Source organism: Schistocerca cancellata, chromosome 3 (assembly GCF_023864275.1).
Source record: "Schistocerca cancellata isolate TAMUIC-IGC-003103 chromosome 3, iqSchCanc2.1, whole genome shotgun sequence".
Taxonomy (NCBI): Eukaryota; Metazoa; Arthropoda; class Insecta; order Orthoptera; family Acrididae; genus Schistocerca; species Schistocerca cancellata.
This window is the reverse complement of record NC_064628.1, coordinates 781,100,236-781,172,324: the sequence shown is the minus strand read 5'-3', so window position 1 is coordinate 781,172,324 and position 72,089 is coordinate 781,100,236. Positions and strand designations below refer to the sequence as shown.

General features: G+C 43.0%; 1 protein-coding gene across 1 annotated transcript; it reads left to right on the top strand.

Moving 5' to 3' along the window:
- Positions 1-33,342: 33,342 nt before the first annotated feature.
- Positions 33,343-71,641, top strand: LOC126176563 (homeobox protein slou-like). The gene is made up of 2 exons (XM_049923723.1): positions 33,343-34,304; positions 71,349-71,641. Exons 1-2 carry the CDS (start codon positions 33,533-33,535, stop codon positions 71,639-71,641), a joined length of 1,065 nt encoding a protein of 354 aa, XP_049779680.1. The 5' UTR covers positions 33,343-33,532.
- Positions 71,642-72,089: the final 448 nt, after the last annotated feature.

Here is a 72,089-nt window from a genome sequence, read left to right as displayed (position 1 = left end):
ACATGTCGTAATACGAACTTCTGGCAGCTAAAATTAAAGCAATACTGAATTGTGTACTTCGTCCACTTGTAGTATCTCATACTGTTATGATTACAACCTACTGACAACTGAACTGCATGATTCCTCTGTTGAGAACAGTAGAACGTTTTGTTGAATATTTGTGAATCAACCCGTACATTTGCAGCGGAAAACTGATAGGAATGTATCGGTAACTTGGTGCATGAACGTTTATCGTAAGTCTGGTCAAACGTTTCAAATGAGATTTTTATTATTATTTCATTATTATTTTTAAGATCCTAAGGACTAGATTGAATGCAACGAAAATATTAAAACCATGTAGTACTGCCATGGTATTAGGTAGTGTGTAATTAACTGGAACAATGCTGACGCTAATACACTACAGCTAAGACGTAGGATGCTAAAAACAATGATACAGATATTGAAGGAATCTCACAGTAAAACTTGTTTTAAAACCATTAACATGTTTCACCAATCTGGTCACATTCTGAAAAGTAGTCACAAGACCTCCGCAAAGAAATAGAGATAATGATAAACGGCAGCAAATCCCACTACAAGATGGTGATGTGATGATGGAGTATTTTAGTGCACAAGCAGCACAAATACCAAAGAAGGATTCTTCAGCGAGAAGCTTGAAGTTTGATTCCCGAAAAAGAGAGGTTATACCTTAGAAGAATTTGCCGAGAAGACGACAGGTTTGTGCATAAATGGTTGTAGACTCTGTAATACTCCCCCCCCCCCTCTCCTTCCTTCTTCCTTCTATTGTCCACATTAAACAATGCCCAGTCCGGGTACTTAATAAGTGAAGTGTTTTATTAAGATTTAAGAGGAGTGAAGATTAGAACTTTCAAGCTTACTTAGCTTGTCATGTTGAGATGGCTCCAGCTCGACTTGTCTAGGCGTTTGATACTTGAAGCTGATAATATAACATCAGGTCCTTACGACTGGTTTGAACTAAAGAAATTGGAAGATTGTTGTTGCAGAATTTTTTACGTAAATATATTTTCCATCGATTTTGTCACATTTTAGTATATCATTCAGTATTTTGATTTTTCACATTAACAAAGCCGAAATTACATTGTTCGCACCTATTACACAAAAATATTTCCGATCACATCAGAAGCAAGCTTGCGACTCTCACACTGTGCGGAAATAACAGTATTCCAAAGCGTTTACAATTTTTCTTCACAAATGAATTCCTGCTAGTTTTCGTTACATTATTAATTTCGATTATTATTTCATAAATGAATCCAGAATTAAACATACTAAACAGTACAGGTTTGCGCAATTAATAACAGAAATTTTAAGTGTGCGAATAATTCGTAATTTCGAATGTTTCTAAAAAGAATAATTTTAACTGTACATTCAGAACTAGTACTTATCGATTATAACATTGAAACTAAAATATTTTGTAAAGTTATTCCTTTTCATAAATTTTAGCTTGAAATATAATATACTGTGTATAAAATGATACGAAAGTTTTCAGAAAAGCAACTGAGATAATATGGACCTGTCCAAAATTTGAAAAATAATGCTGGTATCAACAACTATTGTTGAAGAAAAGTAATACTAGAGATGGATGTCTCGGTGCAGCTCCTAAGATGCACAATGCTTGAGTCCCATACCAGCGAGGATTAATAGGGGGTATGGAACATGGACAAAGAAGAGCCAAGGGTGTGGTAGGATGTTTGTTTGACCCATGCAAGCACGGAAGAGCATGACAGAAATGCTAAGAAGCTGTAAGTGGGAGGCGCATGAAGGTAGATGCCAGCTATCCCACTGTAACTAGATGGACTGCAGAAGAACTTGGAGCATGAGATGGAGCACCAGGAAACAGGACATTGAAACTTCCTGGCAGATTAAAACTGTGTGCCCGACCGGGACTCGAACTCGGGACCTCTGCCTTTCGCGGGCAAGTGTTCTACCATCTGAGTTACTGAAGCACGACTCACGCTCGGTCCTCACAGCTTTACTTCTGCCAGTATCTCGTCTCCTACCTTCCAAACTTTACAGAAGCTCTCCTGCGAACCTTGCAGAACTAGCACTCCTCAAAGAAAGGATACTGCGGAGACATGGCTTAGCCACAGCCTGGGGGACGTTTCCAGAATGAGATTTTCACTCTGCAGCGGAGTGTGCGCTAGTTCTGCAAGGTTCGCAGGAGAGCTTCTGGAAAGTTTGGAAGGTAGGAGACGAGATACTGGCAGAAGTAAAGCTGTGAGTAGCGGGCGTGAGTCGTGCTTCGGTAGGTCAGATGGTAGAGCACTTGCCCGCGAAAGGCAAAGGTCCCGAGTTCGAGTCTCGGTCGGGCACACAGTTTTAATCTGCCAGGAAGTTTCATATCAGCGCACACTCCGCTGCAGAGTGAAAATCTCATTCTGGAAACAGGACATTGGCTACCACTGGAGGACGCCACCCTCATGCAGCAACTTCCACATTGGCCACTTTCTGAGTGAAGTGACCCGGGACATCAGGAAGCTTTTGCAGCTTGATACATAACTGCATGACAACAAACGGATGCAGGTCACTGGCCCTGTTCCAAATCTTTCTGAGCGACACCAAAACAGTCCCTCCTGTGTAGTCAGCACTGAGCAGGCGAGACCGTCTTGGTCGGCACGGCGGGTCTTTCTTAGGACGCCCACCGTGTGTCGATTGTGCCCGCGCCCGCATCTCGTGGTCGTGCGGTTGCGTTCTCGCTTCCCACGCCCGGGTTCCCGGGTTCGATTCCCGGCGGGGTCAGGGATTTTCTCTGCCTCGTGATGGCTGGGTGTAGTGTGATGTCCTTAGGTTAGTTAGGTTTAAGTAGTTCTAAGTCCTAGGGGACTGATGACCTAAGATGTTAAGTCCCATAGTGCTCAGAGCCATTTTTTTGATTGTGCCCTCGAGATCTGCTGACACAGCCACGAAGCTGCACAGACTCCCAACTGCTGTTCGCTGTCTAACTGTCACAGCACTTGACAGCTCTAGACACCACTGGCTGTACAAGATTCTGCCTTTGGGCTCTTGCCACTGCCCCACCAGCGCATGAATGGAAGATCTACCAGCACTGAATTGCCGGAGTCCACCAGTCGCCGGCTGTCGGTCTGGACAACGCCACTGCCTGCAGCCAGGATACTGCGCCCCACCACAGTGGCAGAAGATCCTGCTGGCTGTCCCGTGCTGCTGACGCCTCAGTCACGGCATATGTGTTACTCTAGCTCAGTACGCTCCCACGAAAGCAGTGTGTATTGTCCGTACACTGTATCTTCTTTCCCTACTCCTACAACGCCAGAATATTACTAGAAAACTCCAAATGAAGCCACTGTTGAAGGCGTATCTGAATGACTGTCCAAGCTGAATAAATTAATGAAGAACTTTTTCATCCTCCACTGGTATGTCTGCAGCTTTCCCCCACGTCACATCTCTCTCCCAAGCCATCTACGAACCCACAACGCCCGGGCCTGAGAGCCTTAAGAAAGCATAACAGGAAAATCTACACTACTGGCCATTAAAACTGCTACACCACGAATATGACGTGCTACAGACGCGAAATTTAACAGACAGGAAGAAGATGCTGTGATATGCAAATGATTGAGCTTTTCACAGCATTCACACAAGGTTGGCGCCAGTGCCGACACCTACAACGTCCTGACATGAGGAAAGTTTCCAAGCGATTTCTCATACACAAACAGCAGTTGACCGGTGTTGCCTGGTGAAACGTTGTTGTGATGCCTCGTGTAAGGAGGAGAAATGCGTACCATCACGTTTCCGACTTTGATAAAGGTCGGATTGTAGCCTATCGCGATTTCGGTTTATCGTTTCGCGACAATGCTGCTCGCGTAGGTCGAGATCCAATGACTGTTTGCAGAATATGGAATCGGTGGGTTAAGGAGGGTAATACGGAACGCCGTGCTGGATTCCAACGGCCTCGTATCACTAGCAGTCGAGATGACAGGCATCTTATCCGCGTGGCAGTAACGGATCGTGCAGCCACGTCTCGATCCCTGAGTCAACAGATGGGGACGTTTGCAAGACAGCAACCATCTGCGAGAACAGTTCGACGACGTTTGCGGCAGCATGGACTATCAGCTCGGAGACCATGGCTGCGGTTACCCTTGACGCTGCATCACAGACAGGAGCACCTGCGATGGTGTACTTAACGATGAACCTGGGTGCACGAATGGCAAAACGTCATTTTTTCGGATGAATCCAGGTTCTGTTTACAGCATCATGATGGTCTCATCCGTGTTTGGCGACATCGCGGTGAACGCACATGGGAAGCGTGTATTCGTCTGTTTGTTAGTGAAAGCCGTATCAAAAGCTTGTAAGAGGTCCGAGCAGATGTAATTTCGATGGACTGCTCACGCGCTGCCTGCGATATGTAAGGTATAAGAGAATCTCAGACCAGAGAGCAGTGTTGACTGCAGTAGGAACTGTGTAGCTGTAGCAGTAAGTTGTTGCTAGCGAGCAGTCTGGTCTGGTGTATCGTGTTGGCTGGGCCGGTCGCGGTGCAGCGATGCCGGAGCCTGAGCATTATTGTATAAGATAAAAGCAGCCTCGCGCATATGTAATATTGTTATCTCAAGTCCCATGCAAATGTTTTAAAAATCTCCTAATAATAATCTTTGTCATAAAAAGCAACTTTTAACAACCATTCATTTCAATTTTAAGAATTTACTAATTTCTCCAATCCATGATCTTCCCGATTATTGCAAAAGAAAAAAAATCAGTTGTTTCCTTTCATAAATGACAAATCTATCGGCCAGCATTGCACAGGGCTTTGGCAGAAAAATTTATTGTAAGAGCAGATAGATATGCGTTATCCGGCGACTTCATTGAGGTAAGAATTTTTCTTTTTTTTTTTATTCAGAATGATCTTTCAGGGCCATGACGCAGCACTGCTGACGTCCACAATTTTCCAGGTTAAATTAACAGTCAATTATTCAAAGGTTGTAACTGAGTCACATTTATTATTGAGAGATTAGTCACATTGTATTATTGCAAGATTACGGAATTTATCTGAGGGAGGTTACGCTGAATGTGAACGACATAATTATAATTTTTTACTGTTGAGAAGTTTAGGAATTTTTCTGTTTTGAGGTTACACTAAATGAGAATCTAATTTTTGTACGGAGGCTACAAGCTCTGCAGTAGTTCATGAGATTAGCCTTCTCATACAGACAGAAAAACGAGGAGTGGAACCCTAAATTATATAAATGTATAGATATATTGCTCATATACGTTGGATCCATACTCGTTCGGGCTGACCAGCACATCAAGCAAAGTCGATTCAGAAAAGGACTTGTTTCTTCGCGAAAGCCTGGAACAGAAATTCTGATAAATCTCAAATGACACTCGAAAAGAAGCACTTAACATATTGCAAAACGTACTCAAAAAACCCAAGTGGGGAAAAACACGAATATCCTTCAGCCTCCCACGAATCTGTCCTTCAGAGATATTGAAGGTAAAACTAGAATAGTTTGCACAGAGGAGTGTAAGTCAACATTCTCCTTACATTCTATCCGTGAGTTGTACGGAAGGAGTCTTTATCACGTAAGACAGTGAAAAGTTCCCTCTGACAGCCAATTTCTAGTAAATCGCTAAATTCATATGGAACAGCTGGCTGGGAGTCCCACAAGACTGACATTCAGCCGCCTGTTTGCAACTTCCTTCAATTGGACAGCACTTTGGCAAAAATGGTTCAAATGGCTCTGAGCACTATGGGACTTAACATCTGAGGCCATCAGTCCCCTTGAACTTAGAACTACTTAAACCTAACCAACCTAAGGACATCACACACATCCATGCCCGAGGCAGGATTCGAACGTGCGACCTTAGCGGTCGCGCGGTTCCAGACTGAAGCGCCTAGAACCGCTCGGCCACAACGGCCGGCCAGCACTTTGGCGACTTGAGCACTCTTAAGCTACAGCAGTAGTCCTACGGCGGAAACTGGACCTACAGTTTAACGTGCAATCCGAACCACGTGTCATTCCTGACACCCCTCACATCATCGAGTGGCGAAGACTAGAGTAAAGGCAGAGTTAAAAACTGCGATTTCTGACTGCGAATCGGTCCCGTGGCCTTACCATCTGCAGACTCACACTTTGCCACTAGACAACCACGCCCAACTGCACTTGCTAGTAATTCTTGGCTTGTAGAGATAAATATAATGATGTGTACGTTACTATACAGCACATGCTGCTGGTGTAGTCTACTGGTGTGTTTTTCAGTTTTTTATAGCAGCATATAACATATACAGGGTGTTTCAAAAATGACCGGTATATTTGAAACGGCAATAAAAACTAAACGAGCAGCGATAGAAATACACCGTTTGTTGCAATATGCTTGGGACAACAGTGCATTTTCAGGCAGACAAACTTTCGAAATTACAGTAGTTACAATTTTCAACAACAGATGGCGCTGCGGTCTGGGAAACTCTATAGTACGATATTTTCCACATATCCACCATGCGTAGCAATAATATGGCGTAGTCTCTGAATGAAATTACCCGAAACCTTTGTCAACGTGTCTGGCGGAATGGCTTCACATGCAGATGAGATGTACTGCTTCAGCTGTTCAATTGTTTCTGGATTCTGGCGGTACACCTGGTCTTTCAAGTGTCCCCACAGAAAGAAGTCACAGGGGTTCATGTCTGGCGAATAGGGAGGCCAATCCACGCCGCCTCTTGTATGTTTCGGATAGCCCAAAGCAATCACACGATCATCGAAATATTCATTCAGGAAATTAAAGACGTCGGCCGTGCGATGTGGCCGGGCGCCATCTTGCATAAACCACGGGGTGTTCGCAGTGTCGTCTAAGGCAGTTTGTACCGCCACAAATTCACGAAGAATGTCCAGATAGCGTGATGCAGTAATCGTTTCGGATCTGAAAAATGGGCCAATGATTCCTTTGGAAGAAATGGCGGCCCAGACCAGTACTTTTTGAGGATGCAGGGACAATGGAACTGCAACATGGGGCTTTTCGGTTCCCCATATGCGCCAGTTCTGTTTATTGACGAAGCCGTCCAGGTAAAAATAAGCTTCGTCAGTAAACCAAATGCTGCCCACATGCATATCGCCGTCATCGATCCTGTGCACTATATCGTTAGCGAATGTCTCTCGTGCAGCAATGGTAGCGGCGCTGAGGGGTTGCCGCGTTTGAATTTTGTTTGGATAGAGGTGTAAACTCTGGCGCATGAGACGATACGTGGACGTTGGACCTTTCCAGCACGTTCATCCGTCACGTTCCCAGTCCGTTGAAATTTGTCAAACAGATCCTTTATTTTATCGCTTTTCGGTCCTTTGGTTACATTAAACCTTCGTTGACAACTTCGTCTTGTTGCAACAACACTGTGTTCTAGGCGGTGGAATTCCAACACCAGAAAAATCCTCTGTTCTAAGGAATAAACCATGTTGTCTACAGCACACTTGCACGTTGTGAACAGCACACGCTTACAGCAGAAAGACGACGTACAGAATGGCGCACCCACAGACTGCGTTGTCTTCTATATCTTTCACATTACTTGCAGCGCCATCTGTTGTTGAAAATTGTAACTACTGTAATTTCGAAAGTTTGTCCGCCTGAAAATGTACTGTTGTCCCAAGCATATTGCAACAAACGGTGTATTTCTATCGCTGCTCGTTTAGTTTTTATTGCCGTTTCAACTCCCTGTACATATATGGGCATTGTAAATTCGAAACTTGCCGGGACTGTAACCAAAGCAGTATAAACCAGTGTAAGAATAAAGCAGCATATAGAAAATAGTAGAGTCAGCGTCGCATATTTTGTTTAAAAAGTGTTTATTTGACGAGTGATTGTAGCTCAAAAAAAAAAAAAAGAAAAAAGACATGGGAAGCGACGAGGGCTATTCAGAAAGTGAGGAACGGTCGGTCGTGAAATGGAAACCACTGTGAAAATCCTACGAAGCTTTTCACAGACGTTTTGGGCAGTGTCTCTAGTATGCCCGCCGATCGCCTAAAGACGCTCTTTTGAGTTGTGAGCGCACTGTGAGCGAGTAAAGGTGCCCAGAACAACGATCTATCCCGCCAAGTAGGAGGTCCTGCTGAGAGGCTTCGCCTTAATGAGTGCAGCCCACCTAACACAACTGCCACGCGCTTCCCTCTTAATGGGAATTCTCAGCCGCACTCTGCAGGGGCAGTGAAAACGCTCCTGCAGCCTTTTCGATGGCAAGTGTTCGATCACCCACAACACAGCCCTAATTGGCTTGTCCTGAGTATCATCTCCGTTCACATGAAACGCTGGATACGAAGACAACACTTGGGTGCAGGCTACGCGCTGTAGACCAGCGTAGAGAATTATCGGAAAGTACAGGCGGCTGCCTTCTATGACGATGGTGTTGCAACTTTGGTATAACGCTCCGACAAACGTCTAAGTCGGAGCGGCGACTACGTAGAGAAGTACCTGGAAGGTGGAGCTAAATGTGCAAATAAAACAGTTTTGATTTTCACTGTGGTTTCCATTTCGCGACATATCGTTCCTTACTTTCAGAACAACCCTCGTATTTCATCTGTAATTGACACTGTAAGAGATCCGTGGTTGCGTTATAAAATATGTTATAGAAACGGCTACCAACCACTAATTTAAAGACTTTTTGTTCTACGCATTTTATGTTTCCATGCCATTGCCGGTTTCGACTTTTGTTCATTGCCAGAAGGCTACATTGCAGGATGAACTGCTAGTCAAGCGTTGTTGTTTTGCTTGTTGTGACGCCCCGTCGTGAAGGTATATTAACTGAGAAATATTCATAAAGGAATAGGAGGTAAAGGAAACCTCGAAAATGCATAATGGCTGTTCAGCACCGGTACTTACAGAGTACGCCTATAGATAGCTTTGACTTTTTGTTGTTTTCCGTGTACCATGCAGTTGTATCATGAGAAACGTGTCCTAGTGTTATGAACACAGCCACGAAACCACAAAGTAAAGGTTGGGTTACCATTAGTATCTCTACAACGAACAATCTGTCTTCACATACGCTCAACGTGTTTTATACACTGAAACGCCAAAGAAACTGGTACAGGCACGCATATTCAAATACAGAGATATGTAAACTGGCAGAATACGGCGCTGCGGTCGGCAAAGCCTATATAAGCAAACAAGTGTCTAGCTCAGTTGTCAGATCGGCTACTGCTACTACAATGGCAGGTTATAAAGATTTAAGTGACATTGAACTTGGTGTTACAGTCGGCGGATGAGCGATGGGGCACAGCATCTCCGATGTAGCAATGAAGAGGGATTTTTCCGTACGACCATTTCGCGAGTGTAGTGTGAATATCAGGAGTCCTCTACAACATCAAATCTCCGACATCGATGCGGCCAGAAAAAGATCCTGCAAAACGGAACCAGCGACGACTAAATAGAACCGTTCGACGTGACAGAAGTGCAAACCTTCTGCAAATTGCTACAGATTTTTATGCTGAGCCGTCAAAAAGTGTCAGGGTGCGAATCATTCAATTTTGGAAATAATAAACAAGTAATCGATGTGCGACGGAAAATAATTAAATATAGTCCGCAAAGATATAAAGGCACGTTCATGGTAAGTACTGGTGATAAACAGCCACCCCGCAATTTCCAAATTTCTTCATGGTAAGCAAAACTACGAACATTTGGTTAGCAGTTCATTTGATGATAAACAGAAGTTCGAAACCGATAATGGCATGGAAACATAAAATTTGTTGAACAAAAAGTCTTTAAATTAGTTGCTGGTTGATGTTTTATAACTCATTTTACAACACATCAGACTCTCAGGATATTTTTATTTTATGTATATTTTATCCATAATGGATGCAGGCGAACTCCGTGACTTCCGCTAAGAGTAGAATATAATCGCTACCAGTCACAATAGAAGATGTTTCTTTTTTTTAACAATCGCCCTGTTTCTGGTATGTTCCTATCTTCAGGTGGCTTAGATTCAGATACATGTTCCCATAATCGTTTTTTTAGTTTATCCAAAATTTTTTTTCAGAAGAATGCACTATCAACGGAAGATCAAAATAAACCTAAAGACTTTCAGGTTGGCAAATGATTTTACTTAACTGGAAAGTTTTGTTTCGTAACTGAATTTCAGATTCAAAGAAATTGAAAAGAAGATTCTAGAGGTCAAAAATTTCCAGCATTCAGAATGAATAAGATTTGTTTCAGGATAAATGTTTCAGTTTCTGACGCGAGAAGCCGTAGAGGGCAGGAAGTGCAGGCTTACGGAAGCAAAAGGAAAACGGTGATGAACGTATGAATGCGCTAAAAGGTGTGGATGGAGAAATGGGTTGCCGGCAATGTCTTCGATTACTAATCCAAAAGCCCTGATCACTTGTTTTGACCCCAGCCACCTTTTAGCTTTTGAATAAAAATCATCAAACTTTCGATGGCAGCAGCACTTAAATGTTCTGGGCACCTTGCCACCTCTCGTGCGGGGATTTGGACCTAAAGGCAGAATCAGGAATGATCAACAGCATGATAATGCGGAAGACCGTGGAACCCACCACATTCACTTCCGGCATACATACTTATTAGCCATCACAAATTCAAAGGATTTACAAAGCTATTCAGGTATGAGGGGCGTTCCATATTCATTTACACTTTACTTATTCCTATCATTCATACTGCGCCATGTGACGCATCATTAGTTACAAGTACGTACAACAATCAGTACAACCCATTTTCGCAACTGCTGTTATTACGTGAGCGGACAATATGGAGTGTGGATATCAAGGACAGTGCAAGAAGACTTGGTTTCTGTCGAAGGAGGGAGTAAACACTGCGGATACTCACAGGCGATTGGTTCCATTGTGTGGAAAGTGTGCACTGTCAAGAAAAGCCCTGTACTCCTGGTTGTATGGCTGGAAAAGTGACCGCTATCAACAGAGAAAGGAACCATTTCTCGGAGCAAAGTGACTGACATAATACCAGTCAACGTTTCAAGAGTAGAACATCTACATCTACATGATTACTCAGCAATTCAATATTAAGTGTGCGGCAGAGGGGGTTCATATAGCCGCTTCACGCTATTTCTCTACGAGTCCACTCTCGAACAGCATGCGGGGAAAACGACCACTTACATTTTTCTCTGCGAGCTCTGATTTCCCTTTTTTTTTCACGATGATCATTTCTTGCTATGTAGGTGGGAGACAACAAAATATTTTCGCAGTCGGAGGAGGAAGTTGATGATTGAAATTTCAGGGGAAGGTTTTGCTGCAACGAAAAACGCCTTTGTTTTAATGACTGCCACCCTAATTCACGCATCATGTCCTTTGCACTCTCTTTCCTATTTCGCGATAATACAAAACGAGATGCCCTTCTTTGAACTTTTTCGATGTCCTCCGTCAGTCCCACCTGCTGCGGATCCCACACTGCTCAGCTATACTCCAGATGAGGGTGGACAAACGTGGCGTACGCAGTCTCTTTAGTCAATATGTTGCATTTTCTAAGTGTTCTACCAATAAACTGCAGTCTTTGGTTTGCCTCACCCACAATATTATCTATGTGATCGTTCCATTTGATGTTATTCGTAGTTGTAATCACTAAGTATTTAGTACTCATGTGGATAACTTCACACTTTTCATTATTTAGAGTTAATTGCTAATTTTTGCACCATACAGATATCTTGTGTAAATCATCTTGAAGTTGGTTTTGTTCATCTGATGACTTTACAAAACGGTAAATGATACTATCATCTGCAAACAATCTAAGAGGGCTGCTCAGTTTGTTCAAATGGTTCAAATGGCTCTGAGCACTATAGGACTTAACTTCTGAGGTCATCAGTCCCCTAGAACTTAGGACTGCTTAAACCTAACTAACCTAAGGACATCACACACATCCATGCCCGAGGCAGGATTCGAACCTGCGACCGTAGCGGTCGCGCACTTCCAGACTGATGCGCCTAGAACCGCTCGGCCACACCGGCCGGCGCTCAGTTTGTCTCCTAAACTGTTTATGCAGATCAGGAACAGCAGAGGACCTGTAACACTTCTTTGGGGAACGCCAGATATTACGTCTGTTTTACTCGATGACTTTCCGTCAATTACTACCTGACAGCAACTCACGAATCCAGTCGTACGACTGAGATGATACTCCATGGACACGCAATTTGATTAGAAGACGCTTGTGAGGTACGGTTTCGAAAACCTGGAAATCTAAAAGCCGGCCGGAGTGGTCGAGCGGTTCTAGGCGCTACAGTCTGGAACCGCTCGACCGCTACGGTCGCAGGTTCGAATCCTGCCTCGGGCATGGATGTGTGTGATGTCCTTAGGTTAGTTAGGTTTAAGTAGTTCTGAGTCTGGGGAACTGATGACCTCAGAAGTTAGGTCCAATAGTGCTCAGAGCCATTTGAACCATTTGTAATCTAAAAATACGATATGAATTTACATCCCTTGTCGATAGCACTCATTACTTCGTGAGAATAGAGACCTAGTGGTGTTGCACAAGAACGATTTTTACATCCGTAATGGCTATTAGTCAATAAATCATTTTGTTCGAGATAACTCATTATGTTCGAACATAGAATATGTTCTAAAATCCTACGGCAAATCGACGTTAGTGGTATGGGTCTGTAATTCAGCGCATTACATCTGTTTCCTTTCTATGGTACTGGCGTGACTTGTGCAACTTTCCAGTCTTTAGGTACGGATCTATCGGTGAGCGAGCGATTGTATATCATTGTTAGACATGGAGCTGTTGTATCAGCATACACTGAAAAGCGTATTTGTAGAATAGGTGCATCATTTCCATGGGACTGAAGGCGACCACAGGACTTACCAGAGGCGCGTAGAAACGTCTTAAGCTTGGAAAGGTGACTGCCAAGTGGGTCGCAAAATCCCTGAATGCAACACGAACACAACAGCGCAAGGCCGTGTGAAGCGATATCCTTCGACTCCACAGCCAGAGTCCGGATGGTTAAATGTTCAAATCGTGATTGGCGACGAGATTTGGCTTCACTACCGGAAGCCAGAGATCAGAGGTGAAAGTCTAAATCAATGTAATGGAAGCATACAGGCAGACAACATCCCCCCCCCCCATCCGCCCAACCCAATAAGTTGCAGAGCGCCTTCAGTAAGGAAACATATGGCTCCAGTCCTTTCGGACAGCGATGGAATCCTCCTCATTGAGTGGCTGGACCCAGGGACGATCAAAGCATATGTGGAGACTCTTCGGAGGTTGCACTGTGCCATTTAAACGAAACGGCCGGGAAAATGGACGAAAAGAGTGCTTGTGCAGAAAGAGTCGGACAAACAGGTTGCCATCGCTGACATGAGGTTCCAGTTAACTGCCGTACCCACCGTTATTTTCCTAACTTGGCTCCTTCTAATTACCACCTATTCGGCGCTATGTAGAAACCTCTCCGCGGACAACATTTCGTAGCTGTCCTGTGGTGGGTATGACAGACTCCAAAAAGTTGTCCGAAGAGGGCCTACAGAAGTTATCTCGTCGGTCGCGCAGGAGTAGGACAGGTTAATGGACATTATATTGAGAAAGCGCACGTATTTGCCGAGGCATAAAAGGTTCTGTACATAGAACGCCATTCCCAAAATTTGACCAGGTAACCACTAGTTTATATTAAAACATTTAATTCGGTTACATAATTAATTTCAACATCCATCATCCCTTTTAGATTTCTACATATTCTTAATTAGTGTCCACAGGAAAGATGGCCTGTAATTCAGAAAGTGTTACCATTATCAGTACATTGGCAAATGAATCCGAATTAGTCTCCATTCGGATTTCATGGAGGGGACTGCCAAAGGGAAGATGAATGGGTGAAAAAGATGGAAAATAAAGAAATGTTAGCATCCTGCGAGTCGGAACATGAAATACCCGAAGTCTGAAGGTGAAAGGGACGCTAGGATCTGGAAAACGGAAGGTTAACTCTAGATATAGTCATTGAATTGAAATGCGAGGAAAGCAAGGTTTTTTTCTCAGACGAATACATGGTAGTACCTATAGCATGCAAAAATGCTGTAATATGTGAACAATTCATTATGAATACTGAAGCAAAATAAAAGTGAGTTACTACCAGCTTATAGTAAAAAGATAATTCTCATCACATTCGAAATTAAAACTGCGCCGATAAATTACAGTTCAGGTATATACGCTGAGGTCACAAACGGAAATTCAAGAGTTAGAGAAAGTATGCGAGCAAACTGAATGGGTAATTCAATGTGTAAAGAGAGATGAAAAATCTAATAATTTTAGGGAATATAGATGCAGACGGAATAAAACAGAGAGGTAAGCGAGAAAATTGGCGCATTAATACTAATGAGAAAGAAGGGAGTCTACTTGAGTTTAGATAGTAGTAGCTAATACGTGATTCAGGAATCAACGAAATACAAGGCGTGGAGCGCAGAAGACAAAAGAAGATGCCCCATGAAGTACATCATTGCGAAACTGGGATTTCGAAATAACGTATTGGATGGTAGGGCGCACACAGGATCAGGTATAGACTCATATCGCAATTTAGTAATGATGAGGAGTAGACAGAAATTTAAAATAATCGCCAGTAAGTAATCTGTAAAGAAGTTGGTTACTGAAGTATCAAGGAATAATGAGGCAGTAGATACTGTGATAATGAATACCACAGCAAGCAGTTCAGTTGAATCATGGAGCCGGCCGCTGTGGATGAGCGGTTCTAGGCGCTTCAGTCAGGAACCGCGCTGCTGCTACGGCCACAGGTTCGAATCCTGCCTCGGGCATGGATGTGTGTGATGTCCTTAGGTTAGTTAGGTTTAAGTAGTGCTAAGTTTTAGGGGACTGATGACCTCAGATGTTAAGTCCCATAGTGCTGAGAGCCATTTGAACCATTTTGAACCACGGACTTCGCGAAAACCGTAAAAGAACAGACTCGAAGCATTTGACATGCGGTATTACAGATGGATGCTGAACACTACTTGACTGGGGTAAGAAGTCAGGTGGTATCGAGATAAACGGTGAGGAAAACAATGTGCGGAAAACATTAACCAGAATAAGGGGAGCCGGCCGCTGGTGGCCGAGCGGCTCTAAGCGCTTCAGTCTGGAACCGCGCGACCGCTACGGTCGCAGGTTCGAATCCTGCCTCGGGCTTGGATGTGTGTGATGTTCTTAGGTTAGTTAGGTTTAAGTAGTTCTAAGTTCTAGGGGACTGATGACCTGAGATGTTAAGTCCCATAGTGCTCAGAGCCATTTGAACCATTTGATTTGAATAAGGGGACGCGAGAGAATAACTTCGATTGTTAGAGAAAGATATAAATTAGAATATATGATACAAGTAATTGAGAACGTTGCTGCAGGTGGTACTCTGAGGTGAAGGAATTCGCACAAGACTGGAAACCATTGCGGATCGCTCTAGTCCAGTGGGAAGACTAATGACATTGCAAAAAAAAATTGAATAATAAGGTGGTTGAAGTGTGACTGTCTAGGAAGTCTTTCCGAGACAGCTACCTGACTAACAGTATATAAATAGAGCGCTGGTTTATATAAATATTTGATGTACTTACTAGATAACTTACCTTTTCTCCAATTCTTTCCAAAAATTTTGTCGTTCTGATAGTCTTCTTACTTTGTGGTGTGTTCTCTAGTTTTTCTTAACAGTATTTCTTTACCTTCATCTTTTCTTACACTATTTTAAATTTCCACGATTTTTAATTGCTGTTAAAATAAATGTACTTCGGTAATTGCGTGATGTATCTCTAACAAAATATTCGTACAATGTACGTATTCCACTATTTCTGTTAACCAATTTCTCCCTCTTACGACAGACTTATTCAATAACATGTTGTAACCATTGATCTCGATCTTCAGACATCTTTCTAGTGTTGAGTCTCTGTTCGTTTTATAGTATGTAGATTATCAGTTCTTTTTGCTTTCCCACCCGACAAAAGACATCAACATCTGTTGTTTGAATTATCCGGGATATATTGAAAGGTCTCTGTTGGATTCCTTTCATGTTTAATTTCTTAAATCTATTGTCATTTACGGCATAAATTCCTCTTCTAAATTTACTGTGGCGTTTCTGACTATCTGGGAGGAGACTGAGTAGTGGAACGTGTTACTTTTACACATAAACAAGAACGATCTGTCACACTACTACACTTTAAAACACAGTTTATATGTAATTCATATCACACAGTCTCATACGGAACCTACATCCGCTTTCTTTTATACACTGTGTATGATAAGATACTGTCATCCCCCTTCCCTTCTGTGTGAGAGGATGAATGAGCAAATGTATTTTTAGTTGCATGCTTGAGGGTAGCAGACAAGCCTGTCTGCTAGAGAACAGTAGGACCAACGTCGGAACAGGTAGCTACGCTTTCTAAAAGCAAAGAGGTTTCTATCCTTAGTATGGTCCTGTCCGTCCGTTGTCATGTTGGTATAGGAAGCTGCCCCTCTGGTCACTTCCGTTTGTATTTGGGAAGCACGCTCGATAGGAGCGCAGGTGAGTCGGTCCGGGGCGAGCGTCTGAAGTGGTAAGATCTCCGGCTAAGCGCGTGTCTGCTAAGTCCGCAGGACAATGGATTTCTTAAGTTCAGCCTAACTGAAAATTTAATCACCTTTGTTTCAGGTTTAGCTCTAAAACATCTAATGTTATCTTAAATTGCAGCGCAGTGTAATTCTCGTGTGAAGTTCAGATTATTTTCCGGTAGTTGCTTTGTCACTACTTTGTGAGTAAAGTGGAACCACGTGTTGATCAGTAACTCTAACTAAGATCAATCTTAAATGCGAATGCTTGTGTGATTATAATGTCTCGTCTTGACAATATTTTTCAATATAGCAACTTTATGTTCAACCCACGTGGGGTGTACTTTGCGAGACCAGTACCACGTGCTTATATAACTGTTTGACCCGTCAGGTTAACAGTAAGACGTTAGTAACCAGTTCGAGGTTTTTCTTTTGTAAATTGCTTTTCGATCTAATTTCTTTTAATTATCAAAATTATTGTGGAGTTACACTCTTTGTGTAAACCAAGTTGACCACGTGAAGCAAGTGGTGTAATCATCAAAGTAGCCCTCAGCTATTCTTTTCGCGAAGATTTCACAGAGTTAATATGAATTTAGTATACCAGTGTGTGGTAATTACATGACGGACAGGATTGTGCTACGAACATATCTTCTTTGGGTGAAAATTTGAACCTGTTGGTAGTGGTTAACTTTCTCTTGCATACGTTTCAACGTTCTTTGTGTGTTGTTTTATGAATGCAGTCTTGTATGCAGTCTCCCGATCTTGCCTCCATATTTGATGTGTTCCGTAAGATTGCAAACTCACATTTTCACAGTCCTAAATAAGGCACCAGCTCAGTTATAACTCACGTTTAATATGCTGAAATTTCAATGATCAATGTTAAAATAAATTTCCAAATATAAACTGATTTATTTCTTTTTATTTAAATTCACTTTTTTATATACACTCCTGGAAATGGAAAAAAGAACACATTGACACCGGTGTGTCAGACCCACCATACTTGCTCCGGACACTGCGAGAGGGCTGTACAAGCAATGATCACACGCACGGCACAGCGGACACACCAGGAACCGCGGTGTTGGCCGTCGAATGGCGCTAGCTGCGCAGCATTTGTGCACCGCCGCCGTCAGTGTCAGCCAGTTTGCCGTGGCATACGGAGCTCCATCGCAGTCTTTAACACTGGTAGCATGCCGCGACAGCGTGGACGTGAACCGTATGTGCAGTTGACGGACTTTGAGCGAGGGCGTATAGTGGGCATGCGGGAGGCCGGGTGGACGTACCGCCGAATTGCTCAACACGTGGGGCGTGAGGTCTCCACAGTACATCGATGTTGTCGCCAGTGGTCGGCGGAAGGTGCACGTGCCCGTCGACCTGGGACCGGACCGCAGCGACGCACGGATGCTCGCCAAGACCGTAGGCTCCTACGCAGTGCCGTAGGGGACCGCACCGCCACTTCCCAGCAAATTAGGGACACTGTTGCTCCTGGGGTATCGGCGAGGACCATTCGCAACCGTCTCCATGAAGCTGGGCTACGGTCCCGCACACCGTTAGGCCGTCTTCCGCTCACGCTCCAACATCGTGCAGCCCGCCTCCAGTGGTGTCGCGGCAGGCGTGAATGGAGGGACGAATGGAGACGTGTCGTCTTCAGCGATGAGAGTCGCTTCTGCCTTGGTGCCAATGATGGTCGTATGCGTGTTTGGTGCCGTGCAGGTGAGCACCACAATCAGGACTGCATACGACCGAGGCACACAGGGCCAACACCCGGCATCATGGTGTGGGGAGCGATCTCCTACACTGGCCGTACACCACTGGTGATCATCGAGGGGACACTGAATAGTGCACGGCACATCCAAACCGTCATCGAACCCATCGTTCTACCATTCCTAGACCGGCAAGGGAACTTGCTGTTCCAACAGGACAATGCACGTCCGCATGTATCCCGTGCCAGCCAACGTGCTGTAGAAGGTGTAAGTCAACTACCCTGGCCAGCAAGATCTCCGGATCTGTCCCCCATTGAGCATGTTTGGGACTGGATGAAGCGTCGTCTCACGCGGTCTGCACGTCCAGCACGAACGCTGGTCCAACTGAGGCGCCAGGTGGAAATGGCATGGCAAGCCGTTCCACAGGACGACATCCAGCATCTCTACGATCGTCTCCATGGGAGAATAGCAGCCTGCATTGCTGCGAAAGGTGGATATACACTGTACTAGTGCCGTCATTGCGCATGCTCTGTTGCCTGTGTCTATGTGCCTGTGGTTCTGTCAGTGTGATCATGTGATGTATCTGACCCCAGGAATGTGTCAATAAAGTTTCCCCTTCCTGGGACAATGAATTCACGGTGTTCTTATTTCAATTTCCAGGAGTGTATATATCACCGGTTGTCGTATGACTATTAAAAGATTATAATTAATGTTAGTCTGTTTGGGAATTTGGTAAGCTAGACTGGATACCTGGTGAAACAGTTGCGCAGTAATGCAAGGTTAACTTCCCCAGACAGCTCACAGCTTTTAACCCGCTTTTATTGTCCATCAGTACCGCTTTCATCATAGCAAATTAATGTAACAACCTTACAATATTTAAGAGATGACGATAAATGCGTTTCGAAGGCCTCGTTCGAACTTCAATACATGAGTCCAAGATCCAACTTCATACCCATAATGGGGAACAGACAATATGTAGAAGCGAATCATTTTGGTTCTCAGTTGCAGACTGAGACCTGTCCGCCGGCCGCGGTTGTCTAGCGGTTCTAGGCGCTCAGTCCGGAACCGCGCGACTGCTACGGTCGCCGGTTCGAATCCTGCCTCGGGCATGGGTGTGTGTGATGTCCTTAGATTAGCTAGGTTTAAGTAGTAGGTCTGCTTTCCAACGCCACAGTCACAATTTAGAGAAGTCACTTTCCTACACTTGTGCAGACTGTAGACACACCTGCCAGTGCTGATTCTTATTCGGTTCAAAACCGACCATGTGTTACGTGGCAGTTCAAAACCAGGTGGCTTGGTCGGAATGCCGCGTAATTGGGGGAGTCGAGAATTTTTCGGTAGTTTTCTGTACTCTCGTTCACATGTGCTTCTCCGCCGCATAGATGGATGTGGTATGTGGCTAATTGTGGGTAGCCAGAAAGTAGGTGCAAGTATGATTGTATCAGTTATAAGACGCGTGACATGGTTGCGTTGTGTATCAACAAATCTTGTGTGAGTGTTGTTCGTCCAAGCAACAGTAATATAGATTACCATGTGTAGATTCATACGAGTACAAAGACGGAGATATTTTCTGAGAATTCTTTTCTTTAATTTTCAATTGCTATGAATTGGGCGAATTTAAATGTGGCGCTACGTCTAACGGAGGGAGGACGTCGCAAAATTGCAACTACAGCTGAAAATATCGAACCGGCCGCTTCGGTAGATCGGTTCTAGGCGCTTCAGTCCTGGAACCACGAGACCGCTACGGTCGCAGGTTCGAATCCTGCCTCGGGCATGGATGTGTGTGATGTCCTTAGATTAGCTTAGGCTTAAGTAGTTCTAAGTCTAGGGGACTGATGTCCTCAGATGTCAAGTCCCATAGTGCTTAGAGCCATTTGAAAATGACGAGACAGGGCACAGAATGATATCGGAAGATTATCGATTAAAGATTTATCGAACTGCTGATACCAAAGGCATATGAGTAGAAAAGGTACGGTACATTTTACATGCAAAATGACATAAGAAAGCTTTGTGCGAGAATGGTGAAACGTCTGAAGTATTCACACCTAAACCAAAAAAAGAACTCAATTTCTCAGCAGTTATTGTAGCGTTTAAAAAATAAATTAGCCTTTTTAGGCGTTTTGTTATACTGACGTGACGTGAATGTACCGGTGGGCATAAAGAAAGATTGGTGTCGGTTTCATCTGCCTGAAATACTATGGGCGTCGTTTCCTGGAATGGAAAATCCGTTATTTTCGTTACTGTGATCAAAGGGTGAAATAATATCTGGTAAATGCCACACGTGTGTATTATTCGAATTAGAAAAGGAAAAGAACATATTCTTTCATGAAGACAACGCAGCAGTGATCACGTGAAGTAGTTCGATTTTGTATGCAAAATAGATGCCAAAAAGTCATACATTCAAACCAACAGACACGAGACCTGTGATAAAGACGTACATACGTATCCAATATTTTAGAATTTCGGATATGCTGAAGCATGAAATTTTCGCTTTATTTCACTCGAAAATCGCTAAAGATCAGAACTGCAACAGTGGACTCTGAAAACAAATAATTTTTACGATAGATGGCGAGCGTGATGTCTTTTAAAAAGTTGCTGATGAGGCCTGATCAATGAAGTTTTGCAAAGCTTTTGCATTATCATCGTTTTCACATTTTGATTCCTACAGAGTTAAATAGTTTTGTGTACGAATGTGCTGTCTTTTAGTAGCTACTTACGTCGTTTGTCGCTCTTTTTATCGTGTTTTGAAGACAACAGGTTTTTTTCCTTTCGTTGGTAGCAGAAGTTGCAGTCGAAGAGAGCTTAATTTCACTCTCTCTCTTAAATTCTTTCGGGTTTTAGAAGTCTACTTTTGCTTTAATTGCAGTCACGGTAGAAGGAGGCTTCTAAAACAAAAAACAAAAAAGCTAAGAGGGAGAGTGAAATTCAGCTTTCGCTGCGGTTAAAGAAAACGTGGAGGAACAAACGTCGTAAGAAACTGCTACAAAGCAGCTCATTCGAAAGAAAAACTGTTTACATTCTATGACAGTCATAGAATCACCACTGACGGTGGCTACAAATGGAGCACAGGGTGTCTGATATAAAACCTTTTTGATTTGCAGTACCCTTTAAGCCGTCGTGTGTCATTCACCCTATTTAAACAACTTATGTGTACCAAACGTTCTAAATCTATGCAAAAAAGTATGCAGAGGAATTGGTGAATGTGGGTTAACCCTGCTTGTATGTACTGCAATTTGGATAGATCAAGTCGTGATTGCCAACGAAAAAGAATACGTAGAATATATGGCATCAAATCTACAGGAAGGATGCAAACCATGGAGTTTAGGCAACAATATACGATTGTGGGTCCACGTTGATGAAAAACACTTTTGTTATTTATTTATTTATTCCCCCAAACTAGTTTCAGCGATAAATATCGCGTTCATCAATGGATTCTTCAATTCTTATTTACTATAAAACCACGCTCACGATCTACAACAACACAAATGCCTTTCACAAAACGCTAACATAGGCTACATCACTATGAAACATTTATGAAGCAAACAGTTATGCGAGTAGCAGAAACCTTATCCCTAAGTGAAAATAAAGGCCTTCTCGAGGAACTAGAGAAAAAAAAGAGCGCAAAATCGTTAGGGCAATCGTTGGATCCAATTTCGAAAATCCAACAAAATAGATTCGGCAAGAAAGTCTGAGACAAAACAGGGAAATTTACAGACAGAATCAGCTAAAGACGTGTACGATTTTATTTCGCCTCAAATTGATTGATAGGAAAGGTTTGACCAAGAAGATCATCCACTTTCTTGATTCAGATCCCAAAAGCTCAGTACCCTGGTTTAGAAATAACAAAGAAGACATCCAACTACTTCAAATCAAACCTGAAAACGCATCTGGCAAGTATCTCTTCCACAGGAAGATAATGACGAACGGCCTACACACACTTTCTTTTCACTTGCTGCTTTATATTTAAACTGGTCACCAACTGATTTCTTAATATCTCTTAACCTTCGAGCAGGCGCGCCGATTTGCTTTGCACGAGTAAGTGCGAAGTTATAGTTTCTTTAGGAACCAGTTAAATATGTATATTTTTCAGTAATATTATTATATATTTGTTTCAAAAGTTTAATCAGCACCTGAATGTAGGAACTAAAGGTAAAAATACGTAACAGAGGGAAGAAATGAATTATTTAATTTATATGTGACACACAGTAAACTAGTAAGTAACGTAAAATGACTATACATATTAATTTTAATTATTTTACGGTAACTCTTTACAAATTATTGTACGCACAGTAGATCAGTTGCGCAAACATAATAGTCTCACGGCTTCGTCGAGTTCTTGAAGGTATGCAGGTACGTTCTCAATCTTTATAAAATCATTGGACCTAGAAACAAACAATAAACACTAATTGTTGGCTAACGGCTCTTACATCACGAAATGTGTACAAAAAACCTTACTGACATGTGTTGCGATCCTTGTGATAAATACTGTCGTGAAAAGGTGCTTTTACAGTTCAGTCCTTTGCTTAGATAAATGAAAGTGTCACACATGGTCAAAATTGTCAGAAAGAAACAAGTACGGAATGGCCTACAACTCTTTTCTTTGCGAAAAAAATGCAATATTGAGGGCTCTGTTTCAAGGAGGGAGAGTAGGAGGAAGGAGAAGGGGGGGGGGGGGGTGGAGGGTCAGGCAAACAAAAATCTAGAGCTGCCATGTCGCAGGGTTCTGCGCTATGTTATAGCACTACGATATTCCGCAATGGGGTACTCAGTACCCCAGCGTGCCCGCTCGAAAACTGAAGTAGCCCCTTAGTTACTACGATCTGTTTATACGGTAGGTCTATGAGGGACACTGGTTTCGACTTCCTCCAGCATCCAGATCCAAGTTCACCGTTGCTCGTGACCCGCCAAGCTGAGGCGGGCGTCTTTTAATATCTCTTTTTTATTGTTGTTGTCTCCAGCATTTTTAAAACTGAATAATTGCAAATGCAGGGTGATGCAGGTGCCCCAGCATCTGTCGTTTTATGCAACCCGCGATGTTTTAACTGGTCTTCATAAACCACGCTGAAAATTTCATATTCTCTCGCTCACTAAGCACAAAATGTTAATAAAAAAAACATCTTTTTAGCCGAAGATCACGGCTTTCGAGTCATTCACGAAAAACGTACAAAAGTGACCTGTAAACGCCCCCTCCCCTCCATTTATCCCTCACCAGTCAGGATTTCTAGCATTTTGCTCGATGCATCCCTCCCACCACTGTACAAACATTTAAGACTACACGAAACATTCCCGATACTCGACTTTCTTTGCTTTCTATTTATTAGGCTATTACGACACCAACATAGTCGGTATACTTCGTTAACATTATTAATTTATACGTGCCCTTGAGAATAACGAAAGAAAAACGACTTTTGTAAACGTTACGCTAAAACTACGTTGACAATCCGATCCAGACTTAACCCTTACAATCTCAATAGTTTAGTAGTCAGAAGGCCTGACGAATATAACGATGTAATAGCACACTGGGACTTAACATCTGCGGTCATCAGTCCCGTAGACTTAAAGCTACTTAAACTTAACTAACCTAAGGACAACACACACATCCATGCTCGAGGCGGGATTCGAACCTGCGACCGTAGCAGCAGCGCGGTTCCGGACTGAAGCGCCTAGAACCGCTCGCCCACAACGGCCGGCTCTGAAGGTCATTTTTGTACATTTTTGTGAGTAACTCGAAAACTACAGCATGTAGAGAAAACGTATGCCAATACAAAATTTATCTGTATTACATTTCCCACAAAAAGATCCTTTCATTATTTTCTGTAATACCAACTGTTTGCCCGTAGCGAGCGAGAGAATATGAAAATCTTGCGCGTGGATTATGACGGCCAGATATAACACTGTGGGCTGCATAAAACGACAGCGATAGGAACAGCTGAATCGAACTGTAAATGTGAAAAGGAAATGTAGACCCTCTAAATGAAATGATATGGTTTTTAAGAAGAATAAAATAGAAGACAGGATAGATGATTGTGACTGGGATTGATATCTGGGAATAGTTTCTTCAAGCCGTTTGTGGTACTTAAAGATAGCGTAACTACTTTCTATGTGATTCTTTACATACGAGTGCTTGTAGTCTTTTTTTCCACAAAACGCATGCGCTTTCATATATTTCTTTTAGTAAGTTTACAAATTTAGTGTACAATATTCGTTATTTCGCATGCACTTACATATGCGTAGTTTACTTTTGTCTGTGGTTCAAAGCTCGAAGTTAGATTGTGAGTGATCCGTTGCTTTCTCCTTCTTCCTCTTTTTCATCATCTCCCCCTTGGTATGATCCACGGAGCTGCATTGTACGTGTCAGGGTGAGTCAATGAGCGTAAGTGGGCATCCAGGATTGATGCTGTACATCCTGTAATGGGAAATGAAAACCAGAGTGACAAAAAAAATAAAAAAATGAAATAAAATAAAAATAAAAAAATGGATATTTAATCTCCTTCTCCTTTTCTATGGGATAAATTTCGTCTATCGTCTACTACGGCCGCGGATGGAACTGCGCATAGTGGTGAAGAGCATTTCGTCCCTTAGTGGAAGGAGCAGCCAGAGATGTCCGTAGTGGGACTGTTGATACTTTTACAAATATTGGTATTCCGATATATCGATATTTAAAAAAAAATATCTTTTCGGGCCTCGATATATAGAAAAATTACCGATAAATAGACGGATAAACACAGACGCACCAGTAAAAAATAAATAAATAAATAAATAAAAAATCCGCTGCACATTTTAAATATACCGCCAGTTTTAGAGCTGTATCTGTATGTTTAAATATTCATTTATTATTAGATGTTCTGCACATCAGCAAGCTAGCAGCCTACTTATCCCCCTTAAAGCAAGAAGAGAAAGAAAAACGCTGCACGATCACGCTTGGCAATAACCACTTTGCTAACAATGGTAACTGCAGGTAAGTGGCACAATGAAAGGTGCCCGAGGGATCCGTCGGTTCGGTTTCGTCACATATCGGATTTGTCTGCGCAGTTAAATGTTGCAGCTTCTGTTGGTAGCGCCGAGTGCCGATGACGTCAGCATTTTCCCTCAAGCGTCTTCGCACCCTGCAAAGACAAATCTTGTCATGTACATTTTTGTTCATCGGTTTCAGCAACTGTTTTTGAAGAATGCCGATGTGAAGAAATAGTATACTAGTTGCGTAAAAAACTGTTTTTCACGCAACTGTTGTGCTATTCCTTCACATCGGGTATCTTGTTATTCCATTCACACCTCCACTTCCCAGTGCAATCCATCTTCTCCTCTGTGCCATCTATACTTGCTTCACACAGTCAAAGAGAAAGACCGGACGTGATGAAAGCTCAAAAAGTTATAAGAGTTCTTCACACAGCGAAAGTAAGATTATGTTCAATGTTTTTTATTCCAGTTTGATCATAATATCACTTCTTTTGACGATGACCGGTTTCAGTGGGTAATGACCATCCTCAGATCTTTTCTACACCATGTCTTAAAGTGATAAGGCCGTAATGGCATCGTTAAAACATATAAATGTACTCAGCACAGCATCGTCAAATAGATCTAAAATAAGGTGTAGAATAGGCCACATCGTCCACCACACAGTCATTTTTGCAACTGGCTACTGCAACTATGTCGCTGCTGGTGAAGATTATGTTCTACTACAATTTCGGAATAACAGCTTCAAATATTTATCGAAAATTGTGAACAAAATATAATATGAAATAGAATATAGGCTCTCGACATAGACATTTCCGTATCGATATATAGGTGAATAAGATACCGCAAGTACACATCGACAATTATTGGAAAAATATCGATAGATCCATATCGTAATAACGGTCCTAGGCCGTAGGTAAAATGACTGGTAGACCACAGTGCGATCCGCTGCTGTGGCCACTGCCTCACCGTCCAACCCCCACACGCCACGTGACCTATCTCTGCTCTCCCATTGGTTGGCTTTGGACCTTCTGAAAACGGTACTCGATCAGCAGCCCCGTGGATAGCTTCCCTAGCTCAGCGGGACCCGGCGTGGTATCCATCCTTGGTGCTACGGAGCTGTTATGTAACCTAGATCAAGCCAATGAGGCGCAGTGATAGTCGCAAGAAAAATATTTCAAAAATATGGAAAATAAAATAATGCTCTTTCCCTGTTCTTAACACTACTTTGGGCAGGAGAGCAAAAGGCTCGTCGTACGTATGGTTGTGCTCGTTTATATTCTTCATAGGTGGCGTTAGAGATTTTGTCTGTTATTGTTTGCACCGAGAAGAGCAACTACAAGGAAGCCGCTGTGCCCAATCACAAAGAATTAAGGAAATCTGGGCTTGAAAGAAAACGAAGTTCACTGCCGAATTTAATAAGAGTTAACATGGCCCTAGACTGCCTCAGCGAAATAAATAGGGGAAGGCGGGGCAAGACGGGGATGGGCTATAAGCTACAGTTAGAGTGCTGCCATCTGTGGATAGCTACGTCAACATCATCAATACACAGGTCTCAGTGTGTTGACATTGCTGAACCTTACTTTCGCGGCGGTTTCTGTGAGCTTTGCAAGGTACGTACAATTGTTATACTGATCTGCAATGTTTTACACCTTTCGAGGTCCTAAAACATGTGTTTCGTGTCCATACTGTATATATAGCACTGAATAGTGAGTCTTATTGACAGTAAACTGCTGTGTCAGTAGTCAATGTTCACTAAATAGTGTTCATGTAGGCGTAACATTACGTGACAGCATGGTAGGGGGCAAGACGGGGCGGGGCAAGATGGGGAGCTTCCCCGTCTTGCCCCTACTATTTGTCCAACCATTACGTTCTTATCGTCTCATGTGTTTACCTCGCTGCAGGTTTTGAACACGTTGAAGTTTATTCGGCAAAGCCTTCATTCATTCAGCTACAATTCCACAGCAGTGAACGGGTTTCGGAAAACAGGCATTTGGCCTGTAAACAGAAATGTGTTTCAGGAAAGTGATTACCTTCCCTGTTCAACTATAGACGTTCATCAAGCTCACACATCTGAAGTTACAGAAACGGAAGACCAAATACCAGAGATGTTTTCAAGACGTAAAACACCTGAACAATTAACAACTGACGATCAAGCCTCTGTTTCGTCTAACTTTCAGGTTACCAGCCCTGAAATGGTGTTAGCTATTCCAAAGGTGGATAAAAAAAATCAAGAGGAAACCATCTAACAGGCGTGGAAAACCCATTCTTTTAACCGAATCTCCTTATAGGAGTGAACTTTCTGAAGAAATTAAACGAAAAGGACTCCCCAAACGTGCTGCATGTAAACGAAAACTCTTCTCAAAGACGTTTAATAAACCTGGGATACCACCAAAAGGACATAATGACAACGAAAAAGTGACGAACGTTACTGACGTCTTAACCACCCCTTCATGCTCAAGGGATAATAAACTGGGGTCGAATGACAACGAGGAAGAGAGTGAAGAATGTTGTAACGTTGTTGCTTTAATTTGTGGTGTAAGCGGAACTGATAGACAATAAAAGCGGGTTAAAAGCTGTGAGCTGTCTGGGGAAGTTAACCTTGCATTACTGCGCAACTGTTTCACCAGGTATCCAGTCTAGCTTACCAAATTCCCAACCAGACTAACATTAATTATAATCTTTTAATAGTCATACGACAACCGGTGATATATATATATATAAAGAGAGAATTTAAATAAAAAGAAATAAATCAGTTTATATTTGGAAATTTATTTTAACATTGATCATTGAAATTTCAGCATATTAAATTTGATTCATAAATAAACTGGTGCCTTATTTAGGATTGTGGAAAATGTGAGTTTGTAATCTTACTGAACACATCAAATATGGAGCCAAGATTGTGAGACTGCATACAACACTGCATTCATAAAATAACACACGAAGAACGTTGAAACATATGCAAGAGCAAATTAACCACAACCAACCGATTCAATTTTCAGCCAAAGAAGTTACGTTCGTAGCACAATCCTAACCGTCATGTAATTACCACACACTGGTATACTAAATTCATACTAACTCTCTGTGAAATATTCCCGAAAAGAATAGCTGAGGGCTACTTTGATGATTACACCACATGCTTCACGTGGTCAACTTGGTTTACACAAAGCGTGTAACTCCACAATAATTTTGATAATTAAAATAAATTAGATAGAAAAGCAATTTACAAAAGAAAAACCTCGAACTGGTTACTATCGTCTTACTATTAACCTGATGGGTCAAACAATTGTATAAGCACGTGGTACTGATCTCACAAAGTACACCCCACGTGGGTTGAACATAAAGAAAAGTTGCTATATTGAAAAATATTGTCAAGACGAGACGTTATAATCTCACGCGCATTCGCATTGAAGATTGATGATGCTAGTTAGAGTTACTGATCAACACGTGGTTCCACTTTACTCACAAAGTAGTGACAAACCAACTACCGGAATATATTCTGAACTTCACACTCGAATTACACTGCACTGCAATTTAAGATAACATTAGATATTTTAGAGCTAAACCTGAAATAAAGGTGATTAAATTTTCAGTTAGGCTGAACTTAAGAAATCCATTGTCCTACGGACTTAGCAGACACGCGCTTAGCCGGAGATCTTACCACTTCAGACGCTCGCCACGGACAGACTGACTTGGTCCCTTCCTGAGGGTGGCTCCCCACTACAAACGGAAGTGGCCAGAGGGGCAGCTTCCTATACCAACATGACAAGGGACAGACAGGACCATACTAAGGATAGAAACCTCTTTGCTTTTAGAAAGCGTAGCTACCTGTTCCGACGTTGGTCCTACTGTTCTCTAGCAGACAGGCTTGTCTGCTACCCTGAGGCATGCAACTAGAAATACATTTGCTCATTCATCCTCTCACACAGAAGGGAAGGGGGTTGACAGTATCTTATCATATACAGTATATAAAAGAAAGCGGATGTAGGTTCCGTATGAGACTCTGTGACATGAATTACATATAAACTGTGTTTTAAAGTGTAGTAGTGTGACAGATCGTTCTTGTTTATGTGTAAAAGTAACACGTTCCACTACTCAGTCTTCTCCCAGATAGTCAGAAACGCCACAGTAAATTTAGAAGAGGAATTTATGCCGTAAATGACAACAGATTTAAGAAATTAACATGAAAGGAATCCAACAGAGACCTTTCAATGTTTATACTGCTATGACTTCTCTGTAGGAGGCTGGATACGGTGTATTAGCTGCGGACGCTGGGCCCACGACAGTTGTGCAGGGACTGAAAGTGATGATGACGAGGCTGTCCACACTAGTGTACTATGTGAAAGTAAGAGACCTAAATAAAACGTAATACCTGATTCTACAATTCGCAGAACCATGTTTCGAAACCTTATCGTCACATGATATCGTTATTCCAGTCCTTATTTAAGCTTTAGAGATGAATTCATGCTAGTTCCCCATCTTACCCCGTATATGGGGCAAGACGGGGAATTGGTAGTTTATGTTTCAAATCGAGATATTTCTAACTAAATGTAACAAGTTTTCAGGTTTCTTTGCATGCTATTGTAATTCAGTGGTTAAGTAAACAAATGATAATCAAACCTACTTGAATTTGTTTATTTTTGACCCTTTTGTAAGGGTTTAAAGTTAGCTTCCCCATCTTGCCCCGCCTTCTCCTAAGTAAAATAATATATAAAGAGACAATGTCGAGTGCAAAGTTGATTTTATTACAAACTATCTAGGATACCCGGCTTCGCTCAGGGAGTTAGCAATCCAATTTTTCCATTCTTGCAAGAGAATTCTTGTGTTTGTCTAAGGAAGTTTTTCACTTAGCAAACCTGGCAGATGTTACCCATTTTTCCGATTACGACATATTTGTGTTTGTTATATTCTTTCGTCGGGTCGCAGTGGAGTGCTTCATTTGTTTGTACTGTTAACTTGTCCTCGTCCGCCGCCGGCCGCGGTGGTCTAGCGGTTCTGGCGCTGCACTCCGGAACCGCGGGACTGCTACGGTCGCAGGTTCGAATCCTGCCTCGGGCATGGGTGTGTGTGATGTCCTTAGGTTAGTTAGGTTTAAGTAGTTCTAAGTTCTAGGGGACTTATGACCTAAGATGTTGAGTCCCATAGTGCTCAGAGCCATTTTTGAACCTCGTCCGCCCTTCTCGTAGGGTGATATTTTCATGGCTGGCTTGAGTTCGCAGTGTTTTATAATAAGATTGTGTCGCAGTTCTTAATTCTTCGATCCGTCGATTTGTTGTTCTTCGGTTTCTCTGCTTCTCGCGGTGCTCATTCTCGTTCGTTGGTAACTTAAACGTGCTTCGCGCTCTTCGACTGTCTCGTTTTATCGCTGTCTTTTTGCTTTCGCCGATTTGCTTCAGAACTGGCAAGATCTCCTCCTCTTTTACGTTTGAGCATTGTCTAAAATATAGCTCAAAATCAACTTTTTATTAACAAATACTCTAAGTACACTTTACACGCTTTTCACAGTTTATTTTCGATCTATAATCAGTCAGTGTATCATTTCGACTACTCACACATCACTGTTTGTCTTCATTCACTCACTGCACTACTTTTTCGTCACTGTTAAGAAACTGACTTTGGAACTAACGACGGGTTTTGCTTTACATACCCCTACCGATGAGTAGCTCCACCAGTGGCGAATTTCAGAAAATACCAGAAAGGCTCCGAATGGTTCACTGTGTTCCAGAACATTCCACAACATTCGAGTGTTGATCAGGGATGCTTCCATATTTTGAAATCTTCCCGAATCAGCAGACTAATTCCGGAATATTCCAGAACATCCTGGATCATTGAGGAACATTCCGGAACATTCTGGAATGTTGTGGAATGCCTTGGATACTCACCAATGTTATAGATTGTTCTCGAATGTTATGGAATACTCTAGAAATTTTTAGAGCGGAATCTTCCCATCCCTTATATCTACGAAAGCATTCCATTCAGGTAAAAACGGGAACCTTCTTCATAGGTAGGGGATAGAGGGCTGCCACACCACATAATTCCCTTGATCGTACCGGAACTCGTTTCTGAGTTTTAACGGCACGCATGCTGTACGCTTACGTTTATAATATGTTCTGTATGTTCTGAAAACACGTTTCGCCTGGTTAAGGTTTCTTCAGATTTTAAAACGCTATCAAACATAACATACCATCGGATGGTACGGCAGGTAGTCAGGACGACGGTAACAAATAATGTAAAGGAAGAACCTTCGAAAAAGATACACTTAAAATAGTCAGAGCCGTCAGGTGAAGCGCATTGCAGAGCCACACGAACATCTAATGACCTGGATATCAGTTGGCTAAACGCTCTATTAGACGGCCAACTGGATGTACCTGTCTATTAGAGCGTTTAGTCACGTGATATCCGTGTCATTCGATGCACGTGTAGATCTATGCCGCTTCACCTGGCGGTTCTATTTTAAGTGTATCTTGTTCAACGTTTCTTCCTTTAGATGAGGGGTGTCCAACCTGCCGCCCGGGGGCCGCATGCGGCCCAAAGCAAGTATCAAAGTTGCGCAAGAAGTCAGCACGAGAACCTAGCGCAAGATCGGTTAAAAAAATTCCAAAAAATTCTGTTTATTTAAAGTCATTATAAACTGAATATATTCCAATATGAAACTCTCTCCACACGATACTGTTCTATCATTCGACCCTCACCAATTTTTTTTTGTTTTTGTGCTGTTAGTGTTAAGGCGTTAAGGGCGTAGAGTAATGTGCGGCCCAAAAATACTCAGTTTGTAAGTTTGTTACTCCTGAGTTTCTCCTGGCGTATACAAGTTTCAAATAACTTCCAGGAATTCAGCCAGGTAACACTTTCAGCGACCGCCGATATTTCGGAGGGAGGACACCCCGCCAGTTTCAAGTTCAAGTCAAACTGCAACGGACAGGCGGCGTACATGCAAATTTAAAATATCGGTTCTGGGACTGAAGCAGTAAAGATAACACACAGACTACGAATTCACAGGTGAGGTAAAAATAATAATAATAAAATAAAAATAATAAAATTAAAAAGAGTGACAGAGTCAATGCTACCTCACCTGCGAATTCGTAGTCTCACTATCGATAGCTCTGACTTTGGTCATCTTTGATGACACTAGTGTTCAGTGTGTGTGTTAAATTTCCTGCTTCAGTCCGAGAACCGAGGGTTTAGATTTGCATGTACGCCGCCTGTCCGTTGCAGTTTGACTTGAAAATGGCGTGGTGTTCTCCCGCCGAAATATCGGCGGTCGCTGAAAGTGTTACCTGGCTGAATTCCCGGAAATTATTTGAAACAGTTCGTTACTATTGTTCTGACTAACCGCCCTAATAGCCAATGACACGTAATGCTTTGATAGCCTTTCAAAATCTGACGAAGCCTTAACTAGGCGAAACGTGTTATTTGTAATAAAAATAACATTGAAACAGATATTGTCTCCTCATATAATCGCGGAAACCGGTAGCTGTACTAACCAGCCCAACGTTCACTGGAGTAAGCTTTATAAATAAAGTAAACAGTATTATTAAAACAAGAAGAATGAAAAAGAAATACTACTTGAGGGATAGGGATATCTTTTAATACGTGATTTACAGTTCAAAGTTTTTAAATATGGATCGTGAAGGGCGTGAAAGAAAGAGGGAGGTGTGTTGAGGAGGAAAAAAAGTACTTTCGTAGTGGGGGATATAGAGAGTGTGCAGCAGAAGTGTAGTTTCAGAGGACGCTATTCCTATGCGGGGCGGCGCAGCGATTCTCTCCCGGTGGCCGGCAGGCGATCGCGGCGCCGCTCGCTGCTTAATGACGCGCCGTCATCAGCGGCGCGATGACTAATCCGCCGGCCGCCAAGCGCCCCAAACAGACCGCAAACTCGTGTCCGCGCTCCCTGCGCGGCGGCGCACGGCGAGCGGGAGAGGCGGAGGGGTGGGGCGGTTCCCCCACCACCGGGGCGCCCAATCACGTGGCGAACCCCCACCGCGCGGGCACAAATTTGCCGGCGGCCAATGGGAGCGCGCCGGCGCGCCGCGGGGCCCCGCCCCCCGGGCGGTGGCGCCGGCCTGCACGCGCTCCATCATCAGTTTGGACGGGGAGATGAATCTGCCCGCCATGTTTTTGTATGGGGTGCTAAGAGCTGGCGGCGGCGGCGGCGGCGGTGGCGGCGGCTGCGGCGTCGTGGGGTGGGGCGCCATGTGACGGCGGCGGCGCTGTCAGTGCGGGCCGGCCTCTCTGCCAGCGAACACGCGCCACGGCCGCGGCCATGTCGCCGCGTGTTCCACACTAGTGCAGCTGGGAAAAGGGACGTCGCAGGCTTCTCTGAGACGTGACTCGTTCGTAATGGGATAGGTGGACGTTCGCGACAGTGCAGTGATTTCGGACAGGTCGCCGCAGTGGAGGTAGTGACTTTACCGCCGGGAGATGTCACGGCCGCTGCCAGCATGATGACGATGATGATGATGCAGCGACTGATGTGCCAACAGCAACAGCAGACGCAGCAGCACCCGCAGCAGCCGCAGCAGCCGGCGGGCGCGTCGCCGCCGGTGGAAGACCCCGCGCCTCGGCTCTTCTCGTTCGGCCAGCACCACCACCTGCACCACCACCACCACCACCAGCACCACTTCGTCTCGGCCAAGCAGCCGGCAGACTCGCCGCCGGCCGAAGAAGCCTCTCCGGCGCCGAGCGCCGCCGTCGCGAGAGACGACGCGTCCGCCGCCGCGGGGGCGGAAGAGCGGCCGGCGTCGCTGCCGGGCGACGCCCCCGCGGACGACGAGGAGGAGGATGCGGCGGACGACGACGACTGCAGCGAGGAGCTCAACGTGGAGGACGAGCCGGCGGCGGCGCCGGTGGACCTGACGGCGCGCCAGCTGCAGCTGCCGGGGGCGGCGCGGCTCGACTCGCCGTGCAGCAGCTCGCTGCCGTCGCCCTCGCCGCAGGGACCGACGCCGGCCGACGACAAGCTGGCGCCGCACTACCGCCGCCCGGACAGCGTCTCCAGCATCGGCTCGCTCACCAACGACGTGGCGGCGACGCCCGCGGGGGCGGTGGCGGCCGCGGCGCACCAGCGCAGGCTCGCCTTCTCCGTCGAGAACATCCTCGACCCCAACAAGTTCACCGGCCGCACCGCGCCCGCCGCCGCCAACAACAACGCCCCCGCCGCCGGCTGCTGTTGGAGGCCGCACGTGCTCGTCGACTCCAGATCTCCCGACCACGGTGAGCAACCATCCTCTCTGTAGCGCTGCCCTTCACTCGTAGCTAATATTTCCACTGCGACAGTGCATATATATGTCCTGGCCCGAGAAGAGATCCCATCAGGGTCGAGGAATGCTTTCTCGTAAACCTCTTCTTCTTCTTCTTCTCCCTTGACTTTTCTCATTTCTCTATAAGGGTTGGCATTTGTAACACGTGTTTTAGCAATGCTAGTGACAGTTCATGGTTGGATACCCTTCCTCAGTCCACCATTCCCTCTAAGATCCTAGTTGTGTACTCCATCGGTCTGCATCTGCAGTAAATCGCACGGTCAAGTGTGACAACGTTTTTCTAAATGTTTGTGTAGCTTGTCCAGAGGTGGGATGTGGGTACAAGGCCAGTATTATTTAACTGGAGCTTGGAAAGCGGCTACAAACGACATTCACGCTCTCTGGCTCACCAGCCCTTGTGACTATTTCACACGGGAGATTCAACCCATGGCAGGCTCACCTTCCCAAATCCCAAAATTTGGCTCACCACACAGGCATATGTTCATCACATTCCACTTAAAATACTTCAATTCTCCTCCTTTTTCAATTATTCCATGACTGAAGAAAACATCCTGTCAGGGTCGCCAATAATAAGACTTGAAAAAATGTTATATATCGTTTATTTTCCCATATTTTTACGATGTGACTACTTTAGACCTCAGTGGATCATCTTCAGATCCACGTGGCTGTGTCAGCAAACTGTCATGTCTGTATCATCTATGTATTCTAAACTGTGGTTGCAATACAGATACAAAGGGTTGCTGACACAACTACATAGATCTGATGATGTTCCAGGGATATCAAAATTATTAGGTCCACAGCTTTACTTCCTCTGCTTTGCAATAGACAGCAGTAGTGGCAAGTGTTGGTGCAGGTGCTAGGTCGTAAATGTTATACAATAAGTTGTCGCATTTGTAAACATAACGTCATCAAAATATTAGTCGATTTGTGATCCCAGCATTAAGTTAATCTCGATGTCAATATATGAGCTCAGTTTTTGTCATTTGTGGGGCGTTTTAATTTGATTTAACATGAAGAAATCTGGAGCTGAGGCTCATAAAATGCTGGGAAAAGATAATAGTGAAGCTCCTATTAAAACGAGAAGAGAATCGTTTCAACGCCTGAAGCACAGTCATTTTGACCTCGAAGACCGGCATGGCGCTGGAAGGTTTTCGAAGCTACTGAGACCGGCGGGAACAACCACAAGAGATCATTATCGAAATCAATTCATGCGTTTGAGACGAGCATTGGAAGACAAACGGACACAATACAGCAACAGACACGAAAACAGGATTTAGCAGCATGACAGGGCTCCATCCACGTCGCAAAACCGGTCAAAACATGTTTGCAGAGGTTAAAATGGAAAGGCGTAACACATCCGCCGTGTCCTCCAGAGATTTTCTCCCCATGACTATCTCTTTTCTCGATTAATGGCAAACATTGTGGATGATCAGCACTTCCGGTCATATGAACAAGTGAAAAATTGCATACATTCATGGATCTCCTCAAAACAGGCCCTATTCTTACGCCGCAGGATTCGTATGCTGCCCGAAAAATGGGAGAAAGTAGCGGCCAGTAATGATCAGTACTTTTAATCGTAAATTTTTTATAAGTTACTCACAATAAACCCTCGAATTTTGTGAAAAACGTCGGAAGCGAACTTGTAGACCTAATACAAATCTGCAACTGAGAAGGAAAATGAACGGAATTTAAAAAATTTTAAACGTCAATACAATTGCTGAATTCTCTCGCGATGTAGTAATAGTCCTTGAAATTATGGTATTGTCACTGGGACGTGCCGATTGCAATACTGTTACTAATAAAATAAATTTCTATTTCGAGATTCATTAAAATATGGCTGGTTACAATGTCCTGATACTCATCATTAGATATATATTGTTTGGCTGAAAATGGCATGTCAATGTGGACCCGAGTGATACACACTCTGATGGTTGTGATATTAGAGTTCCATATCGAGGTACTATTTGCAGCCAAGTATGTTACACCTGACACTGCTGTATTAAGCATCGAAACTGGTCATACATTAATGTAAATACTTCGCCATGAAAACAAAATTTTTTATATTACCAGTTATAATCCTTGTGTAACGGGGGAACTCTGTTTTGTAAACAACGAATATATTGCACGTAGGTTATTTTAATTCTGCTCCTTTCCCAGTTATGTGTTCCGTTCTATGGCCGTAGAAGACATCCTGGTGTGGGCACTCCATCTAACAGTTCTCTTTTCGGGGAACAGTTTCTTATAAACAGTGAGTGCAGTGTACGTAGGTTCCCTGACAATATTTAATGTTATAGGCGGGTGAGCATCACTCATAAAGTTATTGTACATCAACGCCCATGTGAATTGTTTAATGACTACACCAAATTCGCTGTCACTTGCACACAAATACTTCTAACCCGTCGGCTGCATCAGAGCATGCTACTGGAATCAATGTTTCCATAACAGTCTCACTATAATACTTCAGTCTTCTTTGAAATGTAAAATTTATTTTAGTCAATGCTTTCGAAAGGTTTGCTGTTATTAGTGGACGTAAATTCGTCCTCTAGCAGAAGTGTCTTTGAGATGTTGGCTCCTGTCATGGTTTTGCGCGGCCATCGGCCAAGACGTATTTACGGACAATTGATTATGACAATCCATTCGAATTTGATATAGCCATTAAACAGCTCATATGAGCGTTGACTGAAATAAACTTTGCAGTTGAAAGAGGACTGGAGTGTTGTAATGTGAGTGTCATGAAAATGTTGACTCCTATAGCTTGCCCTGACACAGCTAGTGGATTAGAAGCTCTTATGGGCTACTGGCGATTACTAGCCCGTCAGAACCAGTATAGTCATTCAACAGTTCACATGAACATCGACTGAAATAAACTTTATAATTACGTTACCTGAATTCTTCCCTTTTTTTCGATTATGTCTGTGAGAGTGTTCCCTTTTTTTCGATTATGTCTGTGAGAGTGGAATTCAGTCTGATGACGAATCTTCAGTCGGGAAGTCGTTTCGGGTCAAATCTTTCATTAATTACTGTAGCATATACTTTCTGAAAGGAAGATAGATCACTTCATCTACTCCTAAATGGATACTCTGCAAATCACACTTAAGTGCCTGGTAGAGGGTCTAAAGAACCACCCTCACAATAATTCTCTATTATTCAACTTTCGAACAGCGCGCAGAGAAAATAACACCTACATCTTTCCGTCCGAACTCAGATTTTCTTCACTTTAACATGATGATCGTTTCTCCGTACGTAGGTCGGCGTCAGCAAAATATTTTCGTATTCGGAGGAGAAAGCCGGTGATTGAAATTTCGTGAAAACATCCCGTCACAACGACAAACACCCTCGTTTCAGTGATGTCCACCCCATATTCTGTATCATGTTCGTGACACTGTCTCACCTATTGCTCGATAATAGGAAACGTGCTGCCCTTCTTTGAGCTTCATCAATGTACTCCGTTAATCCCCTCTGGTAAGGATCCCACACCGTGCAGCAGTATTCTAAAAGAGGACGGACAAGCGTAGTGTAGGCAGTCTCTTTAGCAGATCTGTTGGATCTTCTGAGCGTTCTACCAATAAATTGCAGTCTGTGGTTCGCCTCCCGCACAACATGTTCTATGTGTTCTTTCCAATTTAAGTTGTTCATAATTGAAAATCCTAGGTATTTAGTTGAATTTACGGCCTTTAGATTTGACTGATTTATCAGGTAACCGAAATTTAAAGGATTCCTTCTAGCATTCGTGGGAATGACCTCATACTGGCGGATTTAATCATCGTAATTCAATACCGGCCTTGTTTCTGGAGTAACTGGCGTACCGGTGATTCGTTCTTTTCTTCTACAGCGTAACTGTTCTCTCACAAAATATTTATACGCTTAAAAAGAAAAGTAAGATTTGGATTTAACGACCAGTCTATCACGAGGTCATAAGTGACTGATGAAGGACTGAAAAGGAACTTGGCTGTGGTTTTTTGAAGCAACCATTCTGGCATTCGCGTTAAGAGATGTAGGGAAATCACGTAAAATCAATGTATGGCTGTTTACAGAATGAAAATTTCTCTCTGCGGCGAAGAGTACGATGTTTTGAAACTTCATGGCAGATTTAAACCATGTGCCACACTGAAAATCGAACCCGGCACTTCGCGTTGATCTTATTCTGGAACCAACACCCACTCGACTACTACCGTGTCACCTACCTCGGGCATGAAGTTTAGGGGCTGTGAACTCCTGCGATAATACGACATTAGTTCTACACTCCATATCACAAATTCACACAGGTATCCCGAAACGCCCAAACATGTGAAGGCCTTTTTATACCAGACCTTAAAATTAGCTGAGCATCTCGTTCCCTGGGTGCTATCTTGTACGATTTTCTTAAGCATCCAGTGTTTCATCCATTTTTTCCTCATTGTCTTGGTCTTTTATGGCGGTTGTGGACAGTTATCTCGAGCGGATACTTTCTGACTGTTAGATGTATCATACCACTAATGAATCCTGGGATGTGGTTAAACTGACTCGATCGGTTTATTTATTCTCTCCTCACTCTTTCTATTTCTTTCTTTATGTACTGTTTCGACATCAAGGCCTGCCTTGTTGAGTCTCTAGAACAGAGCGTTTAACGCACACACCGACTGCATATATAAAATCTCTCATTGTCCAATATTACAGTTGTCAACAAAGAGTATGTATTTGACACAAAAAATAAGTATGCTAAAATAAAATAAAATCGGCATCGGCCGTCACCCGTTTAAATAAGGACTGCTGGACATTTCTAGCCTAATTACGATCATTATATCTTGGCTGTCTCACAAGGACTTTGTTTTTACATCTCCTTGTTGTGAATATTTCTACACTAGTCTAGTACTACACTTTTGCCATGATACACTAACTGTAATAACGTTCAGGAAGGGCAACATTTACATGTGCAAAACATGTAGACCTACTCACGTTTGATACTAGAAACAGACATTAAAGAGATGTCATCTGACTGGGGTTCCGTCCACTTTCGTTGTCTCTTCAAAATTCCCCGTAATATCCGTGGACTGTTTTACGAGTACAAGGGAGGTCTCTGCGCTCAATGTTGTGCATTTCACAATCAGTATCTTTATTAGAACTATAAATGACATTTTGCAATGATGCCGTAGGGTTGGCTCATTAATAAGAAGGCGTACAAGAAAGATTTTCGAAAATCTGTGCCCAGTTGCGATTACCGAGGGTCATAGTTTACAATGAGTGGGTGTACTAGTGCTCAAGAGTCTAGATCTTTGTATTGTCACTAGCTGACAAACCCGACATTTCCCCGGGTATTCATTTTGCCAGATTTCTACCAGAAAAAAATCTTATATGAACTCTTGCAGTAGACTTGGTGTGAACTGGTCCCAGATAGTTTCTGTACGATAGGTCCGGCTGCATCGCCTATCTACAACGCGATGTTATAAACGTCTCCATGACAACGTCTCTTCATAGCTCTATAGACTGCTATCGTTTTCGCTTACAGCGGTCTACGCTTCGCAATTGAAAGCTGTTAAAACCGCTGCCAGGTGTCAGGGATTTCAGTAAGCTGATCCGACAGCGGGAGTGTCTTAGTAGTAAAGAATAAATGTACTGAAATTTTATGGCATTTTTTCGCGTGTTTCAGTGTCGAACAGTGATATAATTTTGTAAGTACATTTAGTGACATATGTGGATACCGCCTGCGAATTTGTTGCGAATAGAGCTAAAAGCAAAGACGTAATAAATTTAAAAGTCATCCACGAAACGGCAGTTTTCACACGTTTCAGTTTTTATGACGTCATATCTCCTTATAAACGAGTCATACTACGACATTACTTTGTGGGTACATTCAGCGGCATATGTAGATGCTGTCTGCAAAACGTGTTCCGAAAAGAGCTCGCAGCAAAGAAGTAATAAATTTAAACGTGATGCACAATGCGATAGTTTTTCATGCATCTCATTGTTTATGACGTCATATCGTCTGAACTGTGTCTGGTATCACTGTATAATTTTGGAGGGGTATTTACCGGCATATATGGATACTGTCTGCGAAATTTATTACGAACAGAGTTAGTCGCGCAGAAGTAATAAATTTAAACGTCATACATGATACGGCAGTTCTTTAGGCATCTCATTGTTTACGACTTCGTATCCCCTTAACTATGATAGGTGGGTGATTGTTACCCTTACGGCGATTGTTGCCTGACAGTAAGGGATATGTGTAGCAGAGCTCTGCGTCGTTGGGGAGTATTCATGAGGATGTCTCGAGGGGAGAATGAAACCCGCTCATCCTAAATGCGATTACATTGCCTCATTCACTACCGTTGCCTCTTTAGCTGTATTGTTGCTGTTAGTAAAAACGACCTGTCACGACTGTGGCGTAATATATTGTAATGTTGGCCCGGAAGCCGCATGCAATGGAAAGTACACAACTTTCACTGCTGCGAGTTGAGAGGTGTGTCATAACCTTGGGAACCCGCGGGTGCAACTGAAATTAACTGACGACATTGGGTTTTGAATAATGTCTGTTTCAGCAAGGACTTAAATGCCACGAAAAGTTACACACGGAAATACCCGTCTCTGTCGCTAAGGTTTGTACGTGCCAGCATTCTAGGGATTCGGACAGAACTACGTGCCTTTTCCGTAACAGCCAACTTAGATTCCGAAAACACCAACCAAACGAAGCATAATTTCTGCGTTTCTCCCACACTGCGTTAAAAGTAATGAAGCATAATCACGTACACACCGTTTTTGTTCACTTCCATGTTTTACTTTAGTACCACATCGTGGACAGCTGCAGAAAACTCATTCTTAATGGCTCAAATGGCTCTGAGCACTATGGGACTCAACATCTTAGGTCATAAGTGCCCTAGAACTTAGAACTACTTAATCCTAACTAACCTAAGGACATCACACACACCCATGCCCGAGGCAGGATTCGAACCTGCGACCGTAGCAGTCCCGCGGTTCCGGACTGCAGCGCCAGAACCGCTAGACCACCACAAAAGATTTCCGATATATTTGCACGAAAAAAGGCAGCACTACACAGAGAACAATAGACAAATAGTGGTGAAAGTACGGTTTCCTCCCTTGAGGAGGGAAGCGCCTTTTGCTCCTCATTTTATAATAGTGTGTCAGGCAACGTCATCTCCGAGGACACTATTTCCACAAATGATGACCTATAACGACGAAACATTAACCGAACGAAACTGCCCTATGCTATGCAAGTCCATCACAATATTCCACCCTGACGCAATGACTGGAATTCGGCTCTAGATACAAAGAATTTTAAAAATAAGCATCTCGCACATTCTAACAAAAGAAAAAAAAATACCGTTGCTCTTGACTAAACGATTAGTGATCATTTAGAGGTCAACCATGTCATATAAGTAGCGTACCTGATACTAACAATTCATGGGCACATGAAATGGACAAATCTCGGAGGCTGTCACGGGTGCAGAAAGTGATGGACGTTTGTTCGTTGAAAGAATGATAGGAAAAAAAAAATATATTTTTTTAAATAATGCATCTCGCAAAGGCCTACTTAGGAATATAGCTAACTGCTTTTGATTGATGAACATAGGAATGTTCTGCAGAGTAGATCCACGGCTCTTGTAGAAACCATAAACGTAAAATTGTACTAATAGTGGACCCACAGAAATATAAAACAAGTCACTCTCACCACGCTCTATGCATGGAACTGGAAGCGACCTTAACATACTGTTCACCAAAAATCACAGTCTACCTTGCAACGGAAGGGATATGAGGCGTGAATTACTAAACCTCAGTTTATTAAGGATTACTTTGATCACCTTATCTGCTATGGTTTCGAATGCAACACATTCTGGTAACGAGTAACGAAAACTTCCTTCTATATAAAATAGTTTTTATTATTGTGTTGATGTTCTTGTCTTTGAATTTAACCAAGCATATAAAATACTCTTTTGTGGATTAATCTTGCTTCCGCAAACCTCTTCAGTTAACAGCGGTAGTAAAGCAGGGATGGTGACAAAAGTTATTCCATATCTTCTTTCAAAACTATTTTTGTATTGAAGAACGATAAAACCCAAAAGCAGATAATAAAACTTCATTTCTACTGTGGGGCGGCATTCACCTCATTGAACAACTGGATGCGTTCAACAAATGCGACGATTTGGAAGAAAATGTTATCTTATAGTTTGTAAGTGACGCATGTTGCAACTAGAGAAGGCAGTATAATAATTTGGGTGGAACCTGTTAATTATAAGGCTACAAGTGTGTACCATAATAATGCATTATAGAACAACAAGACTGTTTTATCCAGGAGCGAATGGTGATCGACATTCAACACGTGAGTACAACAATAAACACGGAAACATTGTGCGTAGGGATACAGTTCGGTAGATGCGTTCGCAAGCAAATTCAGTCAAAATTGCTGCTTATCATTCTTTCTACGTGTAGTCTTTTGATTTAAGGTGTTAGTTCCAAGAATTCAGTATTCTGTATATCACACTGTTATGTGTCAGTATTTTCCGTACTTTGAACTTGTTTATATTTCCGGTATTAATAGGATAAAACTCTCGCAGACTTCGTGACCGTAAAATAGCTACTATTGATTTCCGGTACTTGCTACAATCCTTACGTGCCACACTGAACGGCAGCAATGACCGTCTGAAGTTGCGTATTACAAACGTTTAGTTTCTGCAGTTAGACTGAATACGTACCTCCCTCTCATCGTAAATTATGACGATAGTCAACTGCTGTTTCTGGATGGTTTTATATGCCGAAAGCAGGCCTGTGTATCAAACTTCTACAGAACATTCACTATTTTCCACTTCCGACTTTCCAGTACGCAAATTTTATTCGAATCCCTGACGAATTTTGTTGAATAATCATTTTAAGGGAAAACATATAACTTTCGTGTCACTATGACGTAAGTTGATGCTGCAAAGGTCCCGCCTTAAGTAAGTTAGCAAATGACAGACGGTACAGAAGTCGTGTCTTGTGCATATAAGAAAATAAACCAGACTTATAAGATCAAAATTTGAACATTTAGGTATAAGTAAGATGACACTCATAAGAAACTCAGACAAGGTAAATACAGAGAAGTTAAATCTGAGGAACTCAACGTGACATGGTTTGATAGACACTGAATTTTAGTATTGTATGAGAAGCACTTGAAACGTAGAACCAAAACGACAGTGTGGAAAAAAGTCATTCAGTTTGCTAAAATAATTAACGGAATAATTTTATAGATGCTTACAAAGTCATTATGTACCGCCTGAAACGCCCCAGTCTATTGCGGTGTGCCCTCTCCCTCTGTCACGCAAACTGTGAACGTTATCGTTACAGCACTATGGCATAGCTGCTTCACTTTCTAGAAAAGCAAGACGTAATTCTCGCTTTTCTCCTCAGCAAGCAACATCCAAAAAACTCACTATCAACTATTGGGTAGTCACTGAACCTGTATTTTGTTTTACTGTGTGATAAGCGATAAACAGACGATTTTATTTTCCGAACGAGGAAAACATGTAAAACAGATTCAAAATCCTACAAAGATATAAGGGAGGCGATCAGGCAACGCCAAGTTGCAATACCGTCTGCGATGCTAATTTGTATGTGAGAAACGTGACCTCGTCAAGAGGAACGAGCTAATTTCATTTCTTGTAACAATCGTTGATTTCTACCGGATAAAGGCGTGTACTATCTCAGTTATCCAGAGGCAATACAAATTTGGTTTTTAGTATTTCGCGTAATTATTGACCAAATTTAAAAGTTTAGAATGCTATCATAATGTACTTGTTAAGATGCATAATGTTACGCTCACTGTTTGACACAATAAGTCAAGTATGTAAGTTACAAACTGTGTACAGACTACATCTTGAGGCAGCGGACCTCAAGACGCGCAAATTACGCAGACTATATTCACCCACTATTCTAGAATTCGAGCACTTAGTGACTTCGAACAAAATTTACACGTAATTTCAAACCCTTTCAAAAATTTTCTTTCTAACACCCCTCACAAGATAAATAAAGAAAAAAAAAGTTTATCGGTTAGTACATTTCGACTATTCAGCATCAGACATGACGTTTTAATTTATTACTTCTTTATTATTAACTCTATTCGCGACACATTTTCCAGGCAGTATTCACATGTACCATTAAATGTACCTCCAAAATCATATCACTACGCGACAAATCGTTCGGGAGATATGTCGAGACCGTGAGGTGCATGAAAAACTAGTTTTTTCTTAGAATGAAGCCAAAATTACCCAGACTATAGGCCTACGCATGCAGTGTTTGATAATGAGAGTATTTACAGACTTCGAGTAAACTTTAAATAAAATTTAAAACCTTTTCTAAGCTTTTTCTCCTTTATAACTCCACAAAATTATGGACGAAAAACAGTTAATTCATTGGTAATCAGACGTTTGAACCTGTTTTATGCATGAGAGTTTCTGATATACATCTGAGTTGCTTCAGAATGTTTTCTAATATAATCAACCAATCTCCCGTGGCTTCCTTGTCGCGGTTATTTGTTGTCACTTGGAATGCAGGAAAGAATTTCCTCGGTCCATTCGCTATCCGTTCGCCTAGCTTCTCGTTCCAACCGCCACGACTTCAATTTAACTATAATCATAAATTTACGCCTTCCTACTTCTCGATACACTTGTTTTCGTCTCTCTCCTTGAAATTCCCAACCTATACCTCTCCATTTCTCGGCGTGCTACCTCAAGTTTTTGGATGGCATTCACGTTAAAAGTCCTCGTCTCACTACTTCTAGTCAAAATTGGTAATATTTTCTGATTGTATACTTTACGCTTCAGACTTATCAGAAGAATAGTTCTTCAAACCCTGTTTAGCTTACCAAAACCGCCGCGCGCTAGTTTTTACTCTTTTGGTTATTCCTTTTCCCTTCTAACAGTCATCGTCTTTAGCTTTGCTAAATACACTCTTATCATCTGTTCTGTTACAGCATTGATAGCTTGTACTCTTTTTTCCGGCGATATTTTACACATTACTTTAGTCTAATTATAATTACTTTCTGATTCAATTTTTCAAATTAGGGCATTACGTTTGTCCGCTTTCTGTTGAAGTTAATTTGCGCTGAAGTCAGTCAGAACACACGAAACAAACCTGATTAAGATATGTTCCATTAATTCTTGCTTTTTTTCGTTTTCCCTGTTTAAAGATCTGAAGATGACTCCAAGTATATGCAGCATAAAAGACTGTACGTACGTAATACTGAAGTAAAACAAAACTCGTTTGCAACGATTAAGCTTACCCGCGAAAGTCTCAGATTAAATTCAGAATTTATGTTCCCAGTACACGTTTCTACGGGTAATATAGATTTCATCCGATTATGTAGTAGCGCATTACGCGTCTTCTCTGGGGAATCTAGACCGTACCTGCTTTCTGAATTGTGTTGCTTACTCATCTCAGTTCCCCTCGATCGTGACAAATACGTCACTGAGCGAATATTTACACAATACTGTTGTTTAGTACCGCCGTGCTTGGTGTCAGTTTTAGCGGCTACTGTTTTACCGCTGTTTCAAATACGAAACGTTGTCGGCGTGTTTGGGAAATGACTCTAATTGAGCTTCGAGAATGAAAACAAGTGGAGGCTGTATAATCATTACTTGGAACCCGTAAAACGTTTAGCTGGCAGTTGCCAACGCGGCTGTACTGCAAACTCGCTCTTTTCTGCGGCGTGCACTGGGTTTTGTGTTGGCTAACGGTTTCCGTTGGTGAAAGTCAGAGCCGCTGATGTCATATTGCTGGTACATGCGCTGCTGCTGTTGCACTTGGCGCTAGTACACTGAAGGGGGGGAAATGTAGCATTGTTACTAAGCCACCGTAAATTGTACTATTCCATATTTATTCAAAGGGAATCATAATTTACGGGTTAGGCATTAGTTAATTACAGTTATTAAATCTCCAATGCATTTTACACACTAAATTAAGTACAAAAATCCTGTTTTATACACACTGCAATCATAAATTTTACGAACGTTTAGTTGTCTAGGGTCAATGACATTGTCACCATTATTGATGACACATTTTGATTACACACGAAAAACGCTGCAGTACGTCTAATTATTAATGATAGTAACAGCTATAGGTACTAGTCAGATCGACCAAGAACAACGATGAAATTTACCTGCTTCTCAGTTTTAAAAAGAAGTTACTGTGCCATCATAATGATTCTTACGCGTTGTAGTGTACAGTGTTTGTTAGGTCTCGACATTATTCATGACGTAGTGGATTTTGGTAGCTCGCGAGACACTTTCATAAATTGTATTATATAGCTTTTCTCAAAAGGTATTGGCCAAAATTTTAGAAAAAAATTAATAGTGGTATTTAAAATTTATATTCTCTGAACCATTGTCGTATATTGGCAGTAACTATTCAATTCATCAAGCTCATATATTACGACGACATTCTCTACTTCGTAGTGCGCTAACATAAATTAATTGAATGTTATATGGTGGGTTGGGTGCGTTTGGTTACAAAGGCCTCAAAGGAATGCATTCTGAATGGACGTAGTAAATGTAAGCCGAACATGTAAGAACTAGTAACTTTTGAACGGTAACACGTTATGCTGGTTTCTTATTCACTAGTATAATATAATTCGCAGGTGCCCATGACATTTTCTCTAACAAAACAGTAGTCTCTGTAACTCAAATCGTCATAAAATAGTGTTCAAACTGACAATCACTCATTATGGTTGAGGAAGAGTGCTCTAGATAATAATACAAAATTAATGTGAATATAAATGTGCCAAACAAAAAGTCTGTTGTAACACATATATGTCTTTGTCTGTAGAGGTGGCAGAATACTATCTGACTGTTATATTGTGTACGTTTTTGGAATGATTTGTAGTTCCGAGAGACTTAAATCACTACGAGTTTAATTTGAAAATGAATTACTATGTTCACTGCCACAGTAAAGACGTGGCGATACCCTTGTTTACGTTGTTATCGCACTGATCACAAACAAACCAGTTGATGTTTGCTTCGCCGGCCGGAGTGGCCGAGCGGTTCTAGGCGCATCAGTCTGGAACCGCGCGGCCGCCACGGTCGCAGGTTCGAATCCTGCCTCGGGCATGGATGTTAGTTGGGTTTAAGTAGTTCTTAGTTCTACGGGACTGATGACCTCAGACGTTAAGTCCCACAGTGCTCAGAGCCATTTTTTTTATGTTTTCTTCACAGCATAAAAGTTGAACTTGCGGGAGATATTAAGACGTGAAACGCGGCGATTTTCGATTCATATGAACAACGACCAAATATAGTAATGAAACTATAATGAAGTACTATTTAATGGCATTTACCATTAATTCCGGATCGGATACCAAGTAACGTGACAAAAGCAGCAATCGTCAACATGTGTCGTTCAAAGGAGACGCTGTTTAAAAATGTGCATCAAATGTATGTTGTAATTTAGTTCCAAGCGGCATTTAAAATTAAACTAATCCAAGTCGCCCTATATGGATTTAAAGGTATCAGCAAGTAAAATAATTTCAAATTCAGTCTCGTTTTTGTAATGACTTCAGACGATGACGCTGCAGTTCCTACATTGCATTACCGAATGAATGACGTAATCTTAGATCTTACTTTATGGAGCGCAGTACGCACGACCCGATATCAAAAAAGAAAACTCGAAGAAAGATCACAAGTTTAGAAAAAAAACTACTTATGTTAATCGATACTTCGTTGGTTTTCTAAGCTTCCTAGTCGCAAATGGGGCAATTAAAAATATTTGAAAATGATAGGAATATAGATCGGCGTGTTTTCAGTTACGTTACCTGCAGTGCGCACTTAGTTTCTAACGATTAGTATGGTTCCTCGTACCACAGAGTAAGTTAGGTGTTATCACTGCAGCATGTTTTTATCCTAATTCGAAGTACAGTGCTACGCTCCCCTTGCATCCTATCGATGCTGTTAATGAATGATTATCATGAATGTTAAAAAGCCACCTGCGATCAGAGATGAATTTTCAAATTTGCAGTGCGTTAATGAGTGATGTTTGTAACTGGCTGAACGAAAACAAACAAAAAAAGTTATTACCTAAGGTCGTACACTTTTTCAAACAGTAACTGCTGTAAATGAATGTTATTTCTGTTCTGTTAACCATTGTGCCTGAAGCTCTATAAGGCAATCGATTCTCACTCCTCAGTTTAATCGAGCGTGGCTACCAAAATTTGTGATGCAGCTTCTACGTTAAAATTAATGATTTAATTAGATTTTTACACAGGTTCTGTTCCATTCAAAATGCAATGTTTCATTCCTGTCCTGAATATCCAGAACGGGATAACGGATTTTCCGTTCCTTCCAGTACGTCAGCGTGTTTCATAGAAGCCGAAATACCGCTCTCCAAACTTCTACTAGCTACTTGATTTTTGGTCGCTTATTTTGTGTAAGATTTCTTTGCCAATGACGAACGACTCAAGGAAGAACGGTGCAGAAATCATCTCTGAATAAAAGCCACGAATGAAAAAATAAGTTCTGACAAAGTGTTCCATGCCAGAAAGGGGTTACTCCGAGATTACAACTTTGCTACCAACAATAATGTCGGAAATGTTGACAAGATGGTGGAATATCAAAGGAAATTCCTATAAGGCGAATGGTGGTTATTATTTTGCCACATATCAAGTTTTCCTCTTGTTCCCTTCACTGGCAGGAGGGGGGAAAAAGTTGCTTCTTGCATGCCTTTCTGCGAGATGTAATTAATTAGCTCATTTATATTATTTTCGCAAGAATACGTCGCATTTCTTCCAGATATTCCCACATACGTTCCCCGAGCATTTCTATTGCTCTTTCGCATGTGCTATATTTACCTGTTGCGATTAGAACAGCATGTCTCTCTGTTCTTTCCTTATATATTGTCATGCCTGCATAGTGAAACAATATTCTAGACCTATGGAAGTAGAATGTTGTATTTTATTTACGTTACAAGTGCACTGCATTTTCCCATTAAAAGTATTCCGTTCTCCTTTCCTCTTACTGATTCTACGCGATCATTTCACAAACAATATTTCTTCTAAATATTACATACAGTGTGTACACACTTGGGCAGCCGAGCGACTTAACATGCCGCATCCGGGACACGTGCAGATTAGCCTGACCCGACAGATTAACGACGAGGGCTGGTGAGTCGATCACCGTGGATGTGGCTTTTTGGCGGTTTCCCCCATCCCACTGTGTGAATAGCAAGCTGGTTCACCATTTCTGCCTCAGATACGCGCTACATAGACACTTAGAAGACGTCCTCACACTTGCAAATAGGACATGCTTTGGACGCAGACAAATGGGATACGTGGATTCCGTCCTGAGGCTCAACAAGATAATGTTGACCTTAGGTGTATAGTCTCTTCAAACTCATAATCGGCAACACACAGTTGACACGATCAAGCTTTTTCCATTTCGCATACGCATTCCATGTCAGGCTCGTTGGCCCTATAGTTTAAAGGGCTACAACTTCTTTTACATTTTATCTCGCGTGTGACTTTACATTGATAGCCACTTAGTAATTTCTACCCCAGGGAGAAATAGGTCGAGATCCGATTCGACTTTGAATTTTTCCTTGCGTTTATGTTGTTAAGACAGCACTTCATTATGACAGAATGCTACGTTATGTACGGTGTGACTAATGCAAAAGTGTTATTCTTCTAGTTATTAGCATAAGATATACACGATAGGGGTTGTAACAAATCAGAAAATTATGCCATCGAAGATACTGATGACAGCAAATAAATCGCATCGAAGATATAAGCAACATTCTCATTAAATTGGACATAAAAATATCTGTCTTAAGAAGTACGTTGCAGACTGGTACAGTCGAGCATAACAGTTGCACAGTCGGTATTTGAGAAACCTTCCGATGGGAATGAAACTTCAATAAATGACTGATTTCTTGTCTTATGTGTAGGTATACTTGAGAACGATCCACATGTCGAAACACATATCGAATCAAACATACACATCACGTCACCTTCTGTGCATTGCCAATGGAAACGAACCACTTAGAGGAACGTCAGAGAGCAATTTTTAATTGCTTGACGAATGTATTGACGCGAATGCTGTTTCCTAACTGCCTAAAATGTTAAACGCTACGGAATTAAAGCTGTTAAGCGCGTGATTTTCCATCCAGGGCCAGTGTTTGCTATTCATGCTTTTGTATACAGCGAAGTGGCTTCGCAGAACAACTGTAAGTAAGACCAGATTGATTGATTTTCAGTTCGTCTAATGATTTCACATAATGTTAACCGTGGATGAATAGTATACCATCTAGATACATGGAAGCAATGTCGCCTTAAATACGCAGACATTACGACAAATAGGGACGCGAAATGCAACGAGCACATAAAATTGATGGTAGGGAATACGAATGATTTCGACCCGCAGAATTACAGACCAATTAACATCGGTTTGCTGCAGAATTCTAGAGCATATTCTCAATTCGAATACAATAAATTTTCCAGAAACCGAAAAGCTAATGTCCACGAATCAGCACGGCTTTAGAAAGCACTGCTCGTGCGAACCCCAGCTTGCTCTTTTCTCCCAAGATATACTGCGAACTATGGATGAAGGGCAACAGGCTAACTCCATATTTCTAGATTTCAGAAAAGCATTCGACACGGCATCCCACTGCAGACTGTTAACGAAAGCACGTGCATACGGAATAGGCTCCCAGATATGCGACTGGCTCGCAGACTTCGTAACAGAACCCAGTATACTGTCCTCGACGGCGAGTGTTCATCGGGGACAGGGTAACATCAGTGGTTCCCCAGGGAGGTGTGATAGGACCGTTGCTATTTTCTATATACATAAATGATCTGGCAGACAGGGTAGGCAGCAATCTGCGGTTGTTTGCTGATGATGCTGTGAAGTACAGGAAGGTGTCGAAGCTGAGTGACTATAGGAAGATACAAGACGACTTAAATATACTTTCTAGTTGGTATGATGAATGTCAAGTGTAGAAAAATATAAATTAATGAGAATGAGTAGGAAAAACAAACCCATAATATTCGGACACAGGGTTATTAGTGTCCTGCCTGACACAGTCATGCCATTTAAATATTTGGGCGTAACACTGCGAAGTGATATGAAATGGAAGAGCATGTGAGGATTGTGGTAGGGAAGACGAATGGTCGACTGCGGTTTATTGGGAGAATTTTAGGAAAGAGTGGCTCATCCGTAAAGGAGTCCGCATATAGGACGCTAGTGCGATATATTCGTGAGCACTGCGTGAATGTTTGGGACCAGTACCAGATCGGACTGGAGGAAGACATCGAAGCAATTCAGAGGCGAGCTACTACAATTGTTACTGGTAGGTTCGATCAGCATGAAAGTGTTGCGGATATGCTTCGCAGCTAATGTGGGAATCCCTGGAGGGAAGAAGACATTTATTTCGAAGAACACTACTGGGAAAGTTTAGAAAACCGGCATTTGAAGGTGAATGGAGGACGATCCTACGGTCGCCAACAGAGCTCATACGGAGGCATGTGGACTGTCGTTTTTCCCTCAATCTATCTGCGACTGGAACAGGGAAGGAAACGACTACTTGTGGTACAAGGTACCCTCCGCCACGCACCGTACGGTGGCTTCCGGAGTATGTATGTAGATGTAGATGTAGAGTAGAAATCTGGAAAAAATGTAGCGCATCTATGGACACGTTGACAGAGAATATTTTAATTATCAGAGAACAGGCGTCGGATTTAAATCTTCTCTTGTACATAACACGTACGATGTATTTGGCTTAGTTATATACGGTTTTGAGAGGGCAGGGATTGTATGAGGGGCAGTCAAATGAAAACCAAACAGCCGCCACAACGGGACCATGGAATCGTTGCATTCAGAAGTAATTCCCACACGCGGTAACACGCTTATCCCGCTGGGAGGCGAGACATTCAACAATTCTTGTTTCGTAGAACGCGAGCAGCCAATGAGGGATCCACAACCATATCCACCCTTGCACCTCCTCGTCGCCTGCTGCTGTGGCCGGGTGGTTCTAGGCGCTTCAGTCCGGAACTGCGCTGCTGCTACGGTCGCAGGTTCGAATCCTGCCTCGGGCATGGATGTGCGTGATGTCCTTAGGTTAGTCAGGTTTAAGTAGTTCTAAGTCTAGGGGACTGATGACCTCAGATGTTAAGTCCCATAGTGCTTAGAGCCATTTGAACCATATGAACCTCCTCGTCCGACAGAAACCGATGTCGACGCACGTCTTTCTTCAGGTCGCCGAAGATGTGAAAATCACACTGTGAAAGATCCGCGCTGTACGGAGGATGTTGGAGTGCTTCCCAAACAAATCGCCGAAGAGCAGACTTCGTCCGATTGGCAGCGTGGGGACAGGCGTTATCCGCTCGTCGAGTTCCTCGAGGGTGGAGCCACAATCAATGCGCAGCGGTATGAAGACACTTTGCAGAAACTGCGACGTCCCATAAAGTCAAAATGCCAAGGAATGTTCTCGGACGAAATGTGGCGGGGCCCTCGTGACAGCAGAGGTTTACTCTGCGGCAGAGAAACACAGAGTAAAGAGCGGAGATGAGCAGGACACTGGTCTGCTCTCCCCACATGGTCTTTGTCAGTTTGCGGACGAGATTGTTGCTGCTGCATACCTTCCACCTGTTGTCTATACCGTGTTACCTGTAAGTTAAGGCACGACACATTTTTAAACCTAGGTATTGGGGCTCAACCTGCGTCCTTTGCAAGTAATAGTCACCTATCCTCTTGCCGCCTTATTACATAGGTGGAATGCACACTCTTGAAAGGGGAAATGCTTCAGTTACGAGTAAGGCAAACTGTAAGTAATGGTGCAAAGTATCCTCTGTCGTGCACCGTACATCCTGCAGACTTGTAGCCGTAAGTTAAGAATACCATTGATCACACTTGTAGTGAGGCATTAGTACCTAAGCACTTCGCAATCGGATCCATGATTCACAATGTTTCGTTGGTCTTATTCTGGTGTATGAACATTGTCGTATTAAGTACCAGGAGGAGGAAACAAGTCGATTTTAATTTTTTAGTTACTTTAACTTATTTGAGTTGTGACAAGCATCCGGCTGGTCGAATATCCTCTGTCCTGAACATCTTTCAGCCACTACACGTCATCGCGCATGTGGGTTTTTCGCCTTCCCTTTTTCCCCTTCTCCTACAGTTCACTCACGTGCTGTTCATAGTGCACTACTAGACAGCAGAACTTACATGGCCATATCCAAGGCACTCTTCTAGTCTTCATTTCTTCACAGTTCTGTGGTGCTTGTACGATATCTGTAACTCGCCACTTGTCTCTGTTTCGCATTATACGAGGACTATATTTTTTCCAAGCTCCGATTCATCGCGAAATTAAAACCTCATTGAAAACCCGATGAAGCAGTGTCTCTAGTACGCCCATCAATTGCGTCACGTCGCACTTTTCCGTTCTGAGTGCACAGTAAGCACGTCATGATGCTTAGAACAATAGTGTCTCCCGCCAAGTGCGAATTGCCGTGAGGGGCTGCACCTAATTTTATGCAGCCCACATAGCGCAAATGGCATGCATTTTCATCTTCATGACAACGTTCGGCTGTCCACTGCAGGTGCAACAACAATGTTACAGCAGCGTTTTTGAGGGGAAATGTTTGACAGCCCACCACACAGGGCGGACTTGGCTCCCTCCGATTTTCACTTCTTTGCCCACATGAACCGCTGGCTAGACACTATTTTCGCACTGACGGCGAGCTGCAGACCAGCGTAGAGAACTGGTGGAGAGGACTCATGGCTGCCTTCTGTGACGAGGATACTAGAAAGTTGGCACCACGCTACGACAAATGCCTAAGTAGGAGTAGTATTATGTAGAAGAGGTAGCTGGAAGAAGTATCTAAATTATGCAAGTAAAACTTTTTTTATTTACTCTGTGGTTTCCATTTCGCGACCGAACGACCTTGTAAAAAAGTAAGTAAATAAATAAATTACTCTGGCCGTGGAGTCCATAATGATACCTAGAATATAAACATACCCCAGTTTCTGTCTGCTTGCTTTGTCCACATAAGCAACATTACCTGTCCAGGACGGAACTACTGAGCCAACACTCAATTCTTTCGATTGATCGCATGAATCTTATAACCTATGTTCCGTCCTCAGAGATGGAAGCTTTATGCAGGTAGTTGTTTTGTTTTTTGTTTTTGTGAAGCAATGGAAGCGGACTGTGGAAAACATTATTCTTGATTATAAGAGGAGAAAGGTGGAAAACAGTGGCATTACACGACAAAAGTCTTGAGACACCTCCTAATAACGTGTCGAACCATCTTTTGCCTGCCGTAGTGCAACAAATCGACACGGCAGTGATTCAACAAGTCGTTGGAAGTCCCCTACCGAAATACTGTGCACTGCTGTCTCTATAGGCGCCATTAATTGCGAAGGTGTTGAAGGAGCAGGACTTTATGCACGAACTGACCCCTCGATTATATCCTATAAATGTTCGATGCGTTCATGTCAGGTGATCTTGGTGACCAAACCATTCTCTCGAACCGTCCAAAATGTTCTTGAAAGCAATCGGGAACAACTGTGGCACGGTGACACGGCGGATTGTGATCCATAAAAGTTTCATCGCTGTTTGGAAACACGATGTTCGTGAATGGCTGCACTTGGTCTCCGAGTAGACGAACATCCAGAGGACCCAGTCCGTCCCTACACAATTATGAACCTATCACCAGCTAGCACAGCGCCTTCTTGACAACTTGGGCCCTTGGACTGTGGTAACTGCACCACGCTCGAACCTTATCATCAGCTCTTTCCAACTGAAATCTGGAATCATCTGGCAAGGCCACAGTTCTCCAGTCGTCTACGGTCCAACCGCTATGATCACGAGCGGAGGAGAGTCGCTGCAGGCGATGTGTTGTTAGCAAAGGCACTAGCGTCGGTCGTGTGCTGCCATTGCCCGTTATAGCCGTATTTCGCCGACTGTTCAAATGGATACATTTGTGGTACGTCCCACATTGATTTCTGCGGTTATTTCGGTCAGTATTGCTTGTCTATCAGCACTGGCAACTCTAAGTAAACGCCGCTGCTGTTGGTCGTTAAGTGAAGGCCATCAGCCATTGCGATGTCTGTGGTGAGAGATAATGTCTGAAATGTGGTATTTTCGGCACACTCTAGACACTGAGGATCTCGGAATACTGAAGTCCTTAGGGGTTTCCCAAATGGAATATCCCATGCGTCCAGCTCCAACTACCATTACGCGTTCAAAGTCTGTTACTCCCGTCGTGCCACCACAACCTCTTTGGAAGCTTTTTCATGCGAATCACCTGAGTACAAATAACAGTTCCGTCAATGCACTGTCCTTTTATACTTTGTGTACGCGATACCACAGCCATCTGTATATTTGCATATCACTATACTATTGTTTTTGTCACTTCAGTGTACAACTTATTTTTTCGGTTATTGTCCAAGGAACGTGAAACGTTAGTTTATAGTTTTCTTTCAAATACTAAAATGTACTTCTTGATAATTTAGACTGTATATTCATTCAGAAATACAAGCGCAGTGATTGTCATTTTCAAATTTTGACTTGTGAGATAGCTGCATTTAGTTAAGAATTTTAGAAAAATCTTAATTTTTTTCGACAAGTTTAATATCGTCCTCAGTCTCTCTCTAGATTATTATGAATATATCGTCTCGGCATGTCTATATATATGGCTCTAAGCACTATGGCGTAACATCTGAGGTCATCACTACTTAAACCTAACTAATCTAAGGAGATCACACACATCCGTGCCCGAGGCAGGATTCGAACCTGCGACCGTAGCAGCAACGGGGTTCCGGACTGAAGGGCCTAGAACCGCTCGACCACAGCGGCCGGCTTGGCATGTCTACTACAACCACAATAATCGAAGATACGTTATGCATTTTCTATATTATGTTTATGCAAGTCGCTCTCTCCCCTCCCCCTCTCTCCATTGTGCTCCTTCACATGTTAGTGTAACTATTCTCGAAAATCATAGCAGATGCTCCAGTCACCTGTTCATTCTTATGGAACGGGTTTTCCTGTGTTTCTTTCCTCATCTTTTTTTCTAGTCTTCTTCTTCTTTTCCAGCGTTTGTAGCGCCTCCTAATGAAGGACAGAGTCCTTTCCACGATTTCCATATTATTTTTATTTTTTCTTTGGTCCAGTACTAATTCCGTCTTCAGTTTCCCTCTTTTTTAATTATACTTTGTGTATTTTGAGTGTTCATTTTCCGTTGCGGAAAAATGGAAACAGCCAGACGTTTGCATAGACGAGTGTGAAAACCGCCCTTTTCTTCCCTTTCATCTCAACCTTTCGATTTCCAGCTTGCCTTCTTCGGTTATCTCTCCGCTATAATTTCTTTCTTATACGCTATATTGCTTTAAATTAATGATCTCTGAGGTTGATTCTGACTGATGGATATTCTTCTGTCACGGAGTACTCTTTGTGAAATTATCAAAGCAAAAACTTAATTCGTCGGCAAGATTGACTTCTTAACACTTGTTATCAGAAAATGGAACCAATTGCGAAATTTGTTTACCATTCACTCTTCTTCAAGCCACTCTTCGTATAAAACTAAATTTTTCATGATACTGTGCTTCCTTAATTATATTTCAATAGTACGAAGCAGTATAAAGTTATGGAATTGGTGTGAACCCGCTGCTGTTCTTCTTCGAGGGAGAAAGCAAGCTCTTGTGTTTTGGGTTGTTTTGCCCTCAGTGAAGTGGTAAACCATCTGACTATTCTGTTTTGGCATTGGTTACATGTGCCAGCCAAGATACCACGTGTTAGCGATATGTTGTCATTGGCATCAGTCACTTGCTACAAATCCAGTTTCAAACTCGAGGGTGCTCTTTGCAGACAAATATGTGGTTTAGGAAATCGATCGTTGGACATTTTTCATATTTCAAAGTAATCGTTTTCGCAACCGGATTTTTGTGTGGCAACCTCACACGAAACGGCTCTCACACGCTTTGGCAATACTGAATTGTTAATGTTGCTCCAGATGGTTCATAAACACCTGTTCTGGTGCTTTTGTTTGCAGGTGGATGTCGTGTGAGCGCTTGGTAAATCTGCGCTGCGTGTCTTTTCCAGTTTGCACCTCTTATGGTCTGAACTCTAAAAAATCTCTAATGCAATCATGATCTAAATTGATTACTGCTCGACCGATTCACGTGCTTTTACTCCGACGGTCAAGAGTTTTATTTATTTATATGTCCCTTTACCACTTAATAGTATAAGGCAGGTCAAATGGATTTCAAATATATTTACACATATTTACAACACATATGATGTAGGACTGGATCCAGCAAGAGTATGGCAGGAACTTGGAAGTCGGTCATGGCGTTTCAATTGAGATCGTTCCGACATTCACCTTAGTGACTTGGGGATACCACGGAAAATCCACTCTAGGATGGTCATACCGAGGCTATCGACGAGTACTGCTGAATGCGAATCCAGTGCGTTTACTCTACACCACCTTTATCGATATTTACCATACAAACAAAATAATAAATTACGTCATACCGAATGCAGGGTCTACAATTAGTTCAGTCCAAATACAATAACTATTAACAATAACATTATTGAAACTTCCTGGCAGATTAAAACTGTGTGCTGGACCGAGACTCGAACTCGGGACCTTTTCCTTTCGTGGGCAAGTGCTCTACCACTCTTTTTTTTTGTTTTTTTTTTGCCTCTGCTCGGGCGGACGTCTTAAGACATCCTTTTAAGTTCGTTGTTGATCGATTGACTCAGTTTTTTTTTTTATTACAGAGGGCAGCTAACCCTCTGACCGAACATGCTCAGCTACCGTGCTGGCTAATCCACTGAGCTACCCAAGCACCATTCGCGGCCCCTCCTCACAGCTTTACTTCTGCCAGTATCTCGTCTCCTACCTTCTAAACTGTGAGGACGGGGCGTGAGTCGTGCTTGGGTAGCTCAGTTGGTAGAGCACTTGCCCGCGAAAAGCAACTTAGATGTTTGAACTGTTAAACTGATTACTCCATAGTTCTTGAATTTATCTGCCCCTGCTGTCTTCAGGATTGTACGGACGTTATTTCTCCGAGAGTCTGGTGATGTGTCTCCGGATTGACAAATTCTATACAGCAACTTGAAAAGTCCTTTGGTTGCCACTTCCCCCCGAAAGATTTTACAAATTTCGAAGAAAAATTGTCTATCACTTCTGCCTTCAGAGAGTTCTTCCCACTCGTAGAGGCTTTCAGTGTACTCCTTCCCTCTAGTTGTTCTTTTTGGCAGTGGAATCTTTATTGTTCTCTTAATAGTGAAGCCCTTGCTTTCAGTTTGTGTGGTGACTCGGTTCTTCCGATGGCCGTATCTTTTTCGATTACTTCATATTTCTCTTGCAACCATTCGCTTTGACTTCCTTGGCTCTAACTACTATGGGACTTAACATCTGAGGTCATCAGTCCTCTACACTTAGAGCTACTTAAACATAACTAACCTAAGGACATCACACACATCCATACCCGAGGCAGGATTCGAACCTGCGACCGTAGCAGCAGTACGGTTCCGGACTGAAGCGCCTAAAACCGCTCGGCCACAACGGCCGGCTGACTTCCTTGCAATTTCTATTTATTTCATTCCACAGTGACTTGTATTGCTGTGTTCCCGTGATTTCCTCAAAATTTTCGTACTTCCTTCTTTCGTCGAGCAATTGTAATGTATCTTCCGTTCCTCTAGACTTCTTCACAGTTACCATCCTTGTACCTACTGTCTGTCCAACTACCGTGATTGTCCATTTTAGAGGTGCCCATTCCTCTAGAGCTGAAATGTCTTCTGTGATATTAATTATCGCAGACATAGAGGACTTCAAACGCATTTCATTATTCCTCAGTGCTTCAGTACCCCACTTCACTTCACATTTACCTAGATGGTGTACCTGAATCTGGTCCTCGGTAATTCCCTTGTGGGCGTGCTGCATCTATAAAGCACGGCACAGTATTTACTATATATTTGCTATACAATCTGCCCCTGCTGTCTTCGGGATTGTCCGGACAATATTTTTCCGAGAGTCTGATGATATGTCTCCGAACCGACAAATTCTACTCACCAACTTGAAAAGTCCTTTGGTTGCCACTTCCTACAATACTATACACTCCCGAAGATAGCAAGGGCAGACAAATTCAAGAACTATAGCACAATTAGTTTAACAGTTCAGACATCTTAAGTTGCTAACAAGAATATCGTACAGAAAAATGAAAGAAAACTGAGTATCATAGATGGCAATCAGTTTGGCTTTCGGATAGGCCTAACAAAAGGAAGGCAATTGGTAATAAAAGAAAGATTTCATAAAAATCAAGACACTTTCGTAGGAATCGCCGACCTAAATGAAGCGTTTAATAGTATAAAATGGTGCAAGAGGCTCCAAAATCTGAGAAATTGTATTGTTCTATGAAAATAGTTCCACAACACTGCATCACAGTTGCTAGAGTAGTAAATAAAAGTTTGCACTAGCTCCACGTCCAAGCATGCCAACATGCTCCCGCTACTGTACCTCACGCGACACGACCGTGAACGAACAGGTTGGCCGAAATAAAAAGGGCCATGTCTTATAAACAACATATAGACAATTCACTGGTTTATTGTAAACATAGAACATAGAGTAATAAATTATTATTATGAAAAACAACGTACTGAACATTCATTCGATCAATAGTTCACAGGAGATGTTGAAAATGTTCGGCATGAACTTCGATGCACAACTCAGCACGTGTCAACATGTTCTGGAAACTTTTCCCAATTCGTTTGGGGTGATTTCCGCGTTCGTATTGCTAATGTTTGTTTTCAGCTCTTCAATTGTATGCGGATTGTTACTGTAGACTTTATCCTTTAAATTACCCCATAAATTAAAATCACAGGTGGACGGATCGAGCGATCTGGGAGGCCAATAAACCCGTGGAAACTGTACATCCTTCTCCGAAAGCTTCATGGACGTGTGACATTGAAAACCGCGAAGTATGCGTCGCAGCGCCATCTTAGTGCAAAAACTCACACTCTCGTTCTTCCTCCGTTAGTTGCGCTGTGAACGGTTGCTGCAATACCGTTACATACACTTGAGAGTTCACGGCGTTGTTAAAGAGAACAGGGCCTGCGATCCGTTGGCCTCAAACTACACACCAAACACCTACATTCAGATGTTGCAGAGGTACCTCAAAAAGTTTCCTGTGACTTTCTGTTGCCAACAGCGTGTATTTTGATAGTCCAGGTATACAGATGATAAATGATAGATGAAACCATGCTTCGTCGGAGTTGAAGTGAAGATTTGGATCAGGTAACCATCAGCGACAAGTGTGAGTTCCGATTCGCAAAAGTGTTGTCGTTGTGGGTACTCCGTAGGTTTAATGCTTGCATCCCTCTTACTTTGTATGCTCGCCCATTAACAGCTTCAACGTGTTTTGTCATGACATGCGTTTTGGGAGAATAGATGTCTAGTTGATGTCCGTGGACTTCTTACCGTAGTCTCGTGAACACGTCCAATATTTTCCGGTGAACAAAGTTCCTTTCCAATTTGTTATTTTATTTTGGTGTTAGCGATTGAACCTGTTGCTCTAAATTTAGTGATCAACAACACATTTTGCAGGAGCAGCTGTTTCTGGATATTTTAGCGTGAGCTTTTTATTTAACGTTTTAAGTGATGTACATCCAAAAACATATTCAATAATAAACAAAATGGTTCAAATGGCTCTGAGCACTATGGGACTTAACATCTGAGGTCATCAGTCCCCTAGAACTTAGAACTACTTAAACTTAACTAACCTAAGGACATCACACACATCCATGCCCGAGGCAGGATTCGAATCTGAGACCGCAGCGGTCTCGCGGTTCCAGACTGAAGTGCCTAGAACCGCTCGGCCACACCGGCCGGCAATAATAAACACTCTTTGTTCGATTGAAAAAGGCGTTCTGCAGTAAGTGTATTCACAACAAGTTTCAATCAGACTACTGTCAACGCAGCATTGGACGCTTAAGCACCGTGAGACGTTCATAACCCTGCTCGATCACCGTCCTCACGTCAAAAAATAACAACACTCAGATTGCTTCAAATATCACGTTTGGTATAACACGGGGCGTCTTTTATCTTGGCCATCTGGCAATGTTTTCAGACTTAGTCTAGATATGAATGTTAATATAAAACAGCAGCGTGTTACGCCGTACAAGGAGATATAGCTGTTGTTTCCATAGTGCTTTCTCATTTCATTATTTCATTATCCGCTTAAACACGCTACAACTAATTTTAATTTCTCTCGCGTCCCAGTTACATTCGTGCCACAGAGTACGCGGTTCGAAGACAAGTTTGTTGCGTCGTGCCCCTTTTGTTGTGGCCGTAAGAGTTAATCGATTACCTATAACAGCCTCGGCGTGAGTGGGTGAGAAGCTATCAGCCGCGGGTGCGGAGAACGGCCAACTGGCCCTAAAAGAATTTCTCCCTCCTTCACGTTTCCTATTATCGATTGCCTTGTAAGACGCCTTATGTTCCACTATAAGCTAGTGCTCGCGCACTCCCTAACACGACGAGTAACGATTTCGGCGTGGTCTCTTGCCAGTGCGACGAGTTTACTGCGACTCAATATTTCGAGCGTACTCGCTGAATAACCAGCGGTTAATTAAAACAAATACCATTTGCGCTTCTTTCTTTCTGTCCGGGCAGAACGCGCTGACTCGGACAGAAAATGATGGCAGCGATGCAGACTTTAAAAAATAATTTAAAACAGTGCAAATAGTTTTTATCGAGTTGTTTGGTTACGTAATTGCCACTGCATGTTATCGCAAATTACGCAGCGCTAACAGATTAAATTGTTTAAAGGGGTCAATTTTCCGCTGTAAGCGACACGAATACGGATCGCTCCAGTGTCTCTGACATTTTGAAATGTTCCGAAACGGGAGCGCCGGCGCCGGTGACTCAATATTTCAACGCTCGGCCGCATGTGTTCGTTATTTGCTTGGCGGAAACTGGTACAGAAAGTGATAAGAAATACAGTATAAAGGGCAAACCAAGACGGTGTTGAGGACAGACGTCTAACGAGATTAGATAGAATTCTCTCGCTTTCCTTGTGGGTTATCTGCTGGAGCGGTGTGTAGTGGTGTTAGCTCTCGGAGCAGATACGACTAATTTTTAGGGCGCCTCTACCTGAATCACCGCTTCAGGACAAGAACGGGTCCAGGATTCGGTTATGGTTTGAGAGAGAAAAGACGTGTTACGGTTTGTTAGTAAAAAATTGGAAATTTGTGGTAAGGTCTTATGGGACCAAACTGCAGAGGTCATAGGACCCTAAGCCTGCACACTACTTAAACTAACTTACGCTGTGGACAACACACACACACACACACACACACACACACACACACGCCCTAGGGGAGGACTCGAACCTCCGACGGTTCAAACGGCTCTCAGCACTATGGGACTTAACATCTGAGGTCATCAGTCACCTAGACTTAGAACTACAGGGTGATCAAAAAGTCAGTATAAATTTGAAAACTTAATAAACCACGGAATAATGTAGATAGAGAGGTAAAAATTGACACACATGCTTGGAATGACATGGGGTTTTATTAGAACCACCCCATATTGCTAGACGCTTGAAAGATCTCTTGCGCGCGTCGTTTGGTCATGATCGTGTGCTCAGCCGCCACTTTCGTCATGCTTGGCCTCCCAGGTCCCCAGACCTCAGTCCGTGCGACTATTGGCTTTGGGGTTACCTGAAGTCGCAAGCGTATCGTGATCGACCGACATCTCTAGGAATGCTGAAAGACAACATCCGACGCCAATGCCTCACCATAGCTCCGGACATGCTTTACAGTGCTGTTCACAACATTATTCCTCGACTACAGGTATTGTTGAGGAATGATGGTTGACATATTGAGCATTTCCTGTAAAGAACATCATCTTTGCTTTGTCTTACTTTGTTATGCTAATTATTGCTATTATGATCAGATAAAGCGCCATCTGTCGGACATTTTTTGAACTTTTATATTTTTTTGGTTCTAATAAAATCCCATGTCATTCCAAGCATGTTTTCAAATTTATACTGACTTTTTGATCACCCGGTACTGATACCTAACTAACATAAGGACGTCACACACATCCATGCCGGTGTTTCCGCAGCAGATCTAAAACTTTCGGTAGCCGAAATCCTGCAGGTGTGGTTGTTGAAGAGCGTCGGAGTGTGAAATGGGTTTTGTCGGTCCACAACACGTTAGGTAAGCAGTCGCCATCTTCCTCCATTTTTGAAGTCTCTACATAGCGGATGCTCTCCATGTCATAAAATCGATGCCTATCAGTTCGTTATGACGCTAGATTTAGTGCGGATAGCATTGGAGGGTACACCTTACTGTACAGAATCGCGTGGTATGCCAGTGCGTCGCGCAACTTCACGAGCGCGGACTTCACCATGCAGAGATGAACCGGCTAAAATCTCCATTTCTTCCTAAAACGTCCAGGCAGCAGTAGCACTTGTGTCTGTTCGCCCACTGCAGGGCCGATCGTCTAAACAACCTGTGGTTTCCAAAGTCGTGATCATTTTATTCACAGCGACACTTGTCACAGGACCTTTACCCGTTCGAAGACCCTTCTTATGGCGATAGGATCATAAAGCAGCAGTGATGGATCCACCATCCTGATAGGGAAGCTTCACTAACACTACCATGTCTGGTAAAGTCAATATGCCGCGATTACTGGCGCATCTGACTCCCTCTCTCACTGTGGTTCATTTTCTACACGATTCTCATGCGGTGTCACTGACGAGTTGCTGCCCAGCCCCACTTGTTGGCCGTTTTTTGCACTCGTCTTTGGTTTCAATAAAACCCCAAGTCATTTTAGGCACGTGTGTCAGGTTTCACCTCTCTACCCAAAGTATTCTGTGAATTAGTTAGTCTACAGACTTCTGGGTCCCCCTCTATTTTATTGTTCTTATAATTAATATCTTATGCACCTTTTACACGTTAAATATGTGGGTGGGGGCAAATTATGTTTGGGGGAAAGGGGAGCTACACTAACAAAACTGGGGTAGCCGCGCCGTCTAGGGCACCTTGTCACGGTTCGTGCGGCTCCCCCCGTCGGAGGTTCACCGGCCGCTGTGGTCGAGCGGTTCCAGGCGCTTCAGTCCGGAACCGCGCTGCTGCTACGGTCGCAGGTTCGAATCCTGCCTCGGGCATGGGTGTGTGTGATGTCCTCAGGTTAGTTAGGTTTAAGTAGTTCTAAGTTCTAGGGGACTGGTGACCTCAGCTGTTAAGTCCCATAGTGCTCAGAGCCATTTGGACCACAGTGCACAGTAGTGCAGGATAAAATTAAAACATCGTGCACAAGATGATAACAACAAAACCTGGAAGAAACATATTAGCAACATAACAAGCTTAACCGCCGTTCTAGTACACTTCCACCTGTTAACCGTTCCTCTCATAAGAAGCGGTCCGCCGGGAGGTAGGGTGAGAAATCTTAGCTCAGTGGAGTGCTCGCCCCTCGGAAAATTTTCCGAAGTGGTGAAAGAAAGACGGACATCTGACTTCGTAACGTTTCATGTTGCACGTAGTGATACAAATGAAAATGAGACTTTAATTTTTTTCACTTGAATAAGAACTGCAATGAGAGAACGGAATTAACCTTATACATTTACATATTATGAAATGTAGGAACTGAGGCAAATGAAAATGAAAAAGTGACGGCTTTTGTCAAGTTAGCTAAGTTTAGTTTAGTCAATGAGCTGTAGGGAAATAGCCTCCCAGTGATAAATCGTGCGTCGTCAGTGCTTAAAGAGAAAAAAAGGGAAGACTTAATTTCGCTGCAGAAAGGGAGGCAACAAACAACCAAACGTTTCTCCAACCAGATGTCCCTCTAGCAACACGTCTCAGTGATGCAAGCTGCGCCTTCCGTCTACTGTGTGGAAATGTCACTAGTTAACTAGTCGCATCTAGATTAGCTCACTAGTTTCTCGACAAAATTGGGTAATCTGAAAGAACGCTTGCAAGTGATATATATCGAAGGTGCGACTGTCACGGAGCCAGATATCGATTGTAAGAATCGACACGTAATGTGCGGCGAAGCGAGCGCCATTTCCAGTACTACATGAAACTAATGTGTCGTGTTATGTTAATATCTAAACACAATAATAATTGCGCCGATTTGATATATTTAAAGATAGACAAGACTGCTACAATGTTATAAATATTTTTTATTACTTTTGCAAATCACAGCGGCGTAAATAACTCCGGATGAGGAGCTCATTTACATTTGTAATAATTATCTATACTCTACATATGCAATGAAGAACACACGGCTGTCGTGCCAAGCAATCCTCCTTTGATATTGCTCAATGTTTCAAAAGACTTTTTTTCTATGCTTAAATCATGGAGGTAGGTAGGTGGATGGGTGGACGTAAGTGGATCAGTTTTTACTGTCAAAAGCAGTAACATATTCGGAGAAGAAGCGAGACAGTGAATATGATCTCTTCCCCTACCAGTCGCAGCAATTAAAGCTGTGCTATTAAGTTCCTGCCTAATCTAAAGTCGTGACATGTTGCTGCGACGGAATCGAGCAGTAATCATATTTACAGTCTTTCTTCTCCTCCAAATGTGTTATTACTTTTTACTGTAAAAACTGATCCACTTACCTTCATCCGTTCATCCACCTAGCCCCATAATTTAATTAAAAAAATGGAAATCGCTTGACAGGCTATACACAGAATTTACACTACTGGCCATTGAAATTGCTACACCAAGAAGAAATGCAGATGATAAACGGGTATTCATTGGACAAATATATTATACTAGAACTGACATGTGACTACATTATCACACAATTTGGGTGCATAGATCATGAGAAATCAGTATCCAGAACAACCACGTCTGACCGTAATAACGGCCTTGATACGCCTGGGCATTGAGTCAAACAGAGCTTGGATGGCGTGTACAGGTACAGCTGCCCATGCAGTTTCAACACGATACCACAGTTCATCAAGAGTAGTAACTGGCGTATTGCGACGAGCCAGTTGCTCAGCCACCATTGACCAGACGTTTTCAGTTGGAGAGAGATCTGGAGAATGTGCTGGCCAGGGCAGCAGTCGAACATCTTCTGTATCCAGAAAGGCCCGTACAGGACCTGCAACATGCGGTCGTGCACTGTCCTGCTGAAATGTAGGGTTTCGCAGGGATCGAACGAAGGGTAGAGCCACGGGTCGTAACACATCTGAAATGTAACGTCCACTGTTCAAAGTGCCGTCAATGCGGTGACCGAGACGTGTAACCAATGGCACCCCAAACCATCATGCCGAGTGATACGCCAGTATGGCAACGACGAATACACGCTTCCAATGTGCGTTCACCGGGATGTCGCCAAAAACGGATGCGACCATTATGATGCTGTAAACAGAACGTGGATTGATCCGAAAAAATGTTTTGCCATTCGTGCGCCCAGGTTCGTCGTTGGGTACGCCAGCGCAGGCATTCCTGTCTGTGATGCAGCATCAAGGATAACCACAGCCATAGTCTCCGACCTAATAGTCCATGCTGCTGTACACGTCGTCGAACTGTTCGTGCAGATGGTTGTTGTCTTGCAAACGTCCCCATTTGTTGACTCAGGGATCGAGACGTGGCTGCACGATCCGTTACAGCCATGCGGATAAGATGCCTGACATCTCGACTGCTAGTGATACGAGGCCGTTGGGATCTAGCACGGCGTTCCGTATTACCTTCCTGAACCCACCAATTCCATATTCTGCTAACAGTCATTGGATCTCGACCAACGCGAGCAGCAATGTCGCGATACGATAAACCGCAATCGCGATAGGCTACAATCCGACCTTTATCATAGTTGGAAACGTAATGATACTCATTTCTCCTCCTTACATGAGGCTTCACATCAACGTTTCATCAGGAAACGCCGGTCAACTGCTATTTATGTATGACAAATCGGTTGGAAACTTTCCTCATGTCAGCACGTTGTAGGTGTCGCCACCGGCGCCAACGTTGTGTGAATGTTATGAAAAGCTAATAATTTGCATATCACAGCATCTTCTGCCTGTCGGTTAAATTTCGCGTCTGTAGCACGTCATCTTCGTGGTGTAGAAATTTTAATGGCCAGTTGTGTAATTCGATCGTCTTTTGTCGTAGTTTTCAACGCAGTACACAAAATCGATATCTGCCTCGGTCGCCACTTGTCAGCCGCACCTTCGATATACATCGCTTGCAAGCCTTCTTCCGAATTACCTAACACCGATATGGAAGTAGGATCTAGGATGTGCTTGATCTTTCCAGAGGTTCAGAGGGAAGGAGAGACCTTTCTTTCAGCAAGCTCTGTAAGCACGCTGTGCTCACTGAGTTCGCGAGAACGATTCCGACCGAGACGAACAGAACGCACAGTAATGGCTCGCTTGTGTGCAGTGCACTTCCGCTGTTGGCCGTTAACTTGGCCACACTCGGGGCGTCAGTGACAGTTACCAGACCGTGTGTTTGTGCTGCAAAGTGGTCGGGAAGCGGACTAATTGGGGAGAGCACACCTCACCCGAGGTTGATAAGGTCGAGACGTGCCGTCAGAATATTCAACAGCTTTCCCACTGTATGAAGCAGAGGGATGCGTTCTGACTAAGCTTTGCTTGATTTCTCGGCTACCTACGATGTGAATGGGTTTCTTACGCAAGGCCACGAGAGGTGTATACATTTGTGGAAAATGAGCTACTGACTTGCTCTCATATAGCGTACCGCGCTATGTGGTAGTTTCCAAGGCGCGAAGGTGGAATTCACGCGATGGACTAAAAAGGGATCACTTCGCCTGAAGGTTGTTGTTGTTGTTGTTGTGGTCTTCAGTCCTTAGACTGGTTTGATGCAGCTCTCCATGCTACTCTATCCTGTGCAAGCTTCTTCATCTCCCAGTACCTACTGCAACCTACATCCTTCTGAATCTGCTTAATATATTCATCTCTTGGTCTCCCCCTACGATTTTTACCCTCCACGCTGCCCTCCAATACTAAATTGGTGATCCCTTGATGCCTCAGAACATGTCCTACCAACCGATCCCTTCTTCTGGTCAAGTTGTGCCACAAACTTCTCTTCTCCCCAATCCTATTCAATACTTCCTCATTAGTTACGTGATCTACCCATCTAATCTTCAGCATTCTTCTGTAGCACCACATTTCAAAAGCTTCTATTCTCTTCTTGTCCAAACTATTTACCGTCCATGTTTCACTTCCATACATGGCTACACTCCATACAAATACTTTCAGAAACAACTTCCTGACACTTAAATCTATACTCGATGTTAACAAATTTCTCTTCTTCAGAAACACTTTCCTTGCCATTGCTAGTCTACATTTAATATCCTCTCTACTTCGACCATCGTCAGTTATTTTGCTCCCCAAATAGCAAAACTCCTTTACTACTTTAAGTGTCTCATTTTCTAATCTAATTCCCTCAGCAGCACCCGACTTAATTCGACTACATTCCATTATCCTTGTTTTGCTTTTGTTGATGTTCATCTTATATCCTCCCTTCAAGACACCATCCATTCCATTCAACTGCTCTTCCAAGTCCTTTGCTGTCTCTGACAGAATTACAATGTCATCGGCGAACCTTAAAGTTTTTATTTCTTCTCCATGGATTTTAATACCTACTCCAAATTTTTCTTTTGTTTCCTTTACTGCTTGCTCGATATACAGATTGAATAACATCGGGGAGAGGCTACAACCCTGTCTTACTCCCTTCCCAACCACTGCTTCCCTTTCATGTCCCTCGACTCTTATAACTGCCATCTGGTTTCTGTACAAATTGTAAATAGCCTTTCGCTCCCTGTATTTTACCCCTGCCACCTTTAGAATTTGAAATAGAGTATTCCAGTCAACATTGTCAAAAGCTTTCTCTAAGTCTACAAATGCTAGAAACGTAGGTTTGCCTTTCCTTAATCTTTCTTCTAAGAAAGGTGATGTGTACGAAATTCGTTTAAACGCTAAGACATTTGATGCTCGCGAGAGGGGAGCACAATTTCATCGAGAAAACGACCTTCATTGATAAGATGCACTCTCTGTTGAATAGCTTCCCGAAAAAGCAAAATATCAGGCTTTTGAGGCATAGGAAACCCTCGAGTAATTATTGAAAAGCTATAACATTTTGCGTGGCACTTGGTCTGAGGGTGTGATTGGGCCGTACTCCTTCGAAGATGATGCAGGAAACGCATTAGCAGCGAACAGCGAACGCCAGAGTAATATTTTAAGAGAGTTTTTGTGAATGCTGAAGAGGTTTGTTTTCAACAAGATGGCGCAACCAGTCACATATCGATTCCATAACGTAATTTTAGGCGAGACGTTCTCCGGTAGGGATGACTTCTCGCCAAGGGTGATGTAAATTGGCCACCCAGATCTTGTGATCTGACTCCATGTGATTCCTTTCTGTGGGATTATATATTTAATATTTTTTGAAATTTACTAGTTACACTGCCTTCTCCGCTACTGGGGATTTTTATGCGCCATGATTATGTAGGTTACCCTACACGCTGTGCTGCGCTATCTGCATCCTTAGCCTTACATTCTTAATGTGATGTACTCTGTATATTCAAATATTTTCCCCTACTATGTTTAATTTATGGGGTGTTGGTTTGGCCCCTTTTATTTTTCATGTTATGGTTATATTAATTTTATGTTTTGTACTGTGGTTTTATTAACTTTATTTCTTAACAATTTCATTATACTGTGTATTTGTATTACTTGTAGTTCTTGACTATTGCGTTTCTTGCCTTTATTGTTTGCTCTGAACCAGGAATACTTAGCTAGTGACATGCTTAAGTAAGGTTGTTTTTTCGCTATTAGTAGCGAGTAGCGTTTGGGAGGAAACGTGAAGGTGCGGCCGTGTTTTAGTTATAACTTTATCAATGGTCTCTGCTTTCCTCGGTGTTAGTTCCGGTGACAGGCCAGTCTCTGATGTACACGTGTACACAAGAGTCTCATGGCGGTTCGCCATGATTAGTCTTGCTGGGCTTTCTCGGTATCCGACGGGCTGGGCACTTACATGGTATGCTACTTTCAAAGTTCACAAATTTTCATTTTACAGCTTTTATGCCTTCATTTCAATTTCTTAAGCCCATGCCCCATGACAAGTCATTTGCAGTTTGTTCATAAGTTACATTAAGCAGGCAATGTGTGTTTATTTGGTGCCATATATGGCTTTTTCCTTACGCCACATTTACCCGGTGTGGTACTGGTTAACTCAGATAACATTTTCATGCCTCACCTGCACAGGATGTCACATGCTACTTGACAAATCTGCTGGATTTCTTACATGACTTTCATGTATACAGTCAAGGTATCACCTGATGTTCACATTTATATGGGTCCTTTTAGTGTTAATGAATTTTATGAAGAGTCCCTCTTGTTTTCGCTGCTTTTTTTTTAGCGCCTGAAGATAGGTTTTGCATCCTGAAACCTGGGTCGAGTGTACGATTTTATGCAAGTGAAGCATTTGTCAAGTACAAATGGCGTGGAGTTATTCGTTAAGGAAAATTATATTTGTGTTGTTATGCGCTGAAAAGTTGTGTTTTTTTATGAACTGTGTCAGAACTGGTTGACAGCAGCTACAGCCAGATTGGGAATGTGCTTTTTTACTTGACTGAAATCTCGCCGTGAGATTAACCCCATCTTTTGAAAAGTGGGCAGACCTTCACACAAGGAACTGAAAAGTATACTGTCGTAAGTGTGGCTTGTAATTGTCGAGAGTTAGTTTCCGTGCTATACTTATCTATGAAAATTAACCGAGATATTTCGAAATTGATGTATGTAAAAATAGAAACACATCTACTGAAATCCTCCGCCTAGGTTCCATGCCAGCTTATCCACTCAACGATTGCAGCGGCTTGCGTCTTCTGCTGTAGGTGTGCCCATTTGAGGGATTCTCAAGGAAGTAAATACGTCGAAGTCGGAGAGTTAAGTTAAAGACAGGGAAGAGGCGAATGCTGGCGGCGTAAGAGCGGCAAAACGACAGGGGGTGGTGGGGGAGGAGGGGGGAGGCAGGACAAAGGTGAGGTGAGCTGAGCTGCGCGGGGCGCCGGATGCGCCTTTAGTGGAGTGCGGGGGCGGACGGCGCGACAGGGGAACGTCGCAGATCGATGGTGGCGACGTGAGTACAGTGGCGGCGGCGGTCCCGTCCCGTGCGCCCCTACCGCTCCGGAAACAATCGGTGTCGGCGGCGCTCCGCTCCCCAGAGCTGGCTGCTCCCCACGGCACTTCTGTCCGCAGGCCCACAAAGGCCGCGCCGCAAATCTGCGCCGTTCACTGGCCACACAGCAGCTTTCCTGGACTGCCACAGAGGCCGGCGCGGCGCTGCTGCACCAGTGCTATAGTGGCGCGCACGTAAGAAGGCGGCAGCGTGCCGCTATACTGCTGCGCACATACGAAGGGGGCAATGTGGCATTGTAGTGGTATGCACGTAGGAAGGTGGCAGCTTGGCACTGTACTGTTACGCACATAAGAAGGCGGCAACGTGGCATTATAGTAATGCGCACATAAGAAGGTGGCAGTGTGACGCTATAGTGGTGCAGACATAAGAATGCAGCAGCGTGGCATTATATTGGTGCGCACGTAAGAAGGCGGCAGCGTGGCACTATAGTGGTGTGCGTGTAAGAAGGTGGCAGAGTGGCATTATAGTGGCACACATGTAAGAAGGCGGCAGCTTGGCACTATACCACTGCACACATAAGAGGATGGCTACATCGCATTATAGTGGTGCGCACGTAAGATGGCGGTAGCGTGGCACTGTAATGGTGTGTATGTAAGAAGGGGGCAACGTGGCATTATAGTGGTGT

Coding starts and splice junctions, on each gene's coding strand:
- LOC126176563 (XM_049923723.1), top strand. CDS start 33,533: ATGATGACGATGATGATGATGCAGCGACTGATGTGCCAACAGCAACAG. Junction 34,305..71,348: donor CTCCAGATCTCCCGACCACG/GTGAGCAACCAT, acceptor ATGCGCCTTTAG/TGGAGTGCGGGGGCGGACGG.